We start from the raw sequence: 72089 nt of genomic DNA, 5'->3' as shown, positions 1-72089 counted from the left end.
GCAATATCCCTCCTAAATAATAGGTTTTCATATGTAATTGTATTATATTTTCATTGTAATTATTTAAATAAATAAGTGCGAAGACAAAAGGCGAAAATGAAGATTTGAAGACACAAACGTCCAAAAAGCTCAAATGTACAAAATACAATTCAAAAGGTTCAATTTATTGATGAGAAACGTCTCAAAATGACAAGAGTACAAGTTACAAAACGCAAAGTACAAGATATTAAATTGTACTCAAGGACGTTCGAAAATCCGGAACCGGGACATGAGTCAACTATCAACGCCCGACGCAATGGACCAAAAATTATGAGTCAACTATGCACAAGAATAAAATATAATATATAAATAATTATATAAATTATTTATATATTATAAATATATATATAATCATGTCGACAAGCTATGAGACAAAGGATCCTGAGCTGGATTTTCAAACTCCACGACTCGCGGAGTTTGAAGGCCAAAAACTCCACGACTCGCGGAGCAGTCAGAAATCAAAACGCCTATAAAAGGCCATGCATTCGTTCGATAAATATATAATAAATAATAATAATACTCTGTAATAAATAAATAAATAAATATATATATAATATATATAGTATAGGGTAGTTTTATATTAGATTAGTTCGGGTTATGTAAAAGTTATTTTTACGGGTTTTTGAAGTCGAAATTCTGTCCGTGTAATACTACGCGATAAATACTCAATGTAAGTTATGTTCTTCTTTTTAAATTAATGTCTCGTACTTAAGTTATTATTATGCTTATTTGAGCCAAAGTAATCATGATGTTGGACTAAATATTAAAGACGGGGTAATTGGGCTTTGTACCATAATTGGGGTTTGGACAAAAGAACGACACTTGTGGAAATTAGACTATGGGCTATTAATGGGCTTTATATTTGTTTAACTAAATGATAGTTTGTTAATTTTAATATAAAGATTTACAATAGGACGTCCCTATAAATAACCATATACACTCGATCGGACACGATGGGCGGGGTATTTATATGTACGAATAATCGTTCATTTAACCGGACACGGGAATGGATTAATAGTCTATGGAATTATTAAAATAGGGGTGAAATTATGAACAAGGACACTTGGCATAATTGATAACAAAGTATTAAAACCTTGGGTTACACGCAGTCGATATCCTGGTGTAATTATTAAACAAAGTATTAAAACCTTGTTACAGTTTAAGTCCCCAATTAGTTGGAATATTTAACTTCGGGTATAAGGATAATTTGACGAGGACACTCGCACTTTATATTTATGATTGATGGACCGTTATGGACAAAAACCAGATGGACTTATCAAATAATCCAGGACAAAGGACAATTAACCCAGGGTAATAAATAATCAAAACGCCAAACATCATGGTTACGGAAGCTTAAATAAGCATAATATATTTTATTTCATATTTCCTCGTACTTTTATTTATTGTCATTTTAATTATTGTTATTTATTTTATTGTTATTTAAATATCATCATTTACTATACGCTTCGCTTAAAATATAAATCGACAAACCGGTCATTAAACGGTAAACCCCCTTTTATATATTATTATATATAATTATATATATTTTGTACAAATATAGTTGTTTAAAAATATAGTGTGCAATAAGCCCGCTCCCTGTGGAACGAACCGGACTTACTAAAAACTATACTACTCTACGATTAGGTACACTGCCTATAGTGTTGTAGCAAGGTTTAAGTATATCCCTTCTCTAAATAAATAAATATCTTGTGTAAAATTGTATCGTATTTCGTAGTAAAATATAGTACTATCACGTACCCCCACGCTACCACATCAGCGGTGAAGGAGGTGAAGGAAGACGGGACTTCCACTACAAGAATTTCAAGGATACTCAACCTCCGATGTTTAATGGGGTGAGGGATCCATTGAAAAGCACTTGTTGGATTTCTGATATCGAGGGAGCTTTCCGTACCGCGGAATGTCCTCCCGAGAAGAAGACGAGGTATGGGTCTAGCATGTTACGTGAAGAAGGCAAGTTGTGGTGGGACGATAAAATCAATTTGTATGGTGAAGAGCAATGCATGAGCTTGACATGGGAGGAGTTTAAGAAGGAATTCTTCCAAGAATACCGAACTTCTTCCGACCTTGATAGAATCCGGGACGAGTTGCATCATTTGCAACAAGGTTCGATGGACTTGGTTACTCTCAAGTCTACCTTTTTGGCAAAGACTCGTTTTTGCCAGGAATATGTTGGTGACGATCACAAGCTAATGAAAGATTTCTACCGTACCTTGAACGATGAGTTAAAGGGTAAGATTAGTCGGGGAATGTCTAAGTCTTTTGAAGAGCTATTCGAGTTGGCTCGGGGTTTTGAACCGGAGGTTCCGAGGAAGAGTGATTTCACTTTTTCAAAGAGAAAGTTTGAAGCTTCGAGTCATTCGAACTTTTCCAATAAAAAGAACAAGAAAGGCTCCGAATGTATTAATAGTGTGAAGAAGGGTGCTTACGGGAGTTTCGGGCCCACATGTTATAATTGTAATCAAAGAGGACACATGGCCCGTGATTGCACCAAGGCGTCAACCAAAGTCACTTGCTTTAATTGTGGTAAAGAGGGGCACAAGAGGCAGGAATGCCCCGATTTGAATAATGATAATGTTAAGCGGTTAGAGAAAGCGGCAGGTACGGCTAGGGGTCGAAACTATTTGATGACCAATGATGAAGCCAAACAATCCAACGAAGTTGTCTCACGTACTTTTATGGTTAACTCTAATCCGGCAAGGATTTTATTTGATAGCGGTGCAAATTTGTCGTTTGTATCTCCAAAATTTGTGCCTAAACTTGATAGACCGTTAGCTAAGTCAAGTCGTCCGGTAGAAGTCAAAATAGCGGACGGCAAGACGGTGCTAGTGGTTGATGTGTGTAAGAATTGTGATGTCGTTTTTGGTGCCGAAAACTTTAAAATTGATCTCATCCCTATGACTTTGGGCGATTTTGATATCGTTGTTGGTATGGATTGGCTCGATCGAAATAGAGCCGATATCGCATGCCATGAAAAGTTTATACATGTGAAGACCCCAAGTGGGGGAGAGTTAATTATTCACGACGATAAACGAAGAAGACTTGTGCCGATATGTTCTTTTGCACGGGCACGTCGTTTTCTTGTTAGTGGTGGCATGACTTTTCTTGCCCATGTTGTTGATACTCGTGACGAGCCACCACCTATTCGTGAAATTCCGGTGGTTAGTGAATTCGAAGACGTTTTTCCGGATGAGTTACCGGGTATTCCGGCGGAAAGACAAGTTGAATTTCGTATTGAGTTGGTTCCGGGAGCTACTCCCATTGCTAAAACTCCTTATCGTTAACACCAACAAAAATGCAAGAGTTGTTAAATCAAACCCAAGAGTTGCTCAAGAAGGGTTTTATTCGACCGAGTGCTTCGCCGTGGGGCGCTCCGGTTTTATTCTTGAAAAAGAAGGATGGTAGTTTGGGGATGTGCATCAATTACCGGGAGTTGAACAAAGTGACGATCAAGAATCGTTATCCATTGCCTCGGATTGACGATTTGTTTGACCAACTCCAAGGTGCGACGTATTTTTCTAAGATCGACCTACGGTCCGGCTATCACCAAATGCGGGTCCGTGAGGAAGATATTGAGAAAACGGCTTTTCGAACGCGTTATGGGCATTTTGAGTTCGTAGTTATGCCTTTTGGTCTTACGAATGCACCGGCGGCATTCATGGATCTTATGAACCGGGTGTGCCAACCCATGTTGGACAAGTCGGTGATTGTGTTCATTGACGACATACTAGTCTACTCGAAAAGTTTGAACGAGCATGAACGTCATTTGCGTGAAGTATTGAAGATGTTATGGAAGGAGAAGTTGTATGCTAAGTTCTCCAAATGTGAATTTTGGCTAAGGGAGGTTCAATTCCTTGGCCACATTTTGAACAAGGACGGTATCCAAGTGGATCCGGGGAAGATAGAGATGGTGAAGAGTTGGAGACAACCGACTACGCCTACGGAAGTCCGAAGTTTTCTCGGATTGGCCGGTTATTATCGTCGGTTTATCCAAGACTTTTCTAAGATCGCTACTTCATTGACGAAATTGACAAGGAAGAACGTGAGGTTTGTTTGGGAGAACGAGCAAGAAATTGCTTTTCAATTGTTAAAGGAGAAGTTATGTCAAGCTCCGGTGTTAGTTTTGCCGGAAAGGGTGGAAGACATGACGGTTTATTGTGATGCTTCGTTAAATGGACTCGGGTGTGTTCTAATGCAAAGAGGTAAAGTCATCGCTTATGCCTCTCGACAATTAAAGGAACACGAGACGAGATATCCGACTCATGATCTTGAGTTGGCGGCGGTTGTGCATGCGTTGAAAATTTGGCGCCATTACTTGTATGGTGTCAAGTGTACGATTTATTCGGATCATAAGAGTTTGAAACATCTCTTTAATCAACGAGATTTGAATTATCGTCAACGTAGGTGGATGGATGTGGTAAAAGACTATGATTGTGAGATACTTTATCATCCGGGCAAGGCGAATATGGTCGCGGATGCGTTAAGTCGAAAGAGTCATCACCCGGTGTTACGATTGGGATTGTTACGTATGATTATTACTAACAATTTTCTTGAAAAACTCGGAGTGATTCAAATAGAGGCTTACCTTCACAACAAGCATGCGGAGCGAATTGTGGGACAATCAGAGTTCATTACTATGGGCTCGCGGGGTTTGTTGTCTTTTCAAGGAAGAGTGTGGGTGCCTAAGATGGGTGATTACTGACAAGTGCTACTCGATGAAGCACATAAGTCAAAGTATTCCATTCATCCGGGCGCGACGAAAATGTATCTTGATTTAAGGAAAGATTATTGGTGGCCGGGCATGAAACGTGATGTTGTGAAGTATGTTGAGCAATGCGTCACGTGTTTGCAAGTTAAAGCCGAGCACCAAAAGCCGTATGGTAAGTTACAACCATTAGAAATCCCGAAATGGAAATGGGAGCACGTTACCATGGATTTCGTCACGAAGTTACCTAAAACGGCGAGAACCCAGTTTGATTCGATTTGGGTTATAGTTGATCGACTGACGAAAAGTGCTTTGTTTCTTCCCATTAAGGAAGCGATATCGTCGGAGACTTTGGCTAAGTTGTTTATCAAGGAAGTCATCTCTCGACACGGCGTTCCTATATCGATTGTTTCGGATCGAGATACTCGTTTTACATCTCGATTTTGGGAAAAGTTTCATGAGGATATGGGTACACAATTAAAATTGAGCACGGCGTATCATCCTCAAACGGACGGTCAAACCGAACGTACGAATCAAACTTTGGAAGATATGTTACGTGCGTGCATTATCGATTTTGGTGGTAGTTGGGACGAGCACTTACCTTTGGTGAAATTCTCGTACAATAATAGTTATCATACTAGTATTGGGATGCCATCTTATGAGATGCTTTGTGGGCGTAGGTGTCGAACCCCGATTTGTTGGGGTGAAGTGGGACAAAAGGAAATCGGGAGTACCGATTTGGTTTTAGAGACGAATAGTAAGATTGATGTGATTTGAGAGCATTTGAAAAAGGCTCAAGATAGACAAAGTCGTATGCCGACAGACGTAGACGAACGATCAAATTTCAAGAACGTGACATGGTGATACTTAAGGTTTCGCCATAGAAAGGTATTATTCGATTCCAGAAACGAGGAAAGTTAGCTCCTCGGTTTATTTGACCATTTAAGGTTTTAGCTCGTGTTGGGGAAGTCGCGTATCGTTTGGAATTACCCGAAGAACTTGCGGGGATCCATAATACATTTCATGTTTCCCATCTCCGTAAGTGTCTTGTGGATGATTCATCTTGGGTGCCATTAGACGAGATTGAGCTAAATAATAAGTTAGAGTATATCGAGGAACCGATTGCCATACTTGATGAGAAGGTCAAAAGATTGAGACATAAAGAGGTTAGGACTTTTAAAGTCCAATGGCGTCGTAGTAAGGGTTCTGAGTTTACTTGGGAGCCCGAAGAGTTTGTGTTGGTTTATCTCCCTTCTTGTCATGCGGCTTGGATCGCGAGGACGCGCTCCGATTCAAGTGGGGGAGAGTTGTAACATTCCATTTTCCCGTACGTATCGAAAGGTACATACTTAGTCATTTGTACGTTTATAACTCGTTAGCTTATGCGTAAATGTATGAATATATATACATATATGTGCACTTGATAATGTGTGCATGTATAAGTTTAATCATGGGTTTGGTTAGCGCTAAGTCTTGTGAGACTCTTGTGGAAGGCTAGGTGAACATAGGAAGCGGGTTTGGATTGTGCAAAGTAAATAAAATCGAAAAGTGTTTAAGTTGGTCGAGCTGTCCAGTTCTAGCCTTAGGCCGCGCCGCGACAATTGGGTCCGCGCCGCGGCATAACAAGCAAATTGGGATCAGAAGTTGGCTTAAGAAGGGTATATTTTCCCTTTATGTGTCGCACCGCGACGATTAAGGTCGCGCCGCGACAGTTCTGCAGTTCTGATTCCGGTTTTAGCTTAAATTAAATGACTTTGAGGGACAAAATGGTAATTTGACATGTAAATCTGATGGGAGCATTAACTCTCCACCACACATCCATTTATTTCATTTTTATTTCCATTTTCTTTCCTATTTCTCTCTCAAAACACAAAACCCACCTAGCTTGATCTTGAGATTTGAAGTTGGAGATTTGTGAATCAAATCTAGGAGCGAGATTTAAAGTTGTTCTCCTTGTTACTAGCTACAAGAAGATAGTCTCGGTAAGTTCTAACTCTAAGTTTTGAGTTTTAATTGGTTAATGACTAGGGTTTTGGGTACTAGAGATTTGTAAGACCCATTTGGTGGTAAAATGGGTGAGTTTGGGTTATGTTATTGTAATGAAACCCTAATAGCCACAATCTAGGGTTTTGACCTTGTGATTTGAGGTTGTAAGTGTCAATTGGTGTTGTTAGTCACTAATGCACTTTAAGAATTATGAAAGAAGTGTTAATGGGTAAGTTTGACTTGATTGTGAGTCTAAGTAATATAAAATGGGTCAAAATGTACTAATGGACATAATTAGATGAAATGGGTATGGATTACCCTAAGTTTTATGTTAATTGAAGTTAATAGACTTTAATTCACTAGTCTTAGTGATTAAAGTCGAGACTTGACCATTTATGGGCGGTTGTGAGTAGTTGAGTCATTTAATGCAATTTGGGTCATTAAATGCTCAAGTGGGAGTATTGTGGTTAATCCCACTAGTTGTGAAATTGAATGTGCACTTAATGATTTAGGTACATTGCATTGAAGCTCGGAAGTGCTAAATCATCACCCTTGTGACAAGGTGAGTGGAATAATTATGCGTTCATGTATATGGCGTGTTTATTTGTGAATGTTATGGTATGAACCACGTGCCGGTAGTGCCATAACATGTGTGGGATAAGATGTGAACCACGAGCCGGTAGCATCGAGTGTGAACCACGAGCCGGTAGCACTATAAACTAAGATGTGAACCACGAGCCGGTAGCATCGAGTGTGAACCACGAGCCGATAGCACTATAAACTAAGATGTGAACCACGAGCCGGTAGCATCGAGTGTGAACCACGAGCCGGTAGCACTATAAACTAAGATGTGAACCACGAGCCGGTAGCATCGAGTGTGAACCACGAGCCGGTAGCACTATAAACGAGTATGATTCAAATGCGTATGGTGTGAACCACGAGCCGGTAGCACATAGCGTTATTGGTTAACCATATTGAGATTGTTGATTTGTTTAGCATATTATATATATATGATGAGTTGAGTATATGCTAATGAAGTGGCGTGATAATGTACGACTTGTTGGTGTTACGTTTATGTTGACATGTTATTTGAGTTACAAGTTCGTATGAGGTATTAGGTATTGTGATTGCAAATGGATAGGTTATATATATGTATGTATAATTGTTGCACTCACTAAGCATTGCTTACCCTCTCGTTGTTTACCATTTTATAGGTTCCGGCTTGGACAAGGGTAAGGGCATACGGTTGGATTAGTTGTCTCCCGTTTGTGTTGACAGGGGGATGCTTTTGGGATAGCTTTTGAAGTGGCCGAACGTTTTGGGTAGTTTAGCCCCAAACCATGCTCGAGTGTCGTTTGGATTATAAACTATCATTTGTTGTTGGTCAAACTTGTATCACATTCGTTAATGGCCTTTGTGCCTCTTTGTAAACATTAAACTCGTAATATGTTTTGACGAATCGTGTGGAATGGGTTACATATTTAATTGGCGCGTAAATGTGTATTATATTTTAAATAAAAAGAAAAAAATTTATCTTACGGAGTACGGGTTGGGTTGTTTCATAGACGTTTCGATATCCACCCAAAAGAATTTGTTTGGATCTCCAAAATTATGTTCGTATTGTCCCATGTTTTCTTGTCAAAAACGTTTTTATTTCGCATTTTCCAAATATGATAGCATGTGGTCCATTTGACCCCTTGCCAAATAGTCTTGCCCATCTTTGAAACAATATATCAAGGAATATCATCATCGAAGATTTTAGCCATCGAATCAGTTCCAGTTAGGGGTGTGCACCATTTAGTTTCAAACCGAATAAACCGAATATCGAATCGAATCCAAACCAAACCAAAAAAAGCCAAAGAGAATTTTTTAAACGGTTTTCGGATCGATCGAAACCGAAACCGAATTCGTAATTCGATTTTTGGTTTTGAAAATTTTAAATTTGGTTAACCAAAAACCGAATTAAAAACCAAATTCAAATTAATAACATTTTAAAACATATTTATAATTATAATATTTATATATTTATATTATATTTGATGTATTATTACATTTTTATTAAACAATAAACATGTTATATATCATACATACTTCAATTAATTCCACAACTGTTATACTTAATTTATAAGTAAGTTTATGTTTGTTAGAATTTTTATTATTAGTGATTTTCGGTTTTAACCGAAACCAAGCCGAAATAAAATTCGGTTTTCGGTTCAGTTTTGGTTATGGTTTTGATATTTAAATTTAGTTTCGGTTTGGTTTTTGGTTTTGATTTTATAAGTTTCAAAATCGAAAAAAACCGAACCGAATAAACTGAAAAACCAAAAACCGAACCGATGAACACCCCTAGTTCCAGTTGTTGGAATATTCCACTAAGAACAGAGGTCATTCCAAACAATTGATGACTTAGAGCAATTGAGCAGAGACTGATCCAAGGTTTTGGTCTCATTTTGTAACGTCCCAATTATTTAAGGTAATATTTTATGTAATTTAATATTGATATTTATATATTGTTGGTATTATTTTGTTTAATATAAGTGGATAATATTTAAAGTTTGTTAGTTAAGTTGAGAGGGACTAGTGATGCAAGTTAATTTAAGGACCTCCCATAATATGGTTTTGGTGGGGAGGGTAGAAAGTGCAAATAAGGCAAAGTTAAATTAATTAAAAGATGTAAAATGCTGAATTTTTGTGATCAGTTGCAAAATTAAAACACAGAAGGGGTGTGTGTGTGAGTGGCGACCCAAGCAAGAAGAGAAGGAGAAACCTTCAATTAGAAGAATTTTGTACATGCAAGTGAAAATTTATGAAATCTAGTGTGCCTTAATCATTGTAGCAAGTTGCAATCTCCCAATTTCTTCTCAATTGTGCACAATTAGGGTTCTTAGATCCCTAAAGACAAGGTATGAACTTTTATGTCTAATTATCACTAGAATTGAATGTTTTAGATGAATCTCAAGCTTTTAAATTGTTGTATGTTATGAGTGTGCACATTTGTATGATTAAAAACGAATTTTTAATTGATGTTGGATGTAAGTTCATGTATGAACTTGCTAATTGAGTGTATGATATGAATACGATGAATTTGGTGATACTTATAGTCTAGAATCAAGTCATGCACACTAGGTGTTTGATGAAATGCCTCAATGAAGATGTTTATGAGATTTAGTCAATTTGTAAAGAAGAAAGTTTATGTGTGAATTGTTGATATTGTTGCAAGTAATGATATTTTGATGTATGATGGTTTAAGGTTGCTAGTAGTTGAAATGGGTTTATGCACATCAAATGTTTGATGGAATACTTGAAAGAATTACAAGTTCATGTTTGTAAGAGATAAACTAGAGAAATTGTGTATTTAGGGAAATGATGTTTGTATGATAATGTTTGTTATTATGGAAAAGTGAAAAGATAAGTTAAGAATGTCATGTATGTGAGTGTTCATGTGAATGATGAGGTAAAAGGGGATAAAATCAAATGTGTAAGTATATGAAAGTGTTGCAAGCTTTTGAAAGATGTAATTTCATTGGATTATGTTAATGACGAGATTAGCTCATGTATAGGTGCTAATCAAGGCAAAGAATCTCCAGGCGATCAAGGAATCTCGTTTAATCAAGGTGAGTTTATAGGGGGTAAATTGTAACATCCCGCGTTTTTCCGTTAAATTTATTTTTAACACTGTCTTTTTTTTTAAATAATATCCTTTGTTATTTAAATTCGTAGTTTCCGTTGACGAACGTTCATAATATTCTCGTTATTTAATTATAACATAACTCGTTTACTTGAGCGTTTTTAAAATATTCGTTTGGTTAATTCCCGCACCCGCTTTGAAACTTAAGGGACTAAACTTGCCAAGAGGGCAAAGAGATGACTAGGTCAACTAGTCAACCTTCACCCTCCTCCATTCATTCCAACCTCCCCATTTCATTACTTCCATTTTTATTCTCTCAAAACCTCAAACACAAAATCATCATCTAAATTCGGTTTAGGGAGCTAGCAACAAAACAAATTACATATTCGTGATCCTCTCTTCATCCTCTTCATTTTGGTACCAACTTCATCTCATTTGGGTAACTTTCTAAAATCACTAGATTTTGTGTTCTTGATGTTTTTAACTTATAAAAGTGTTAATTAGTGTCTATGGCTCAAGTCTAACATGAATATATGATTTATATGCTCGATCTCGTTGTTTTAGTGTAACTAGCATGAACTTGAAGTTTGGTGTGTTGTTCTTGAATTTTGGATGATCATATGTTGTTAGATTGTTAAAGCGCATGTTTTAAAAGTGTTACTAGTATCATTAGCTTCATTTTGATGTATAGGTTGATTAAGGAAACTCCAAAAACATGATTATTGATTTTGAGATGTTTGACTAGGGTTTGATAGTTCTTGACATGAATTTTTGGATGCTTGAATGCCATGGAATGTTAATTATTAGTGTTTAGTTGTAATGTATGTTTCATTACCTTCAAAACGGCATATTATATGTGTGAATTGGTTTCCCGAAACTCAAATTGCATTTGAAGAACTTGAAACCTTAAAAATGAACGTTTAATGATCACTTGATGAGTTTTCGGCTATTATAAATGATGTTTTTGTTTGGTGAAACATGTTTAGTTGTGTTCCTTGTCAAAAGAGCTTTCCAACGGTATAAGATACGTCTTCTAGTTGTTTACGGTTTGAGTTTTGCGTTTGTTTGAAAATTGACCAAGTCTTGAACAAGTGAAACAGGCCTGGGACCAGGCCACGGCCATTGTCGCGGCGCGACAGGCCTGGCCGCGGCGCGGCATAAGCCGTGCCCAGCTTCTGTCTCCAATGTCCGTTTCACGTGAAATGTTTGCCATGTTTTAGACTTCCAATTCGCATGCAACTTGTTCTAACATGCTTATATATGAATAACTAGCATAGAAAATTTGTCCGAGACCCGACCCGAACATGTTGACTTTTTCGTTGACTTTGACCCGACCAAGTTTGACTTTTTGTCAAACTTAATCAATTAATTATGCAATCTTCCTAACATGCTTTTATACTTGTATCTTGCATGAAACTTGACAATTTGCTTCACATGCTACATAATCGAGTCGTGTCGAGCCATAGGACTAATTGAACAACTTTGACCCTTCGTGACTACCGTTATTGATACAACCTATTTGTTTAGGTCGAGACTAGCATTGTTCTTTACGCACGTTACTTGTTGAAGTACTTATTTACTCTTGCAATCAAAGGTGAGATCATAGTCCCACTTTTACTCTTTTTGAACTTATATTTGGGATGAGAAAACATAAACGATTCTTTTGAACTAAGTGAACACAAGAACGGGAAAACAAACATTCTACATACGAGTTTAGAACAAAAATCCTCAATTCGATTATCATTAGTTACACTTGCCGGGTGTAAGCGAGAACTTATGTTATATGGCCATATGGGTTGACAACCCTCATCCTTGACGGTTCGCTACCGTCTACGGATGAAATATATTTTCGAGAATCAGTGTTTGTTCTAGCACTAAGTGATGGGGTATACAATGGAAGGAATGTTAAGCTTTGATAATTGGGTGCTCGTGAAACAAACTTTTGGAATGTATTACTATTATTTCATTGATGCAAATCTTGTGGTTCACTTGTACTTACTTACTTAAACCTATGATTTCACCAACGTTTTCGTTGACAGATTTATATGTTTTTCTCAGGTCTTGCACGATATGTGAAACATGCTTCCGCTTACTATTTGATACTTGCATCCGATGTCGAGTATACATGCATTTCATGGAGCGTCTTTTGACTTTACTTTAAACCGTGTCGTCTAGATTTCAATCGTATCTATAACGTTGTAACTTAACTTTTGGTTGAACAATTCTTGTAAACTTTGAAACAATCTTTATTTTGAAATGAAGGCGACATATTTTGGTCAAACGTTATCTTAAAGACTTATAATCAGGTAATGGGACCCACGTAGCCGACGCCGTCACTTGACGATTTGTCGGGGTCGCTACAGGTGGTATCAGAGCCTTGGTTGTAGGGATTTAGAGTTCATTTGTGTTCACCCCGAGTCATAGGGTACATAGGTGAATCTAGACTACAACCGGCATATAGACTGAAGTAGGAATTATTTGACTAATTGTGCATTTATACTCGAACTCTTCTATCATATCTAACTCGTATTCGATCTTGATCTTACGTTGATAAATTTTGTTGATGCGCCACCTTGACTTTATGAAGTAATGTTAAATGCACATGAGAATCAGGGTAGTATAATTTCCGGGATTATATTACGGTGATTCACATGGACGTTCCGACATTATGACATAGAGAATTTAAGGCGAGTCAAGGAAAATTTTCTCTCTATCCTTATTCCATGCCACGGTTAGTATTGTTGAAAATACTAACCAACGATATTCTTGTCTCATGAAGGAACAATGGCTCACCAAGGTCAACAAAATACTCCTCTCGAAACTCTAGAACAAGCTCTTCAACGAATGATAACCACCGCCGTGGGTACGGCCGTGGCCGATCACTTTTCTAACAACAACAATCATGGAGCCGGTAATTCAATCGAAGGTTGCTCCTACAAGAACTTCATGAAGTACAATCCTCCCACTTTCGATGGAACCGGGGGACCGGTTACTCTCACCCGATGGTTTGAACAAATGGAGACCGTTTTTAACACAAGCGGTTGTCGAGACCAAGATAAGGTCAAGTTTTCCACCCTCACTTTCACCGGTATTGCTCTCTCATGGTGGAACACGTATGTACAATTAGTGGGAAGCGATGAAGCCCACACACTCTCTTGGACCGAATTAAGAGAAAGAATGATCACCGAATACTTCCCGCGCGACGAGACTCGAAGGCTCGAACAGGGTCTAAGGAATTTAAAAACGGCCGGAAATGACCTCAAGGCTTATAATCAACGGTTTACCGAACTAGTCTCGATGTGTCCAATTCTCATGACTCCCGAATCCCTAAGAGTCGAACTTTACATGGATGGCCTCCCTAAGAGCATTCAACACAAGGTAATGACATCTCAACCCACTAACCTACAAGAGGCTTTAACAATGGCCCGCCAAGCCTTAGAAACGGTGAATGAAATGGAAGCACCGGCACCAATGGTCGAGAACCACCCGAGTAACAACAAAAGAACATGGGAAGCCTCTCAATCAAGCAACCACAACAATAACAACAACCCCGCCAAGAAGCCTTTTACCTCCAACGACAAGAAAGGCTATGCCGGAAAACTGCCTTTTTGTGATGAATGCCACAAACATCACTTTGAAGGATGTGGCAGGTTTCGCCACCGGCGCCAAGGACCCGTCGCTCGAAAGATGCCCAACGCACACAGAACGGGTGCTTGCTTCGAATGTGGCCAACTGGGTCATTTTAGGAATGTGTGCCCAAATAAGAAAATCAACCCCAACGCACGCCGTTGAACCTTCGACATCGACACCAAGGATGCCCGGAACGACGATGGACTAGTAACGGGTACGTTTCTTCACAACAAACCGTATATTTCATACTTGTTCGATTCGATTACCGCTAGACGTTTTATAACCAAGGATTTGACTCATGCTCTTTATATTCCACCTCTTTCCCCCAGATACTACTTAGACGATTTAAGTGACCGACGGAAAAATATTGTGTGCCTATAAATTTTATTGGAGGAAATACGTTAAGACTTTTGACTTGACACCTATAGAACTAGGGAGCTCGGAACCTATTCGTTAAAAAAAAAAAAAAAAAAAAAAATGTTTCCCCATCATCTTGTATAGATTATTGTGGACTGAGTAATTTTCGGTTGGAAACCGATACCCTCTTCCTCGTATCCATGACCTCATGATTATTTGCGTAAAACTCGTGTGTATTCCAAATCGACCTCCGTTCCGGTTATCACCAATTGGGGGTTAAGGGAGACGATGTCTCCTAAGCCATTTTTCCGAACTCGCAACGTTAGTTGTAAATCTCTCTTAGTACCGCTTGATTTATTTAGGGCTCGCCCGTATCCATAAACCTCTTGAACCGCGTATGCAAATTCATATAGACTAATCTGTTATCGTATTTATAGATGACATCTTAACTTATTTAAGTAAAGAAGGAAAACGAACAACATCACCATCTTACGCTCGAACTTATGAGAAAAGAGCAACTTTATACCAAATTCTCCGAGTGAGAATTTCTGTTGAACGAAGTCCAATTTTCTAGACCATGAAGTTAATGGTCAAGGCATTACAATCAATCTCGAAATCAAGCCACATGTAATCAGGAAACTCTCCCAACTCAGACTTGTATTCGTAAAAATCTTAGATCTCACCGGTTGCTACCGAAGATTCATTTCTGACTTTTCTCGTATTACACGACTTTAATCTCTCCGCGATCGAACCTTGAGCGTGATTCTTCACACCAACATTTCTAGCTAAATTCGTACAACACCAGATGGGACTCAAATATGGAGATATTTCTACTTGGACGCCGAAAGGCATACTCCCTCGACTCGAAATCAACGGGACGGAAATTCGTTATTTTGCACGAAGAATTCGAATACTAAATTGTGGATCCGATCAATATTCTTGTCATCACGTACCACACTACATACCTCTGTTATTTCACCGTTACCGTCTGATATTACTGGAAAGTAAGATAACACACAATCCAACGATACTTCACTCTTCTTTGACTTAACGCCCTTGTGTTTCTGATAATCGGTCAACTATTATTCAACCCCGAACTATACAACTACGTGTACTACCTCGTTTCTCTTTCAGACTTCAACTTTTGACAACTAGAGGCACGTTATAGCAACCTCGAGATGTAAACTCATCCTATTCTAAGTCCTCATTTCACTACTATCTTTACCGTTCGCATTTCCGTTTAAAGAAACTCCTTGTAACATTTCTCCATGGATAGAGAAACTCCTCATATTACATAAGTATTCGCCACGAGGGTGAATAGTCCTAACGAACATTTTTTGAACCCTAACTAACTTGTTCAAACGTATCTTAAGAGATTCTATTCCAACACGGTGTATCTTTGTCAATTATTCTGTATCGAAATACTCGTTTCACTTCTAGTTTTACAAGAAACCTTGGGAACCTGCTTAGACATGAGTACCGCGTACCACCCACAAACTGACGAACCGAGCAAACGAACGATTTACGTCTTGGAAAGACATCTCACAAACTCGTATTGTCACCTTTAGTAGATCACTCTTACTACAGTAGTTACCACTCGTGTGTTCACGCGCACTTTTCGAAACCTTATATGACCGCTAATGTCATACCCCTGTTCATTTATCCAAAGCATCAACCACCGAAATCTGAACTCCATCAAGAAACAACAATTGAGATCATTCAAGTCCGAGAAGGGCTCGAGACAACCCATTGTCGCCAGAAGAGTTATACCAAACTTAGAGGAGAACCTCACAAATCCCAGTGTGTAACCGCGTAATATTGAGAACCCGCACCTTGGAAGGGTGTAATCCGTTTCGGGAATCAGGGAAAGTTAAACCCGCGACATGTTAACCCTTTTGAAACCTTGGGGCGTATTGGAACCGCTCCCTACCGTTTAGAACTTCCGACTCAATTAAGTTTCCGTTTACCCTACATTTCGTGTAACAAACTTAGAAACGTGTCCTGCGGAACAGGAACGTGCAATCCTGCTGGATACATCAACTATCGATGACAAACTTCTCTTCATAGGAAAACCAGTTGAAACCGGAGATCGTAAAAACCGAACCTTAATGCAACGTAAAACCCTGACTATCCAAATTCATGAGAACCCTCAAGAACGTACCTTCACTTATTCGTAGAACCGACAACGCAAGATCTCGAGGAAGAAACAACGACTACTACTTCCAACTAAATTTCGGGACGAAATTTCTTTTAAGGTGTAGGTAATGTAACATCCCGCGTTTTTCCGTTAAATTTATTTTTAACACTGTCTTTTTTTTTAAATAATATCTGTGACGACCCCGTCAAAACACTTAACGGATCCGTCAGTTGGTCCCATAGCTTGATCGGACTTAAATGAATTAAATAAACAAAGTTGCATTCTTTTATTTCAAAATGTTACCCAAAAAGGAAACAAACCAAATTAAGTAGTTTGAAAACCAACCAACCATAATATGAAACCAAAAGTTGACACAAAACATTGCCAACAAACCCACAATTTAAATTATCCAAAATAGAATGCAAACTTAAGTTTCATAAATTGTTTCATAAAATCTGCCCAAATGCATGCAGACTCTTCTAACGACAGCGGAAGCATCAAATAACTCAAGTACCTGTGAAAACATGCAAGTAAACTGTCAACACAAAGGTTGAGTGAATTATAGGTTTAAATAAATAAGTAAACTTTAGACCACAAGATTTAAAAATGTTAGAAAACATTAAACATTATTCCATTATCAATGAGCCACCTGGTAACCACTTAACCCTTTATTTACCCTTGCCAAACACAATAAAAATATACACTTGGACAGTGTATCTACAACAAATTACGAAGTACTAAACATTCCGATTATAAATTGCTAGCGCGACTAGCTCGAAATGGGGTTGTCAAACCCGATAGATCTATCCGTAGGATTCGCGTTCACCGGTAGAAACCAATGATTACAGTTACCAGACTAGGGAATATTTTTGTCCAACTCACAATGAATAATTAAATTTAACTGTTACTTGTGTCTAAACGTAAATAAAAATCTGCATGTAATCACATCCCAAAAATATACTTTGAAAAGTATGTAAAAACGGGACTATAACTCACCTTAAATAGCAACTGAAGAAATCTCACAAACAAGCGAACAGCGCGTAAAGTAAAGTGATCAAGAAAGATCACAACGCCGACCTATAAATAAAGCAGGTCGAAATAAATAACTAACTTAGGCCAAGTCTTAGTATGATAGCTATTGTACATGTTGCAAGTAGGCATAGAACATTACTCAACAAGCATCGGTTTGATTGGAACAGCATAAGGACACACACTTTCTATTTTTAGAAAGTTTCTATTTTTAGCAGGTTTCCATTTTTGGAAAGTTTTCTATTTTAGGAAAGTTTCTATTTTTGGAAAGTTTCTATTTTTGGAAAGTTTCTATTTTTGGAAAGTTTCTATTTTTGGAAAGTTTCTATTTTTGGAAAGTTTCCAAATTTAGAAAGTTCTATTTTTAGAAAGTTTTGAAGTTAGGAAAGTTTCCTTATTTAGAAAGTCAACAGAAGTCAACTGAAAGTCAAAGTCAACCGAAAGTCAACTCAAAAGTCAACCTTGGTCAAACCTAGTCAACATTAATTTTAAAAGTGTAAGTTATAATAATAACATAGGTTATAATGTTATTTAAAGTCAAAAGTGTATAATAATGTCTTAACATAAGTTTAATTAAATAAAATGAATTATTAAAGTTAATATAAGTTGAAATGTTATAATTAGTATAACATAAGTATTTAATTAATTAATTAAATATCAATCATAATATAAATATTATTAATTTATAATAAATTTTAAATCATATCATAAGTATTATTAATTAATAATGAATTATTAATCATATCATAAGTTTCTAATTAAAATTATTAAATCATAAGTATTTAATAATTAAGTCATAATTAAATAATAATTAAGTCTTATAATAATTAAATAATTATTTAATATTTATTATAAGTCTTATAATAATTTCTCATAATTGAATTTAATACTTATCATAAGTATTTTCCTTTAACAATTAAAAGTGTTATTAATCATAAGTTTAATTAAAATGTTAATTAAATTATAATTAATAATTAAATAATATAATAAATAATTATATTAAAAGTCTTAAAATAAAATAATTACTTCTTTAACATAAGTAATTAATTAATAATGAATTCCATAAATTTTATCATAAGTTTAATCATTAACCATAAGTTTTAAGTTTAAAAGTTCGCCGGGTCGTATCTTGAGCCCCGGGTGTCGGTTTCGGGCAAGCCACATATGCAACTTCACCTACTCAAACCACCCGACACATTTATGAACTCAAGAACACTCCAAGAACAGTCCCTAAGTCGTGCATATCAGCCATGACTTCAATTGGGAAATCATTTTAATCAAAACAGTAATTCGGGCAAAACGGGTGAACCGTGGCTCGGATTTAGGTGACCCGAACATGAATATTCGTCTCACCATCAGTCCTAACCAAATAACACACCCTAAAGACACCAAGGATGGTCACAAAGTCGGACCCAACCTTGTTCATGCCAAGAACACCTTTCAATCTTTAACAAAAACCAAATTAAGCGTATCTAGGGCTCCGGGAATCGAAACGACATGAATCCGGAGTCTAAAATTAATGTCTTGATGAGAGGAACTCATTTATGTACTTTATTTTAACATTCATAACAGTTATATAGTCAGAATATACGAATCAAACTGCTGTCCAAAATTTACAAACCGAACACATGAACAAACGAGTAATTCTACGCATTCAAACAACATTACAACAACTTATACATATCATACTAATCATATAACATCAAAATACAGAAAAATAAATAAAAATGGAAAGTTCTAGGGTTAGGGTTTATACCCTAATCGAGAAACAAAGTATATGATCGCGTAGAGAACGAAACAAGGAACGCGATGGTGTTAATTGATTTATGATCCAAGCTTTAATTTTGTTGAAGAATGGTGATGATGGTGGTGATGTATTCGACGGCCAAAGGGGGAAGAGGGAGGAAGAGAGCACAAAAAAATAAGATTAGGTTTTGATTTTGTAAAATGAAGTGGAAAAAAGAAAAATCAAGGGAGTATACCCCCTCCCTTGGTGGGTTTTGGCCGAATGGGGGGTGTGGGGTGGGCCCCACAAGCCCGTCTTGCTAAATAATGAAATCCTTGTGGCCCGAGATCCCGTACGAAGCCCGAAACGCGAAAACACGCTTACGCGATTAAAAATCCGGAAAGATAACAAACGCGCGACGAAAAATAAATATAAATACACCTATTAATAATATGACCTTAAAATATCATATTTAAAATATTTAGGATTTAAAAATCCCGAAAGCTCGACCGTTGGTTTAAAAACCGAAAAGATTCGCCGGATGGAAATCCGCGGAACGTAGAAACGTATAATTTAAAATATGAATACATATATCCACATAACACATAATAATTATTATATATATATTATTACAAAAATAATAATATAGGTCATGGAAATGACGTGGCACACTAACAGTTAACGGTCGTTAAATAATTAACGGAAAAAGATAACTGAAAAAGTAGGGTCGTGACAGTACCTCCCCGTTATGGAAATTTCGTCCCGAAATTTAAGCAGGCGCAGGGGTTGACTCGGCATCTGAGAACAAATGCGGATACTTCTGCTTCATTTGGTCTTCACGCTCCCAAGTGAACTCGGGACCGCGTCTAGCGTTCCATCGGACCCGAACAATAGGAATTTTGCTCTGTTTAAGAGTCTTAACCTCTCGGTCCATGATCTCAACTGGCTCCTCAATAAAATGCAATTGCTTGTCAACCTGAAGTTCCTCCAAAGGAATAGTCTGATCAAATTCAGCCAAACACTTCTTTAAGTTCGAAATATGGAAAACATCGTGAACAGCACTGAGTTCTTGTGGCAACTTCAAACGATAAGCCACCGGTCCAACTCTTTCAATGATCTCAAACGGTCCCACAAAACGAGGACTTAACTTCCCTCTTTTACCAAAACGAATAACACCCTTCCAAGGCGAAACTTTTAACATAACACGATCACCAACTTGAAATTCAACATCTTTCCTTCCTTTGTCGGCATAACTCTTTTGCCGACTTCTAGCAGTTCTCAACCTTTCTTTAATTTGAACAATCTTCTCAGTAGTCTCGTGAATAATCTCTGGACCTGTAAGTTGAGCATCCCCAACCTCATTCCAACAAATAGGAGACCTACATTTCCTACCGTACAAAGCTTCAAACGGTGCGGCTTTAATACTTGCGTGGTAGCTGTTGTTATAAGAAAACTCAGCTAACGGCAAATACTTATCCCACCCATTCCCAAAATCAATCACACAAGCTCGCAACATATCTTCTAATGTCTGAATGGTCCTCTCACTTTGACCATCCGTTTGAGGATGATAAGCGGTGCTCATATCCAATCTAGTGCCCAAGGCTTCTTGCAACGATTGCCAAAATCTCGATACAAATCGACTATCTCTGTCGGAAATTATAGAAACGGGAACACCATGCCTCGAAACAATCTCTTTCAAATACAAACGGGTGAGTTTCTCCATGGAATCGGTTTCCCTAATCGGCAAAAAGTGAGCCGACTTAGTGAGTCGATCTACAATCACCCAAATCGCATCGTAGCCACCCGAAACTCTCGGTAACTTAGTAATAAAATCCATAGTGATACCTTCCCACTTCCACTCGGGAATTTCTGGTTGCACCAACAATCCGGACGGTTTTTGATGTTCAGCTTTGACCTTAGAACAGGTCAAACACTTAGCCACAAACGTAGCCACATCACCTTTCAAATTTGGCCACCAATACAGCTCCTTAAGATCATGGTACATCTTTCCTGAACCAGGATGAATAGAGTACCTAGACTTATGAGCCTCATCCAAAACAAGTTGTCGCAGTTCACCAAACTTCGGAACCCAAAGACGTCCTACAAAGTACCTAGTACCATCTGCTCGAATCTCAAATTTCTTAGCCATACCTCTTACGTTCTCTTTCACAAAATTCTCTTCCTTTAAGGCTTCTTGTTGTGCCTCAAGAATCTGCCTTGCGAGGTTTGATCTAACTGTCATATTCAAAGCTCTAACCCTTCGAGGTTCAGTCCTTTCTTTACGACTCAATGCATCAGCCACAACATTGGCCTTACCCGGGTGATACAAAAGGTCACAATCGTAATCATTCAACGTCTCAATCCATCTTCGTTGTCTCATGTTCAACTGTTTCTGATCGAGGATATGTTGAAGACTTTTGTGATCTGTGTACACAGTACTCTTGACCCCATACAAATAATGTCTCCAAATCTTAAGTGCAAAAACAACGGCCCCCAACTCTAAATCATGAGTTGTATAGTTCTGCTCGTGAATCTTCAACTGACGTGATGCGTACGCAATAACCTTCTTTCGTTGCATCAAAACGCAACCATAGCCTTGTCGAGATGCGTCACAATAAACAACAAAATCATCATTACCCTCCGGTAAAGACAATATCGGAGCGGTAGTCAGTTTCTTCTTCAAAATCTGAAAAGCATTCTCCTGTTCATCCTTCCACTCATACTTTTTCCCTTTATGCGTTAAAGCAGTCAGAGGTTTCGCTATACGAGAGAAATCCTGGATGAACCTTCGATAGTAACCTGCCAAACCTAAGAACTGACGAATTTGAGTAGGAGTTTTCGGGGTTTCCCACTTTTCAATCGCCTCAATTTTAGCAGGATCAACCTGTATTCCTTGTTTGCTAACAATGTGACCAAGGAACTGAACTTCTCTTAACCAAAAAGCACACTTAGAGAACTTAGCGTACAACTCTTCTTTCTTTAACAAATCAAGCACTAACCTCAAGTGTTCTTCGTGCTCTTCATCATTCCTAGAATAGATAAGGATGTCGTCGATGAAAACAATAACGAACTTGTCCAGATAGGGTCTACACACACGGTTCATGAGGTCCATGAACACAGCAGGTGCATTTGTCAATCCGAACGGCATAACAAGAAATTCAAAGTGACCGTAACGGGTGCGAAAAGCAGTTTTTGAAACATCAGATTCTTTAACACGCAACTGATGATAGCCAGAACGAAGATCAATTTTTGAATAAACAGAAGAACCCTGAAGCTGATCGAACAGATCATCAATTCTCGGAAGAGGATAACGATTTTTAACAGTGAGCTTATTCAGTTCACGATAATCAATGCATAAACGAAAAGAACCATCCTTCTTCTTAACAAACAGAACAGGAGCTCCCCAAGGGGACGAACTAGGACGAATAAAACCTTTGTCTATCAACTCACGGAGTTGACTTGACAATTCTTGAAGTTCAGAAGGCGCAAGACGATAAGGAGCACGTGCTACAGGAGCAGCGCCGGGAACAAGATCAATTTGAAATTCTACCGCGCGTTGCGGCGGAAGGCCAGGTAAGTCATCGGGAAACACCTCGGGAAAATCCCTAACAATATGAACGTCATCAACGTTCATTACTTCCTTACTAGGATCAACAACATGAGCAAGAATAGCATGACAGCCCTTACGGAGATGTTTACGAACTTTCATACAGCTAATAAGGTTTAACTGTGTGCATTTCTTATCTCCAAAGACCATCAGTGGCTCTCCAATCACATCAGTAATACGAATAGCCTTATCATAACAGACGATCTCGGCACGGTTCGCGGACAACCAATCCATACCAATAACAATATCAAAACTACCAAGTTCAATCGGTATCAAATCTATCTCGAAATTCCTACCACCCAGATTAATGTTACACTTACGATGTACAGTCTTAGCAGTAAGTTCCTTACCATTAGCTACTTCAACAACATAAGTATTGTCTAAGAGAGCTAACGGCGTTTTGATTCTCGGACTTAATTTACTCGACACGAAACTTAAATCAGCCCCTGAATCAAATAACACATAAACTGATAAATCATCGACTGAGAACGTACCAGTAACAAGCTTAGGATCTTCCTCCGCATCCTTAGCATTAATGTTGAACGCTCGGCCGCGTGCAGTCTCTGCAGTCTTCTTGTTGGGACAAGCATCTCGAAAATGCCCCGGCTTCCCACACTCATAACAAACCCTTGGATTACCTCCATTATTCGATTTCCCATTACCGTTACCGTTACCACCTCTATTACCAACATTATTATTATTACCACCAGTCGCGGGAGTAGCAGACCCCGGCAAAAGCACTGTACAATCTTTAGCAATGTGCCCTTGCTTAGAGCACCTCTTACAAGTAACTGTGCAGTAACCATCATGAACTTTATAGCAACGAGGACACACACGCTGATTTCTGTTGTTAGCACCTGAGGTATCCTGTTTCTTCTGCTGATTTTGGTTTTGATTGCGGTTGTTATCCCACTTTCGTTTCCCATTATCAGCTTTCTTGACAACCTCCTCACTACTTTCAACAACAGTAGTCTTGCTTCTTCTCAACACCTTGTCATTAAGTTTGTGAGCCATAGTCATAGCTGCCTCAATAGTCTGGGGTTCACTGGACTCAACCCCGTGTTCAATCTTCTCGGACAAACCATCAATGTAAGCCTCAATTTTGCGGTCCTCATCCGCATAAACCCTAGGACACAGCAAAGTTAACTCGAAAAACCTTCGTTCATAGGCATCTAACTCGGTGCCATGCATTTTCAAATTCTTGAGCTCAACCTCTAGCTTCTTAAGCTCACCCCGAGGTCTATAGCGGGTGATCAATCTTTCCTTAAAATCATTCCAGGCCAAACCATAAGCTACATCGCTTCCCAAACTACTAACCAGATTGTTCCACCATGTCAAGGCACTATCCTTGAGAGTGCAACTAGCGAAACTAACTTTGTCCTCTTCACGGACCCGACTGACCCTGAAAATAGATTCGATTTTCTCGAACCAACGAGTAAGCCCTATTGGTCCTTCCGTACCACTGAATTCTTGAGGTCGACCAGCCATAAAAGTTTTGTGGGAGCATCCCACGTTGTTGTTCGCATTGGCGTTAACATTAGCATTTGCTGCCATAGCAGCAGCAATTCCTTCATTGATCAGGCGTTGCATACGCGCTTCAGCGGACTCTCTTGGAGGCATGATCTTCAAAATAGAATAACACATCCGTTAGTACCAAGAATAATACTAGTGTCATAAAGAAATAGATCAAAACACGAAAAGACTAACCATTAAGATATTAGTCAACTAACACTATGAGTAATAACATGACAGTTATGATTGTTATAGAAATAACCATCACATGCATACATATTTTATGATAACATCATACAACATACATAGCACCTAACATACATGAACATATATTACGCATAATATAACATGCCAAGAGCCACAACATCAGAAATAAAACATGATAATGATAATAGATGTCATAAAAATAACCATCCATACATAATGAAAAATATCCCATAACAAAATCTTAATAAAATCCTCGGCAAAACGCCGTACATAACCCAAAATGTATGTATAAAAAGGACATTAAGTCTGATGAAATAGATAATCAATATGAATAATCACATCACATTCGCTTAGAGCGGGTGTGATAAGCTGGTCCAGCATGAGTCTCAGCAGGATCCTCATACTTACGCAACTTCCCTTTCACAACATCCAACTCTTCCTTCAACACACGAACAGTGCTCTCGAGAGCCTCGAACTTAGCATTAACTTCCCGATCACGCTTGCGGTTCGCATCCTCAACCCTATGCTTGAAAGTGACAAAGTTACGCATGTCGGCACGGATCTCGTCCATAACTTCATTATGTGGCAAGGTGCGCAAACAATCACTAAGGGCGTTAATACGTGTCACCTCATTATAAGCCCGGTTCATATGAGTAATGGTAGAAAAATAGTAATGAACAGGATCATCGATCTCCGGTTGATTAGCACGACGTCTAGCAGGAGACGGAGGAGCAGGAGCAGCAACAGAGTTATCGCTCGAAGTCGACATCTGCAAACAGCAAAACCGCAAACCATATACCAAAAGATATGAAAGCTAATAATATAACATATACGAAATGAAATGCATAATAATGCTATAGCAAAATGGTAGGGCTGTAGACTAGACTCTAATGCACCCTAATAACCACGGGTTGACCACATTAAGACCGCCTAGTTCCCTACAACCAGCGCTCTGATACCACATGTGACGACCCCGTCAAAACACTTAACGGATCCGTCAGTTGGTCCCATAGCTTGATCGGACTTAAATGAATTAAATAAACAAAGTTGCATTCTTTTATTTCAAAATGTTACCCAAAAAGGAAACAAACTAAATTAAGTAGTTTGAAAACCAACCAACCATAATATGAAACCAAAAGTTGACACAAAACATTGCCAACAAACCCACAATTTAAATTATCCAAAATAGAATGCAAACTTAAGTTTTATAAATTGTTTCATAAAATCTGCCCAAATGCATGCAGACTCTTCTAACGACAGCGGAAGCATCAAATAACTCAAGTACCTGTGAAAACATGCAAGTAAACTGTCAACACAAAGGTTGAGTGAATTATAGGTTTAAATAAATAAGTAAACTTTAGACCACAAGATTTAAAAATGTTAGAAAACATTAAACATTATTCCATTATCAATGAGCCACCTGGTAACCACTTAACCCTTTATTTACCCTTGCCAAACACAATAAAAATATACACTTGGACAGTGTATCTACAACAAATTACGAAGTACTAAACATTCCGATTATAAATTGCTAGCGCGACTAGCTCGAAATGGGGTTGTCAAACCCGATAGATCTATCCGTAGGATTCGCGTTCACCGGTAGAAACCAATGATTACAGTTACCAGACTAGGGAATATTTTTGTCCAACTCACAATGAATAATTAAATTTAACTGTTACTTGTGTCTAAACGTAAATAAAAATCTGCATGTAATCACATCCCAAAAATATACTTTGAAAAGTATGTAAAAACGGGACTATAACTCACCTTAAATAGCAACTGAAGAAATCTCACAAACAAGCGAACAGCACGTAAAGTAAAGTGATCAAGAAAGATCACAACGCCTACCTATAAATAAAGCAGGTCGAAATAAATAACTAACTTAGGCCAAGTCTTAGTATGATAGCTATTGTACATGTTGCAAGTAGGCATAGAACATTACTCAACAAGCATCGGTTTGATTGGAACAGCATAAGGACACACACTTTCTATTTTTAGAAAGTTTCTATTTTTAGCAGGTTTCCATTTTTGGAAAGTTTTCTATTTTAGGAAAGTTTCTATTTTTGGAAAGTTTCTATTTTTGGAAAGTTTCTATTTTTGGAAAGTTTCTATTTTTGGAAAGTTTCTATTTTTGGAAAGTTTCTATTTTTGGAAAGTTTCCAAATTTAGAAAGTTCTATTTTTAGAAAGTTTTGAAGTTAGGAAAGTTTCCTTATTTAGAAAGTCAACAGAAGTCAACTGAAAGTCAAAGTCAACCGAAAGTCAACTCAAAAGTCAACCTTGGTCAAACCTAGTCAACATTAATTTTAAAAGTGTAAGTTATAATAATAACATAGGTTATAATGTTATTTAAAGTCAAAAGTGTATAATAATGTCTTAACATAAGTTTAATTAAATAAAATGAATTATTAAAGTTAATATAAGTTGAAATGTTATAATTAGTATAACATAAGTATTTAATTAATTAATTAAATATCAATCATAATATAAATATTATTAATTTATAATAAATTTTAAATCATATCATAAGTATTATTAATTAATAATGAATTATTAATCATATCATAAGTTTCTAATTAAAATTATTAAATCATAAGTATTTAATAATTAAGTCATAATTAAATAATAATTAAGTCTTATAATAATTAAATAATTATTTAATATTTATTATAAGTCTTATAATAATTTCTCATAATTGAATTTAATACTTATCATAAGTATTTTCCTTTAACAATTAAAAGTGTTATTAATCATAAGTTTAATTAAAATGTTAATTAAATTATAATTAATAATTAAATAATATAATAAATAATTATATTAAAAGTCTTAAAATAAAATAATTACTTCTTTAACATAAGTAATTAATTAATAATGAATTCCATAAATTTTATCATAAGTTTAATCATTAACCATAAGTTTTAAGTTTAAAAGTTCGCCGGGTCGTATCTTGAGCCCCGGGTGTCGGTTTCGGGCAAGCCACATATGCAACTTCACCTACTCAAACCACCCGACACATTTATGAACTCAAGAACACTCCAAGAACAGTCCCTAAGTCGTGCATATCAGCCATGACTTCAATTGGGAAATCATTTTAATCAAAACAGTAATTCGGGCAAAACGGGTGAACCGTGGCTCGGATTTAGGTGACCCGAACATGAATATTCGTCTCACCATCAGTCCTAACCAAATAACACACCCTAAAGACACCAAGGATGGTCACAAAGTCGGACCCAACCTTGTTCATGCCAAGAACACCTTTCAATCTTTAACAAAAACCAAATTAAGCGTATCTAGGGCTCCGGGAATCGAAACGACATGAATCCGGAGTCTAAAATTAATGTCTTGATGAGAGGAACTCATTTATGTACTTTATTTTAACATTCATAACAGTTATATAGTCAGAATATACGAATCAAACTGCTGTCCAAAATTTACAAACCGAACACATGAACAAACGAGTAATTCTACGCATTCAAACAACATTACAACAACTTATACATATCATACTAATCATATAACATCAAAATACAGAAAAATAAATAAAAATGGAAAGTTCTAGGGTTAGGGTTTATACCCTAATCGAGAAACAAAGTATATGATCGCGTAGAGAACGAAACAAGGAACGCGATGGTGTTAATTGATTTATGATCCAAGCTTTAATTTTGTTGAAGAATGGTGATGATGGTGGTGATGTATTCGACGGCCAAAGGGGGAAGAGGGAGGAAGAGAGCACAAAAAAATAAGATTAGGTTTTGATTTTGTAAAATGAAGTGGAAAAAAGAAAAATCAAGGGAGTATACCCCCTCCCTTGGTGGGTTTCGGCCGAATGGGGGGTGTGGGGTGGGCCCCACAAGCCCGTCTTGCTAAATAATGAAATCCTTGTGGCCCGAGATCCCGTACGAAGCCCGAAACGCGAAAACACGCTTACGCGATTAAAAATCCGGAAAGATAACAAACGCGCGACGAAAAATAAATATAAATACACCTATTAATAATATGACCTTAAAATATCATATTTAAAATATTTAGGATTTAAAAATCACGAAAGCTCGACCGTTGGTTTAAAAACCGAAAAGATTCGCCGGATGGAAATCCGCGGAACGTAGAAACGTATAATTTAAAATATGAATACATATATCCACATAACACATAATAATTATTATATATATATTATTACAAAAATAATAATATAGGTCATGGAAATGACGTGGCACACTAACAGTTAACGGTCGTTAAATAATTAACGGAAAAAGATAACTGAAAAAGTAGGGTCGTGACAATATCCTTTGTTATTTAAATTCGTAGTTTCCGTTGACGAACGTTCATAATATTCTCGTTATTTAATTATAACATAACTCGTTTACTTGAGCGTTTTTAAAATATTCGTTTGGTTAATTCCCGCACCCGCTTTGAAACTTAAGGGACTAAACTTGCCAAGAGGGCAAAGAGATGACTAGGTCAACTAGTCAACCTTCACCCTCCTCCATTCATTCCAACCTCCCCATTTCATTACTTCCATTTTTATTCTCTCAAAACCTCAAACACAAAATCATCATCTAAATTCGGTTTAGGGAGCTAGCAACAAAACAAATTACATATTCGTGATCCTCTCTTCATCCTCTTCATTTTGGTACCAACTTCATCTCATTTGGGTAACTTTCTAAAATCACTAGATTTTGTGTTCTTGATGTTTTTAACTTATAAAAGTGTTAATTAGTGTCTATGGCTCAAGTCTAACATGAATATATGATTTATATGCTCGATCTCGTTGTTTTAGTGTAACTAGCATGAACTTGAAGTTTGGTGTGTTGTTCTTGAATTTTGGATGATCATATGTTGTTAGATTGTTAAAGTGCATGTTTTAAAAGTGTTACTAGTATCATTAGCTTCATTTTGATGTATAGGTTGATTAAGGAAACTCCAAAAACATGATTATTGATTTTGAGATGTTTGACTAGGGTTTGATAGTTCTTGACATGAATTTTTGGATGCTTGAATGCCATGGAATGTTAATTATTAGTGTTTAGTTGTAATGTATGTTTCATTACCTTCAAAACGGCATATTATATGTGTGAATTGGTTTCCCGAAACTCAAATTGCATTTGAAGAACTTGAAACCTTAAAAATGAACGTTTAATGATCACTTGATGAGTTTTCGGCTATTATAAATGATGTTTTTGTTTGGTGAAACATGTTTAGTTGTGTTCCTTGTCAAAAGAGCTTTCCAACGGTATAAGATACGTCTTCTAGTTGTTTACGGTTTGAGTTTTGCGTTTGTTTGAAAATTGACCAAGTCTTGAACAAGTGAAACAGGCCTGGGACCAGGCCACGGCCATTGTCGCGGCGCGACAGGCCTGGCCGCGGCGCGGCATAAGCCGTGCCCAGCTTCTGTCTCCAATGTCCGTTTCACGTGAAATGTTTGCCATGTTTTAGACTTCCAATTCGCATGCAACTTGTTCTAACATGCTTATATATGAATAACTAGCATAGAAAATTTGTCCGAGACCCGACCCGAACATGTTGACTTTTTCGTTGACTTTGACCCGACCAAGTTTGACTTTTTGTCAAACTTAATCAATTAATTATGCAATCTTCCTAACATGCTTTTATACTTGTATCTTGCATGAAACTTGACAATTTGCTTCACATGCTACATAATCGAGTCGTGTCGAGCCATAGGACTAATTGAACAACTTTGACCCTTCGTGACTACCGTTATTGATACAACCTATTTGTTTAGGTCGAGACTAGCGTTGTTCTTTACGCACGTTACTTGTTGAAGTACTTATTTACTCTTGCAATCAAAGGTGAGATCATAGTCCCACTTTTACTCTTTTTGAACTTATATTTGGGATGAGAAAACATAAACGATTCTTTTGAACTAAGTGAACACAAGAACGGGAAAACAAACATTCTACATACGAGTTTAGAACAAAAATCCTCAATTCGATTATCATTAGTTACACTTGCCGGGTGTAAGCGAGAACTTATGTTATATGGCCATATGGGTTGACAACCCTCATCCTTGACGGTTCGCTACCGTCTACGGATGAAATATATTTTCGAGAATCAGTGTTTGTTCTAGCACTAAGTGATGGGGTATACAATGGAAGGAATGTTAAGCTTTGATAATTGGGTGCTCGTGAAACAAACTTTTGGAATGTATTACTATTATTTCATTGATGCAAATCTTGTGGTTCACTTGTACTTACTTACTTAAACCTATGATTTCACCAACGTTTTCGTTGACAGATTTATATGTTTTTCTCAGGTCTTGCACGATATGTGAAACATGCTTCCGCTTACTATTTGATACTTGCATCCGATGTCGAGTATACATGCATTTCATGGAGCGTCTTTTGACTTTACTTTAAACCGTGTCGCCTAGATTTCAATCGTATCTATAACGTTGTAACTTAACTTTTGGTTGAACAATTCTTGTAAACTTTGAAACAATCTTTATTTTGAAATGAAGGCGACATATTTTGGTCAAACGTTATCTTAAAGACTTATAATCAGGTAATGGGACCCACGTAGCCGACGCCGTCACTTGACGATTTGTCGGGGTCGCTACATAAATTGGGCGGGTCAAGAGTGACTTGGTGTTCCCGGATTGCATCCGTGCAAGAGGGCAACGACTAAGTGCACTAGATGGATAGCTTAGATAGGATTATTAGGCATGCCTAATAATCGTATCTATGGTTGATGATTAGCTTAGGCAAGGTCATTAAGCTTGCTTAATGATCTTGTCTATGGTATGACTTAGCTTAGACACTTTGGGTGTCTATGTATGTATGTATGAATATAATGTGATTAAGGTAGCTTAGGCATATGTGTATGCCTATGGTCGTGTTTAGCTTAGACATAATTACTAGGATTGGCCTTAGTAAGTTATGTCTATGGTAAGTAATGGAGTCGGATCCGAAAGTAAGTAAGCAACCATTTGGGTTGGAAAGGTCATGTTATGCATTGTTTATGCCCAATGTTATGTGTTCTTTTATTTGCATATAACTCACTAAGCATGAAAGTTTACCCTCATGTTGTTTTATGTTTTTATAGGAACGAAAGGACATCGTGAAGGTAAGGAGCATATGTAAGGATAGCGGAGCATTGGTCATATAGTAAGTGGTAATGCAAGTTCCTATTTTGAATCTAGCTCTAATGATACCGCTTATTGACGCTAAAACTTTTGTATTCATAAACTATGTTTCTTTTGAGTTTTGGGACCAAATGTTATGTTTAAGAATGTGAAAACATGTTGCTCATGATTAAATAGTTTTCGTAATGTTTGACGATGTAAGAAACCGTTTTAATTAAGTTTTTTTTATGTATTATGTTGTTAAAATGTGTTGAGTGAAGAAGTAATGGTGGAAATGTGGTTTTTAAAACAAGTTGCAGTTTAGTACCAGCGACAGCGTATGGTCGCGCCGCGATGCCATTTGCCGCGCCGCGGCATAAAACTCAATTTGAAAACAAGAGGACTGCACAACTGGTTTGAAATCATTTGGTTAGCCGCGCCGCGACCAAGGATTGCCGCGCCGCGGCATATCACTGGGTCTGGGTGGTCACCATTTAAAAAAAAAAAAATCGTTTTAGAGCGGTAAACATTTCCACATAATGGACATAAGATCGAGTTTAGAATCCCGGTTAGGGTCGAACACTTATAAAATAATGATGATAATGATGAAGATATTATTGGAGATGAAGTTGAACGTGTTTCAACGATTTCGAATTCATAAGGAGTCTTATAAAGGTAGGTGATTGATTTAAAGGCGTAGGTTTGGTTGCAAATGCTTGGCGTCGGGTCGTGTTTGGGTTGATTTTAGGTAATTCAATACCCGAAATCGATTAAAAAAATCGGACCCGGACCCGGACCCGTCGAGTTGCCTTTAGTTACTAACTAGCGAGTAATTTCCCCCACATGTAACCAGGTCCCCTTTTACTTACGAACTATCGGGTAAACGAGTTTTCTCACGGGGATTTGAATCTTTTTTGTATATACGGCCGAAAAATCGGGTAAACGGACCGAGTATTCGGGTTTACGGCCCGGGCTATTCGGCATAAGGGTCAATTTATAGAATTTATGGGTCGGGTATATGGACTTAGGTCTTTTCTCGGGTATATGGGCTAGGTAATTAGGTTTGTGACTAAACCATTGTCGAATCGGACCCGCAAAAACTTAAAAATCATCCCCATACCCGACGGTAAACTCAATTACCCGGTCTGAACCAGACCTATAAATATCGGGTTTCTGGTTTTCTCATCGGGTAGGGATTTTTATGTCATCCCTAATTGCATATCGTGGTTGATAGTTTTGTCTCGAGTTTGTGTTTGTCTTCTTCCTTTTTAAGAGGTTGGCGTTGAGTTTTTATATCGAGTTGTTTTGATGTGAGTAGAGTTCTAGTGAATTTTAGTGTGCTCTTTATTATTCGGTGTATCTTTAGCTTGCTTGTTAGTTTTTATTTATATAAAAATAATAATCTATAATAAAATAAATATAAAATAATTGTCACTATAAGATAAAATTAATAATTAAACACTGTGTATAATTATTTTACGCGTGTTAAGAACACTCGGCTAATTTTTTTTATTTTTTTATTATTTTTTAACTATGTTAACAACTATTCTAAAATATGTTGTTATCACGTTTTAATTTGTTGTACATTTTAATTTTAATAACTTTATTTATTGGAAAAGATGACTAGTAACCGATAACCGATATACATTATTAAAGAAGTGACTAGTAACCGATAAAAAAAAAGATAAAGATATTTTGTATAGTGCTAGGGATGACAATGGATACTCGATCCGGTGGATATCCACCCAATCCACCCGATTATTTGTGGATATGGACGATCTAAATGAATATGGATACGGATTTGAATGAACCGAAATGGATATGGATATGGATATGAATGAAAAGCGGGTTCATCCATGGATGAACCCGCTTTCATCCGTAATAACTAAATATATAAATTTATCACTCGAATAAATATCATTTATGTGTTGATATTTCATTAATTATATTCATCTTTTTTATTTATATTTATATTTTATCTAAAATATAATTTTTTTTTATATTTTGTTTTGTTTAAATCATTAAATGAATTTGTCGTAGTTAGGTGGGTTGAAAGGTGATTTCATGTAACTAAAAAGTAAGCAACTTACATGTAATTGATATCTTTACACGTTTAATATGCTATTTGTTGACTTTTTGTTATATAGATTAGTAAAAAAGTGACTTTATGACGCATAAACTATTAAAAAATATTATTTTTGATCGTACTTGTTAAAAATAAAATAAATTTAAATGAATATAATCCATTAACCCGCTTCACTCGACAAATATAGATATGGATGGATGAAATGTTTATAAATAAATATGAATATAATATAAATATAAATATGGATTAAATTAAAAAATATAAATGGATACAGATATCGGTACCATTCTCATCTGGTGTTAACAGCCTCCCCTTTTGGTTAGCAAAATTATTTTTTTTTTTTTTATTTGAAGATTTTAACTTGTCGCGAAGAGGAACATTGAACTCCATAAAACAAACTTCCGAAACCCCTCCAGTTATTAATTAATTCCAACATTTATTTATTCATTAGTTTGCTAATCGCAAGTATAACATCAAATAAACGGAGAATATGGAATCATGGATTCCATTGATAAACATATTCATCAATTCTCCAAACCCTGAAACGGATGCATCATTCTTTCTCCAATCTTCTTTTAATTCTTCTTCTTCTTCTTCTTCTTCTTCTTCTTCAAACATTTCCACCGCTTCTTTCCTTTCTCTACTCACTCAACCCACATCTTCAATCACCAATAAACAAAGGTACCATTTTTCTATTTTTATACATTCTTATATTAACAGATGCTTTCTTTAATGTGCTAATATGATATCCGTGATTTTTTTTGTCAGGTTAATGTGGATGCAGACATTACCTAATGTAGTTCAAGCTCGAATTTTATCGTTTCTTACTTATGATCATATCAAGTTTAATAAGAAAGACTTGTGCCAACTTGCAACGGATTTATTGGTTAATGAAACTGAAGTTGATTTTTGGGTCAAGAAAGCTGCACGCCAACTGTTTGATGTTGTGTCTGACTCAAACTACAAATGGGTATCTGGCTTTAATCTAGATTCTGAAGAAGACAAGTTTGAAGGGGATTTCGGTGGAGTGCCTCGGTGGCTAAAGGATTTTGCTAATGATAATGATTCAGTTCTTCCTTGGCTCCCTGTTTCGGTTGATGATTTGAATACAAGATTGTCTGATATTGCATATGAAGATGATGATGATAATGATGATGAAGATAGTGTGATGGTGGAAACTGAAAATCTTGAAATGGTTGGTACTCGAGAGAAGTTAGTTTGTCCTGAAATTGTTCCCATAGACCATGAAACAGAAGAAACGGCTGCGCGTTTGAAAACGAGAATACTAAACTTGGAATCGAGTCTTAAAGCTGCAGAATTGGTTGATGATATTCGAAAACTCTGTGTGGAAAATAAGGGGCATTATCTTACAATTTTGGGCTTAATTGAACCGTGGAATGCTGAAGATGAACTCATCCCAGTTCTGTTAGCACGTCTTTTAGATGGAAATGAAGAAGGTTTTGTATTAACAAGTTATATCCTATGCTCAGTTGTGCTTCCAACGCTCTTGTTACTTGAAAAGCCAGTACCTCGTGCACTACTAGTTGCAATAATCGACTACTGCAAGGTGCACCATAAGGCTGCTGTGTATGCGCTTGTATTTCCACTGATCCTTCACAAAGACGGCATCAATAACTCTATTTGTGATGTGATCACAAGGATTATTAAAGAATGCTTGCACCCTGCTCATGTATCTGCTTTTTGTCAGAAACTACTCTGTGAAAAAAAAGTTTATGGGAACGAATATATATGCCTACCGTGTCATCAACATCTAGTTTCTAAAGAAATTGTATGGACTGAATCTTTGTTCAATCTATTTCAGAATATCTTGAATCATAACGTTCATTTGACCCAAGATTCAGTTGATCAACTTGTTTTCCACATTAAGGAATCTGCTACAACGTTCTCAGCGTCTTTGAAGTTTGCAAATTTCTTGTTATGTTTTGTCACCAAATGTGCACCTTTGTTAAAGGCTCATAAGGTGGTGTTATATGAAGCTGTTGGTAACACCACTAGTTTTTTGACAAAATCGATATTATCCAAACTAGGTAGCATATGATGCTTACTTTATTTGTATTTCATAAGATGTTTATGATCAGTGTATACTTTCTACTAACCGGACAGTCATGCTATTTTCATCATCTTTTACATAAAAGTTTATAAGAAGTATGAATTGCTTGTTTTTAAGTTCTAAGTTACTCATAGATTTCAGTTGTCAATGTTGGTCCTTATGATACGAGATCATCGATCCCTCTAGGGTGTAGTCAGTTAATATTGCAAATTATGTAAACAATACTTCCAATTGGTCACCTGTTTTAGCGAAAATGGTGTTATTCTTAGAAGGTGGTATATCCACCCATTTGCCATCTTTGAAGAATTCGAGACCCGGGACTTGGTCATCTTGGAGCAATAGAATGATGGCATTTTGGTGATGCTCACGATGACCTCTAAAAAGTTCTGGGTGAGGGCATTTTGGGTATTTTGCTACCTTTGTCCCTACTGAAGGACTTTTTGTTCACGAGAATGCCTCCTTGATGTATTTTTTGTCTAGACCAAGATTTTCATACATGAGTTCAGAGAGCTTCTTGGCCACCTTTACTAGTTGATCGATATAATCATCCACCGTTTTGTTGCTTGTATAAGCAATTCAATTGATTATCTGTTGAGATTGTGTTAATGTGTATCAAGGCAGACGCACAAGCAAACAATGGCGGATCCAAAAATTCGAAGCAGGGAGCAGGGTGTGCTGTTGGTTATAGTTTTGGTTAGAAGAAATGGATATGGTTGCTTTGTATTTGTGAATGGATGTTATCCCACATAGGTGGGAGGAAGTAGTGGGAGGGGGATGACTTGGTTATAAAAGGAGTGTTAAGCCTCACTTCCAAATTGCACCAATCAATACACTTTAAGTATTTGATTATTTCTTTCTTTCTTACCCTTGTTTGAGAGTTGTATTAGTTAAATATTTTGGAGAGTGTAGTTGGCTTAAGAGAGTCGTCTATATCATTGTAACAATTTGTGATATAGTGTATTTCTCTCTTTGGGGGCCGGTGGTTTTTCTCCTGTTTTGGAGTTTTCACGTTAAATCTTGTGTTGTGTATTGTTCTTATTTCTTTACTATTATTGTTGGGCTGGGTGGTGGGAATTAGTGAGACCGTAATTTCCCAACAACTGGTATCAGAGCGTCAGGTTTGACGAGGGTCTCGGTTATAGGAGTCAGAGTATGCTCTGTGGTTGCCACGGGAGTGGATCGTCCACATCAGAAACGAGTTCTATTGATCGTATAGGGTATCTGGTTAGATAATATTTTTTCTGATTCGTAGTAATAGTTGGATTTGTTAGTGGCGAGTTGTGGATTTCCGATTTAAAGGGTCCTGGCTACCTGCTATATCTTTTGGCTATTCGAAACGTGAGCAAAATCAGAGAAAGTGTTGTTTATAGGATACGTACACGATGTCGAAGTTCAGTCCAATGAGGTTTGATGTAGAGAAATTTGATGGGAGGATCAATTTTGGCTTATGGCAGGTTCAAGTCAAGGATGTGTTGATTCAGTCTGGTTTACACAAGGCTTTGAAGGGTAAACCCACCCTTGTTCCCGGCAGTGATTCTAGCAGTAAGTTCGATGAAGAAGAATGGGATGATATGGATTTGAGGGCAGCAAGTGCTATTCGTTTGTGTCTTGCAAAGAACGTGCTTGCAAATGTGCACGGGTTATCAACGGCAAAGGAGCTTTGGGTTAAACTAGAGCAGTTGTACCAGGGCAAGGGCATCTCAAATCGGTTGTGTCTTAAAGAACAATTTCATACTCTGCGTATGGATGGAGGTTCAAAGATTTCAGATCATCTAAGTATTCTTAACGGTATTGTTTCGGAACTGGAGGCTATTGGAGTTAAAACGGATGATGAAGATAAAGCTTTGAGGTTGATATTATCTTTATCATCGTCCTATGAGCACATGAAACCTATTCTAATGTACGGGAAAGAAACGTTGAAGTTTGAAGATGTTACTAGCAAGCTCCTATCCGAGGAGAAAAGATTGGAAGGTAACGGAGTCTCGTCATCAGAAGCTACGGTACTGTTGTGTTCGGATAGGCAGAAGAGAAACTCTAGAAAGAATCTGACATGCTGGAAGTGCGGGAAGACCGGACATGTAAGGGTTAATTGTCCCGGTGGAGCTAATCCGGCAAATGGCTCCAAAGATGCTAACATTGTCTCCGTCGTTACGGAGAGTGACGAATTCTTCTGAAGTCGCGTCATCCTCATGGTGTGTCCGCGCCACCATGGAAAGGGATATTCGTTAGTGGTTCCACAATTGCACATGGGCATTGGTTTGGCGTTTATGCAGGTTGTGTGGTGGAAACGGATGTTGTAGCCGATAAAACTTCCAGGGAAAGCCAAACAGGAAGTTGCACCATAACAGTTCAGCTGGGTATACAACATGTGCCGATATAAAATGCTTGGAATGTGATATTCTAAGTGCTATACTCTTTATGGTGGAGTATGATAATTATGTTTAGAGTTATGATTGTCTGTTATGACAATGATTGTCGGGTCTTGACAATGTTCGATGAAGATGCAAATTTTATTTCTTGGGCTAGAGGTAATGTCAGCGGCATGAAGATGAGGATCTTAAAGTTGTCGTCGAGGAAGCATCTACTTCGGTTTCTTTTGCAAAGTGAAAGCATGGTTATCTTCTTCTATCCAAAAGGTGGAGATTTGTTGGTTATATTTTTGGTTAGAAGAAATGGATATGATTGCTTTGTATTTGTGAATGGATGTTATCCCACATAGGTGGGAGGAAGTAGTGGGAGGGGGATGACTTGGTTATAAAAGGAGTGTTAAGCCTCACTTCCAAATTGCACCAATCAATACACTTTAAGTATTTGATCATTTCTTTCTTCCTTACCCTTGTTTGAGAGTTGTATTAGTTAAATATTTTGGAGAGTGTAGTTGGCTTAAGAGAGTCGTCTATATCATTGTAACAATTTGTGATATAGTGTATTTCTCTCTTTGGGGGCCGGTGGTTTTTCTCCTGTTTTGAAGTTTTCACGTTAAATCTTGTGTTGTGTATTGTTCTTATTTCTTTACTATTATTGTTGGGCTGGGTGGTAGGAATTAGTGAGACCGTAATTTCCCAACATGTGCATGACAGCAACATTTTCTAGTCGTTTATTTATACATTCATAATGCAAGGGCTGCCATGCACGAAATCCGTACGTCTCTCTCTTCCATTTATATTGAAGTAATATAATTTATAATAAGCATTATTAACTCATTAAATGGTTATGAAAATGAAACTTGGAGCAGAGGGCTTGAATGTCAACCTGAGTAGACCAGTTATTTAGAGAACTTTGCAGACCCGCCCATGTTACCACCTCTTAATCATAATGACCAATTAAAGAATATGCTTACACCTGATTAGCATAGCGTGCTCATTTACTTACCGAAGCTCCTCAGAAAGATTAATGTAGTCATTGATGTTATTATTTAGGCGATGCCACATGGAAAAAGTGCTTTCCCAATCAATATCATTGCGTTTGTTATTATCTTCAACACTTCTAATTATCTTCGAGTTATCAAAACTCTTCTTCATGTTGTGTTCATAATGCTGATTCACCAATTTCTTAACTTTCTCCATTAGCTGCTTATCAACCCAGAAAATTCAATCTGTATATACCATATAATGAAACTAACTTCACCATCATCTAACTTGCTAAAATCTATCATACTTCTGTATCTGACAATTTATTACCACGGTAAGGTTATCTAGTTGACATAATGTGTCTGAGCATGATCATGGTCCTTTTGGTATGTACGCTTAGCTATTTTTTTGGTATTTTGTAGTTCAATAATATGAATATGTGTTTATTCTATTGCATCCAATGAAAAGTTTTAGTTTTGTTACTCCGTACTAATTTATTGTTTACTGTAAACCGTCGATGTTAATCATGGATCTGTCACTTTTGTAGGATCGTTAAAGAAAACAAGGGACTATATTTTTTTAATTTATATTAAAAAACTAGCGAGAAACTAGAAAAATTACAAAGCAAATATTCAAAGTTTTAAAGCAACGAAATTAAAAATTACATAAAATTTAAAGGATCTTTCAACCACTCCGTCTAATTTATCTTGGATTTGTGATATCTCGAATACAGTCAAGAGAAGCCCGAAGAAACAATGTTGTCAAACACATGAGATTTCCATTGCTTTTGATCTTTGAAAATAATGCCATTGCGAATAGACCAAATGTTCCAAAAAGTCGAGTAAACAAGAATCATAATTATGAGTTTCTTCTTCCGATGATTAGAAAAAGAATCGATCCAACTCCATACTTCATCAACCGAATCCCATATCGGAATAGAAATACCAAGCCAACGTCCTACCTTACACCAAATATGGTAGGATGTATCACATCTTACAAACCAATAACTATGAGATTCTTCCGAAACGCCATAAACCACAACACGAATTATCAAAGGTTAAACCTTTGGCTTCCAAGTTCCGAAGAGTAGCAAGTTTGTGAAGTTTTAGCCGCCAAATAAAGATATTAACTTTGATCTGAATATGATTACACTAAACAGTTTTAATCGAAAAGGAGGCATGATAAGAAGAATCAATAATTTTTCTAGCAGTGGCCACATAAAAAACAAGGGACTATATCAAGTTACGTAAATGAGATTAATTATCAAGATAATACCATACCCTTTGAATTCAGTTTGAAAAGATCAACTGACTCTAATTTTAGATGGAGTAATTTATAACATTTGTAATATGGTGATTGTGGTTTGTTAAAATTGAATAAAATTGAAGAAATGTTGTGAGAGAGGCTAGTGAAAGTAATTACAACTAATTTTCAACTTTTTATTTAGGGTTGTAAGGATTGTGACTAAATTAATGCTACCCACGTCTCATTTTGACTTTTCAAATTATTTTTTTCAACTTTAACTTTAACTTTAAATATTTATATTTATATTATATAATATTTTATGAAAATTATAATGATGAAAACACGTATAAACCAAGTCCTTTTATATAATAAATTTTATAAAATATTACATAACACAAACAAAAATATTTGAAGTCAAAATTGGAAAAAAAAACATTCAACAATAAAAATAAGACAATTATTTTGAAGATGGTAGTAATATAAGAACGACTATCTTCCAACTCATCAAAAGTTGTTCATCGCCCCCCTAAAAAATGAACCCACAACTGGGCATTTTAGGCACTGTGAATGATGAGCACCACCATATAAACTAGGGATGACAATGGATCGGATATGGATCGGATGATGTCATATCCACATCCATATCCATTTAATTTTTGCCCGTCCATATCCATATCCATATCCATATCCATTTAATTTCAGTCCATCCGTCCATATCCATATCCGATAGATTAAGCGGGTTAATGGATATCCATTGGATATCAAATGAATTTTTAATCTAACGACGATTTTATCAATTTAATATAGATTATAACAAATGTAAACATTTAATCTATATGTTTTTTATTTGTTACACATGTTTTAAATGTAATTTATCGCTGATCGTGAATTTAGACGAGCAAAATACGTTATAATATAAGTAAATATAAGTTTAAACTAATCTAAAAACGTAACTTTGAATATTGTTAGTAACAAATTTAATAATTGTGACTATCACAACTCTTATTTTCGTTAATAATTTAAGAATTTGTAGGTAATATGTATATGTATATAAATATGTAGATGCATATGCTTATATTTTAGTACATATATATGAATATATATGTATTTCGGGTGATAATGGATATATCCGTAGATGATAAGTTGTCATCCATATCCGATCCACGAAATATTTAGATCATCCATATCCATATCCATATCCGTTAATCGTCCATTTACATCATCCATATCCACTATAAATGGATCGGATCGGGTGGATGTCCATGGATGGAACATCCATTGCCATCCCTAATATAAACTCAATTACCTACGATTTTACATTCTGTTTTTTTTTTCTTTTTTTTTGGAACGGCAAATTTTATAAATATACTAGCTAGAAGCTAGAAAAAAATTTAGAGATTACAAAGGATTACAAAGTCAAGAGTTCGAAGAAGGAGCAAATTTACTCCTACTTTTAACCCAATAAAAAGCAAAAACTCTAATAAGATCAAACAAATCCTCCTTCCTAATGCAAATTTACGATTTTACATTCTGTTATTTATATTTATTTTCATATTCATACTAGCAAACACCATGTCAATTTATGGAATTATATTTAATTATAATTATTATTAATATTAAATTAATTAATAACATCCAGTGGTGGTCCGATTGTCCGGGGGTGGTCAGGTGGTCATGTTGTCCGGGGGTGGTTTGGTGTTCGGGTTGTCCGGTGGTGTTCTGTTGGTCCAGTGGTCTAGGGGATGGTTCGGTAGTGTGATGGTGATCAGATGGTTGTCTGTTGGTCCGGGGGTGGTCCTGTGGTGGTCTGAAATATAGTGCTGTGACACAAGGTAGTCATCGACGGAAAAGGACCACCAAGAAAAGAGGACAACTACCATAGTTGAAAACCAACCAGATATGTAGCAGGAGTGTAAAGGTATAAGAACAAGCACGAACAAAGTTGATTTGTAGCCTGAAAAATCATAAATCCAGTGGTATACTGTCGCCGATTGAAATCCATCAATAACTAAAATCGAAAAAGGGCAACCGCCCTATGCAACACATCAACCCCCAAAACAAAAACATGCTGAATAGAAGGTTCAACAGGAAGAAGGAAGGAAGGAATAGGAAGAAGGAATAGGCGGCACTAGGGGGTTGCCGAAAATTTTTTCCCGAAAAAACATGGGAGCCGAAGTGTAAGAAAATCAATCAAAGAGAGAGCAAACGAGACCATAAGTCTCCAAATCACTGAAGCTCACAGAGTGTACTCGAACAATCACGGATACTCCCGGCTTGCGAGCATCGTCAGCGATTGAAAAAGTAGTTGGAGGTTAAAAGAGCTTAAAACAGATTTAGGAGGGGGGAGGCATAAGTAAACGAAAAAGAGGATAGAAAACACGCAGGGATCTAACCACCAGCGCGAGGACGGAAAGTTTGAAGTGAGGTGGGCGGGAAGAGGAAAAGTTTTCTCAAGACTAAGATTCGGATAAAAATAAAAACGAGCTAACATATAATAAGAGTCTTGATTTTTATCACATCAAAGTTTCTAATGAATTTTTTTTCTTTAAAAATGATATCTTTTTTATAACTGAGAAAATTAATTATTTACTTTTATGAATTGTATTGCAATGTGTGTAGCTTTTAAAAAGAAAGTTAGCGAGGCCTCGAAGTTCGCTTATGATGATTAGTTTTTATCGTTAGCGAAAAAGTAGTCATGAGAAAAGATAATTCTAACTAAAGAAACATTAATAGTTTTTTTTTTTTCTATGAGGATGTTGGTAGCGAACTCACGATGAAATGGCATGTAGTTTGTTTTTAAAAATGAATCATACATTTTAAAATGCTACGTTTATTATTCGTGTAATTGATATTTATGTATTGGTATAAAAAAAGTGCCCCCATACACCACTCATGTAGTATTGGGTGGTGTTGTTGTTGTAATGGTATAAAAAAAGTGATGTATTTATGTTATTGTTAGTATTTAGTATATATAATATATAACAAATATAAATAAAATAAATATAAATTATGTTGTTGTTGGAATATTTTGGCTTACTACCAAGTTATTGTTTGCAATTGAGTCTTTGTAGAAGTTAAAGGTTGCTTGGCATGTGTTTTCACTTTTCACGTTAACCTAACTTGTAGACCAATGTTTAAGCTAATGTATTCAATTTTAATAAATTAATTGACGTATTTGAATATAATTTTTTTAATTTTTTTTTATTTTCTTTTACATCATGACGATTACTACTAACATATTCAACGTAAATTTAATGCATTTTCACCTAAAGACTTTTTATAATAAAATAAAATAAAAAGTAAAGTAATGGATAATATTTTTAATAAAAGAATAAATAAAAAAATAAAGGATAATTATTCTTTGAGAAATGATTTTTCCATTCATTTCTCACTTAAAAAAACTTATACTTAATTAAAAATTAAGAATTGCTACATCCACATAAAATTAAAAAAAATAAGATTTACAGAATGAGAAGTTACATTTCATTAATCAATCAAATTTAATCATTATCCATCTCTCATGACTCTTTGAAATTTGGATTAAGATTTCCTCATGTAACTTGATTAATCAAGGTACACTTAATTCCTAAATAAATATACCAAAAAACTAAATAAATTTAATAATTAATGGTCTTCTTATTTTTCTGCTCACAAACGTCATAAAATTACCAATCATATTATGAAATAATTGAAAAGAATTTTAATTCACTTTTTTTTAAGAAAAAAATTGAAAGTTAGATAATGATTTTTCATGAAAAAATGAAAATGATACAAAAACATGGAGAGATCAAACTTGGACTTATAATCATTACTTGTCCATTTGAACCAAAACTCATTAGACTAACAAACTTACATGACTAAAAACCATACAAACTTAATAGATGAATTAGAAGCTTATCTATATCGATCATCACATAAGCATCAACAAACTTCTTAACCATACATGAAAGTGATCTATGCTTTCATGAAAATTTTGTAATCTCATGAAAACTTTTATAATCTCATGAAAATTCTTAAATATTTTGAAAATCTATCGGGTCTCAAGATCAACTTTCATAAAAGTGTGTTGTACGGGTTGAGTGTAGCTAGTGGTGAAATTGAAGATTTGGCTTCTCGTGTTGGGTGTAAGGTAGGTGATCTCCCGTTTTTGTATCTTGGTCTTCCGGTTGGTAAGAATATAAGCAAAGAGCAAAGTTGGAAACCGGTGATTGATAAATTCAACTCAAAACTCACGAATTGGAAAGCTAGATCGATTTCTTACGGTGGAAGATTAACGCTTGTTAAGTCTGTTCTTTGTAGCTTACCGCTTTATTATTTCTCCCTATTTCATGCCCCCTTGAGTGTTATAAAAAATCTCGAGCGTATTAGGAGAAACTTTTTTGGGGTGGGTCGGGTGAGCGTTCCAAATTATCATGGGTTAAATGGGATGAATGTTTGCTACTTTATGATTTTGGGGGTCTCAATATTGGGTCTTTTAAGGGAAAAAATCTAGCTCTTTTGGGAAAGTGGTTTTGGCGGGTTAAAACCGAGCCAAATGCACTTTGGGTATCGGTCATTAAAGAGTATTTATGGTTCTAACGGGCTACTTCCTCCTACGTGTCTTTCCGGACCGATAAGAGTGAGTAGTGTTTGGTCCAATATTTTACGCGCATGTACAATGATTGAGAAGATGGATACAAACTTCGCTTCCTCATTCTTGAAGATAATTGGAGACGGAGAAGACACGAGTTTCTGGGACGATTTATGGCTTTGCGGCTTCCCATTAAAGCAAAAGTTCACGAGGCTGTTTCATTTAGAAGAAGACCCGATGGCAAAGGTGTGGGACAGAGTAACATGGAATGAGCAATCCATCATTTGTAATATTAGGTGGAAACGAGATATTTCCGGAAGAGCCATCAACGAGCTCGATTCTCTTAATGCACTACTAAACACTTACGTGAAGCAAGATAAGTCTAAGGATTCGTGGTCTTGGAACCTAGCGGGGAATGGATTATTCACTACAAAGAAATTAACAATCATTATTGATGGAAAAATTCTTAATTACGAGTTATTTGTTCATAATGAATCCTTCTTCAAGAATAACTTAGTTCCTTCGAAAGTCACGATCTTCATATGGAGAGCTTTAAAAAAGCGGATCCCGGTACGTACCGAACTTGACAAAAGAGATATTGACTTAGATTCCGTTAGATGCCCTCTATGTGATGATGATGTGGAATCTATTGAACATACGTTGATCTTTTGTCGGCATGCTATGGATATTTAGGTGTAAGATCCTGTTTTCTCAGCTAGGTTGGACGCCGTCCAAAATGGTGGGACGCCGTCCCGTTTTGAAGGGCTGGACGCCGTCCAGAAATCTGGACGCCGTCCAGATGGCCTGACGAGCCAGCTTTGGTATTTTGATATTTAAAAAGGGGTAGTTTGGTAATTTCACATTGTGGACGACTTTAAGACCCTAGATCAGTTTTGGTGAGCCTTATTACTCCATTTCCATCTACTTTATCTCACTCCACTAAATTCTAGAGAGAGAGGAAGTTCTAGAGTGAGAGAGCTCCATTAAAGGACGAAGGAGGTTGAATCGGGTCTTAGTGCGAGTTCTAAAGTTGTTCATCTAGTCGCTAGCTACGTGGTGATTGTGTTGGAAAGTTATAAAACCTAATTTCTTTACTTAAATTGTGTTAAGGGTTAGGGTTTGGGTTAGTGATTGCACATAAAACCCATTTGTTAGTGATTTGGGGGTTTTGGGTAAGTTTGGGTCATGAAGACCCAAAAGGTGACTAACCTAGGGTTTTGTAAAGTTAAAGTGTGTAAATGAGTCTTAAAGGCTTAGTAAATCACTAGCACACTTGTAGTTAATGTTAGTGGGTGTCATTTGGGTTGTGGGTGACCCAAATGGGCGTGTTGACCTCGAAATGGGTCAAAATGGGTCTTGGGCGACCTAGGTTGTTAAATGCGTATGGGAACACACTAAACTTGTGATTATAAAGTGTTTAAGACCATATTTGGCTAGTGTTAGGGTTTTTTTTGGTGTTGACCCAAATATTAGGGTTAAGGGTGCAAATGGGTCGGAATTGCACCTTGGGTCAAAATGGCACTAGAATGGGGAGTAAGTTGGTTGAATAACTTGAGTTGTGATTGATTATGTGCTAAATGTAATAGGTACGTTACATTGAAGTTACAATCTCGGTTATCTTTTGTAAAAGACTCTAAGGTGAGTGGAATAATTATATGTGTAGGTATATAATGTATCTATTTGTTGTAGCGTGAGATGTGAAGTGTCGAGGTGCTAAGACACCACGTTTCACGTGACGAGTGAAGTGTCGAGGTGTTAAGACGCCACTCGGAGGGTATCATCGAGGTGTTAAGATGCCACTCTAAGTAATTGACGGGTGAAGCATCGAGGTGTTAAGATGCCACCTAGGAGTGAAGTGTCGAGGTGTTAAGACGCCACTCCGTAAAATAAAGAGTGAAGCATCGAGGTGTTAAGATGCCACTCGGGGTGAAGTACCGAGGTGTTAAGGTGCCACCCTAGGGTCTAGTGATACAAGGTGTTAAGTACACTAACGGATGTTATGAACACCGATGGCATTTTCGCGAGCGCCATTCCCTTGTACGATTGGTTAACCATGGTTATTGTGTTGAGTTGTAATGTGACGATCGCTCCAAATATATATGGACGAACACGTCATTCATTGATTTCATTGCGAGGTATTTGACCTCTATATGATACATTTTGTAAATATTGCATTCTTTTGAAAAGGTACACCATAAATGAATATTTAAATCAAAGGTTTTCGACATCGGATGATTTTTACATATAGACAATCACCGTAATATAATAGTTTACAATAGTACTTCCGTTAACAATGCAGTCAAAATAATATACATGGTGATCATTTGGTGAATGCAACGTTTCCTTGAAAAATATGCCATGTAAGACTCCATGCACATAGCTTGTCTAACATATAAGCAAACAGCGGAAGACTTCTAGGAACCTGAGAATAAACATGCTAACAAGCGTCAACACAAAGGTTGGTGAGTTCATAGTTTTATTGTTTCGTATAATATGTATATAAAGGTGAACCACAAGATTTCAGTTGTTTCATCCAGAAACGTTTATCAAAATATTCTACTAAATTGAGCACCCTGGTAACTAAACTTAACGTATATAATTTATACCCTTTGTATAATCATCTTAATAATACACGCAAACCAACGTGTACGCTTCTCAAATAGCATACGTCCGTTAAAAGGCTAGCGCTCTAGCTCGGACGGGGATATCAAGCCCTATGGATCCATATACTACTACTCGCGCCCACCAGTTCTTATAACCGGCAGTTACTAGTTACCAAAGCTAAGGGATTTTTGTTTCAAACTCAGTATAGAATTTAGTATGTACTTGTGTCCATTGTTTTTAAAATAAAGTGCATGTATTCTCAGCCCAAAAATATAGATTGCAAAAGCAATTAAAAAGGGAGCATATGAAACTCACCTTAGCAGCATATAAAGTCGTTCACCAAAATGTGACTGAAATTCGGATTACCAAATAACCGTAGATCTCAACCTAGAGAACATATATTGGTCAATAAATGTCTATCAAGCTAGGTCAGGTCATAGTGTATCACAATCCTAATGCTCGAGATCGACATACAAGAGTTATCAAAAGTCAATTTCAAAAAGTCAATCTGACTTAATACAATAGCTGAATGATCATGGCAATCGAAACATTTTAACATTTCACATAGTTTCCCAATTCTTGTAGAATTAAACTATAGTTTTTATAAGGCTTTAAAATATGATAAAACAATCAGTTTTGACAATTGTTCAACAAAACGAGACGTGCCTTATATAAGATTTCATTTACTCGGCTGGTAATATTTAAAAATTCATTTTATCAATCTCGTAAACAAGTTGTTTAAATCTTAATTGCAGATTCAAAAGCAATTTCAATTAACGTCAATCATAATTCAGTTGATCATATCTTTTAATCCGTTCATCGAAACTATTCGATATCTAAATGAAAAGTTATTGATTTTTCGCCAGCTTTCCAAAAACATGCATATCATATACCTTTTATCAGTAATATATGTATTTAATTCGTGATTCATCATAAACTGTTTAACGACGAAATTTAGCATACAAGCATGCCTAAACATATATACTCGAGCACTAGACATGTATACACTATTAATATATAAAAGATAAGATATGAATGCTCACGTATCAATATTGTGATTCAATATTGCAGGAAAGTACGTAGACGCAACAGAGATGATAAACACTAGGTTTGACTTGCGAACATTACCCATGAATATTACCCATAACCTCCATAGCTATAACCTATAGTTTCCTTATCTCTATCCCGCTCGAAAACCCATTTTGAAAGTGACACGCTCATAACCTCGTCGTAGTATTTTATGTATAAAATTACTAATAATAATAATAAGATTAATCTTAATAATAATAATAATAATAATAATAATAATAATAATAATAATAATAATAATAAATATATATACAGAGATAGAGAGGAGTGAATGAGCAAACAAAACAAAGAATTCGATCGAATTTATAGCACTTGGCCTGTCCCAGCCCTCCATGCGATCGCATGGTTTTTGGGCATCATGGCCATGCGATCGCATGGCCCTCTGATCCAGCTCACATTCATTTAACTTCTAGTTTGTCGACATATTTAAATATTAATATATTATATATAATTTAAATTAATTAATTATATATTATATTATATTCTCGTGTATAGGTGTCTTGTAATTTTTGTTCCGATAAGTCATACGTCGTCACTCGACTCATGTCCTGCTTCCGTTTTCTCGAATGCACTTTTGTACGCTTAGAAAACTAGTACTTTTCGTTACGCGACGTGTACCTTTATCAAAAATTAAACTTAATCATTGATAAACTATGTCACTCGAAGTGTAGCTTTAATCAATTAAGTGTTTTGGTTATTTGCTTCTATAAATCATCGTCTCGTAGTATATACATATACATATATACATTTTCTTTTTGAAATAGTGTTTTACTGTAGCAAAGTTACTGTAGCAAATAGTGATTTTCGAAAACACTGTAGCTTTTCGGGTACTGTAGCAATTCGAAAATACTGTAGCAAATTAGTGTTTTACTGGTTCATTTTAAACTTTTTAGTTAACTTATCTAAATATCAATCGAATCAATAATCGAATGTTACTATCGTTTACTAAATAACTTGAAATCATATATATATATATATATATATATATATATATATATATATATATATATATATATATATATATATATATATATATATATATATATATATATATATATATATATATATATATATATATATATATATATATATATATATATATATATATATATATATATATGCACATTAAGTTATATATATTGTTCGTGAATCTTCGAGAACAGTCAAAGAATAATTGATTACAAGAATATAGTTCCAAAACCTGAGACTCAACATTACAGACTTTGCTTATCGTGTCGAAAACATTAAATCATTTAAAGATAAAGTTTAAATTTGGTCAGAAATTTCCGGGTCGTGACATGTAAGTATATTATATGGTTCTAGTTATATACATATATATGCCATTGTTATGCTAGCTTGTGATATTGGAGGTTAATAGCGTTGTACTTGAGATGTTAAGCCCATTTGTGTTGCTAGCATGTATGCGGAATTTGTGAAAGTGTGTGCAAGTAGGTATTTTATATATGTACGTGTATAACTATTGCATTCACTAAGCGTTAGCTTACTCTCTCGTTGTTTACCTTTTTAGGCTCCGGCGTGGACAAAGGCAAAGGTATTCGGTTGGATTAGTGGTCACCCGCTTATTTTGATAGGGGATGCTTTTGGGTTAGCTTTTGGAAGTTCGGCCAAGATTTGGGTAGTTTAACCCCAAACACCATGCTCTAGTGTCGTTTGGAAATTAAACTTGTATTGGTCGAAACTTGTAATTTTGAACGAAACGCGTAAGACGGGTCGTTGTGGGCTCGATGTTGTAAAACTTGTTTTGATGGTGGAAACCTCTTAGTTTATTATATTGTGATATGTTGTAAAAAGGTTTTCGTTTAAAAGTGTCGGGAAGCGGGATTTCCGCTCACGTGAGTTGGACCCGGGGACAGCAGCTGCCAGGCAATCTGAACGCCGTCCAGATATGCTGGATGCCGTCCCGGTCTTAAGTGCTTGATAATGCTAAAAACGAACATATATTTCATAGCATTATCCCTCAAGAAAGACAAGCTTTTAGTTGCAATTGTTCTAATTACAAGTAATATTCGTTTAAATAATAAAAGGTGAAGACAAAAGACAGATTCGACGATTTGAAGACGCAAACGACCAAAAAGCTAAAAAGTACAAAGTACAATCAAAGTGGTTTAAATTATTGATGAGAAACGTCTCAAAATTGCAAGAGTACAAGACGCAAAATGCAAAGTACAAGATATTAAATAGTACACAAGGACGTTCGAAAATCTGGAACCGGGACCTAAGTCAACTTTCAACGCACGACGCAACGGGCTGAAAATTACAAGTCAATTATGCAAATAAATATAATATAATATATAAATAACTCTTAAAATTATATATATATTATATTTATATTTTAAAAACCGTCGGCAAAGCTAGGATCCAAAGTGTGAGCTGGAATCCACAGCTCCGCACTCGCGGAGCTTCGAAGGCAAGAAAAACCGAACTCGCGGAGTGCACAGTATCCAGATGGGGCCTATAAAAGGCAACGCATTTTGCTGAATTCGATACACCTTTTTCTTCTTCATCAATCAACGTATATATATATATATATATATATATATATATATATATATATATATATATATATATATATATATATATATATATATATATATATATTAATTATAGTTTTAATTTTAATTTTAAATTCTAATGATAAGGGTATGTTAGCGAATGTTGTAAGGGTGTAAGTCGAAATTCTGTCCGTGTAACGCTACGCTATTTTTAATCATTGTAAGTTATGTTCAACCTTTTTAAATTAATGTCTCGTAGCTAAGTTATTATTATGCTTATTTAATGCCGAAGTAATCGTGATGTTGGGCTAAATATTAAAATTGGGTAATTGGGCTTTGTACCATAATTGGGGTTTGGACAAAAGAACGACACTTGTGGAAATTAGACTATGGGCTATTAATGGGCTTTATATTTGTTTAATTAAATGATAGTTTGTTAATTTAATATAAAGATTTACAATTGGACGTACCTATAAATAACCATATACACTCGATCGGACACGATGGGCGGGATATTTATAAGTACTAATAATCGTTCATTTAACCGGACATGGGAATGAATTAATAGTTAATGGACTTATTAAAACAGGGGTGAATTATATACAAGGACACTTGGTGTAATTATAGTTTAAGTCCCCAATTAGTTGGAATATTTGACTTCGGATATAAGGATAATTTGACGAGGACACTCGCACTTTATATTTATGACTGATGGACTGTTATGGACAAAAACCAGACGGACATATTGAATAATCCAGGACTAGGTACAATTAACCCATGGTAATAAGCTAAAATCCACACGTCAAACATCATGATTACGGAAGTTTAAATAAGCATAATTTATATATTTCATATTTAATTGCACTTTTAATTATCGCACTTTAATTTATTGTCATTTTATTTATCGTACCTTTTAATTATCATATTTTTTAATTATCGCACTTTATTTTATCGCAATTTCATAATCGTTATTTAATTTTCTCTTTAAATTAAGTTATTTTTATTTTTAATATTTTACATTATGAAATGTCCCGTTCTTATTGATTAAAAAAGTTCCATATTAATTGATTTCGTTGCGAGGTTTTGACCTCTATATGAGACGTTTTTCAAAGACTGCATTCATTTTAAAACAAACCATAACCTTTATTTCATCAATAAAGGTTTAAAAAGCTTTACGTAGATTATCAAATAATGATAATCTAAAATATCCTGTTTACACACGACCATTACATAATGGTTTACAATACAAATATGTTACAACAAAATAAGTTTCTTGAATGCAGTTTTTACACAATATCATACAAGCATGGACTTCAAATCTCGTCCTTATTTAAGTATGCGACAGCGGAAGCTCTTAATAATCACCTGAGAATAAACATACTTAAAACGTCAACAAAAATGTTGGTGAGTTATAGGTTTAACCTATATATATCAAATCATAATAATAGACCACAAGATTTCATATTTCAATACACATCCCATACATAGAGATAAAAATTATTCATATGGTGAACACCTGGTAACCGACATTAACAAGATGCATATATAAGAATATCCCCATCATTCCGGGACACCCTTCGGATATGATATAAATTTCGAAGTACTAAAGCATCCGGTACTTTGGATGGGGTTTGTTAGGCCCAATAGATCTATCTTTAGGATTCGCGTCAATTAAGGTGTCTGTTCCCTAATTCTTAGATTACCAGACTTAATAAAAAGGGGCATATTCGATTTCGATAATTCAACCATAGAATGTAGTTTCACGTACTTGTGTCTATTTTGTAAATCATTTATAAAACCTGCATGTATTCTCATCCCAAAAATATTAGATTTTAAAAGTGGGACTATAACTCACTTTCACAGATTTTTACTTCGTCGGGAAGTAAGACTTGGCCACTGGTTGATTCACGAACCTATAACAATATATACATATATATCAAAGTATGTTCAAAATATATTTACAACACTTTTAATATATTTTGATGTTTTAAGTTTATTAAGTCAGCTGTCCTCGTTAGTAACCTACAACTAGTTGTCCACATTTAGATGTACAGAAATAAATCGATAAATATTATCTTGAATCAATCCACGACCCAGTGTATAGGTATCTCAGTATTGATCACAACTCAAACTATATATATTTTGGAATCAACCTCAACCCTGTATAGCTAACTCCAACATTCACATATAGAGTGTCTATGGTTGTTCCGAAATATATATAGATGTGTCGACATGATAGGTCGAAACATTGTATACGTGTCTATGGTATCTCAAGATTACATAATATATAATACAATTTGATTAAGTTATGATTGGAATAGATTTGTTACCAATTTTCACGTAGCTAAAATGAGAAAAATTATCCAATCTTGTTTTACCCATAACTTCTTCATTTTAAATCCGTTTTGAGTGAATCAAATTGCTATGGTTTCATATTGAACTCTATTTTATGAATCTAAACAGAAAAAGTATAGGTTTATAGTCGGAAAAATAAGTTACAAGTCGTTTTTGTAAAGGTAGTCATTTCAGTCGAAAGAACGACGTCTAGATGACCATTTTAGAAAACATACTTCCACTTTGAGTTTAACCATAATTTTTGGATATAGTTTCATGTTCATAATAAAAATCATTTTCTCAAAATAACAACTTTTAAATCAAAGTTTATCATAGTTTTTAATTAACTAACCCAAAACAGCCCGCGGTGTTACTACGAAGGCGTAAATCCGGTTTTACGGTGTTTTTCGTGTTTCCAGGTTTTAAATCATTAAGTTAGCATATAATATAGATATAGAACATGTGTTTAGTTGATTTTAAAAGTCAATTTAGAAGGATTAACTTTTGTTTGCGAACAAGTTTAGAATTAACTAAACTATGTTCTAGTGATTACAAGTTTAAACCTTCGAATAAGATAGCTTTATATGTATGAATCGAATGATGTTATGAATATCATTACTACCTTAAGTTCCTTGGATAAACCTACTGGAAAAGTGAAAAATGGATCTAGCTTCAACGGATCCTTGGATGGCTCGAAGTTCTTGAAGCAGAATCATGACACGAAAACAAGTTCAAGTAAGATCATCACTTGAAATAAGATTGTTATAGTTATAGAAATTGAATCAAAGTTTGAATATGATTATTACCTTGTATTAGAATGATAACCTACTGTAAGAAACAAAGATTTCTTAAGGTTGGATGATCACCTTACAAGATTGGAAGTGAGCTAGCAAACTTGAAAGTATTCTTGATTTTATGTAACTAGAACTTGTAGAATTTATGAAGAACAGTTAGAACTTGAAGATAGAACTTGAGAGAGATCAATTAGATGAAGAAAATTGAAGAATGAAAGTGTTTGTAGGTGTTTTTGGTCGTTGGTGTATGGATTAGATATAAAGCATATGTAATTTTGTTTTCATGTAAATAAGTCATGAATGATTACTCATATTTTTGTAATTTTATGAGATATTTCATGCTAGTTGCCAAATGATGGTTCCCACATGTGTTAGTTGACTCACATGGGCTACTAAGAGCTGATCATTGGAGTGTATATACCAATAGTATATACATATAAAAGCTGTGTATTGAACGAGTACGAATACGGGTGCATACGAGTAGAATTGTTGATGAAACTGAACGAGGATGTAATTGTAAGCATTTTTGTTAAGTAGAAGTATTTTGATAAGTGTATTGAAGTCTTTCAAAAGTGTATAAATACATATTAAAACACTACATGTATATACATTTTAACTGAGTCGTTAAGTCATCGTTAGTCGTTACATGTAAGTGTTGTTTTGAAACCTTTAGGTTAACGATCTTGTTAAATGTTGTTAACCCAATGTTTATAATATCAAATGAGATTTTAAATTATTATATTATCATGATATTATCATGTATGAATATCTCTTAATATGATATATATACATTAAATGTCTTTACAACGATAATCGTTACATATATGTCTCGTTTAAAAATCATTAAGTTAGTAGTCTTGTTTTTACATATGTAGTTCATTGTTAATATACTTAATGATATGTTTACTTATCATAGTATCATGTTAACTATATATATATCCATATATATGTCATCAAATAGTTTTTACAAGTTTTAACGTTCGTGAATCACCGGTCAACTTGGGTGGTCAATTGTCTATATGAAACATATTTCAATTAATCAAGTCTTAACAAGTTTGATTGCTTAACATGTTGGAAACATTTAATCATGTAAATATCAATCTCAATTAATATATATAAACATGGAAAAGTTCGGGTCACTACAGTACCTACCCGTTAAATAAATTTCGTCCCGAAATTTTAAGCTGTTGAAGGTGTTGACGAATCTTCTGGAAATAGATGTGGGTATTTCTTCTTCATCTGATCTTCACGCTCCCAGGTGAACTCGGGTCCTCTATGAGCATTCCATCGAACCTTAACAATTGGTATCTTGTTTTGCTTAAGTCTTTTAACCTCACGATCCATTATTTCGACGGGTTCTTCGATGAATTGGAGTTTTTCGTTGATTTGGATTTCATCTAACGGAATAGTGAGATCTTCTTTAGCAAAACATTTCTTCAAATTTGAGACGTGGAAAGTGTTATGTACAGCTTCGAGTTGTTGAGGTAACTCAAGTCGGTAAGCTACTGTTCCGACACGATCAATAATCTTGAATGGTCCAATATACCTTGGATTTAATTTCCCTCGTTTACCAAATCGAACGACGCCTTTCCAAGGTGCAACTTTAAGCATGATCATCTCTCCAATTTCAAATTCTATATCTTTTCTTTTAATGTCAGCGTAGCTCTTTTGTCGACTTTGGGCGGTTTTCAACCGTTGTTGAATTTGGATGATCTTCTCGGTAGTTTCTTGTATAATCTCCGGACCCGTAATCTGTCTATCCCCCACTTCACTCCAGCAAATCGGAGACCTGCACTTTCTACCATAAAGTGCTTCAAACGGCGCCATCTCAATGCTTGAATGGTAGCTGTTGTTGTAGGAAAATTCTGCTAACGGTAGATGTCGATCCCAACTGTTTCCGAAATCAATAACACATGCTCGTAGCAAGTCTTCAAGCGTTTGTATCGTCCTTTCACTCTGCCCATCAGTTTGTGGATGATAGGCAGTACTCATGTCTAGACGAGTTCCTAATGCTTGCTGTAATGTCTGCCAGAATCTTGAAATAAATCTGCCATCCCTATCAGAGATAATAGAGATTGGTATTCCATGTCTGGAGACGACTTCCTTCAAATACAGTCGTGCTAACTTCTCCATCTTGTCATCTTCTCTTATTGGCAGGAAGTGTGCTGATTTGGTGAGACGGTCAACTATTACCCAAATAGTATCAAAACCACTTGCAGTCCTTGGAAATTTAGTGATGAAATCCATGGTAATGTTTTCCCATTTCCATTCCGGGATTTCGGGTTGTTGAAGTAGACCTGATGGTTTCTGATGCTCAGCTTTGACCTTAGAACACGTCAAACATTATCCTACGTATTTAGCAACATTGGCTTTCATACCCGGCTACCAAAAATGTTTCTTGAGATCCTTGTACATCTTCCCCGTTCCAGGATGTATTGAGTATCTGGTTTTATGAGCTTCTCTAAGTACCATTTCTCCCATATCTCCAAATTTTGGTACCCAAATCCTTTCAGCCCTATACCGAGTTCCGTCTTCCCGAATATTAAGATGCTTCTCCGATCCTTTGGGTATTTCATCCTTTAAATTTCCCTCTTTTAAAACTCCTTGTTGCGCCTCCTTTATTTGAGTAGTAAGGTTATTATGAATCATTATATTCATAGATTTTACTCGAATGGGTTCTCTATCCTTCCTGCTCAAGGCATCGGCTACCACATTTGCCTTCCCCGGGTGGTAACGAATCTCAAAGTCGTAATCATTCAACAATTCAATCCACCTACGCTGCCTCATATTCAGTTGTTTCTGATTAAATATGTGTTGAAGACTTTTGTGGTCGGTATATATAATACTTTTGACCCCATATAAGTAGTGCCTCCAAGTCTTTAATGCAAAAACAACCGCGCCTAATTCCAAATCATGCGTCGTATAATTTTGTTCGTGAATCTTCAATTGTCTAGACGCATAAGCAATCACCTTCGTTCGTTGCATTAATACACAACCGAGACCTTTCTTTGATGCGTCACAATAAATCACAAAATCATCATTCCCTTCAGGCAATGACAATATAGGTGCCGTAGTTAGCTTTTTCTTCAATAACTAAAACGCTTTCTCTTGTTCATCATTCCATTCAAATTTCTTCCCTTTATGCGTTAATGCAGTCAAGGGTTTTGCTATTCTGGAAAAGTCTTGGATGAACCTTCTGTAGTAACCAGCTAGTCCTAAAAACTGGCGTATGTGTTTCGGAGTTTTTGGGGTTTCCCACTTTTCAACAGTTTCTATCTTTGCCGGATCCACCTTAATACCTTCTTTGTTTACTATGTGACCTAGGAATTGAACTTCTTCCAACCAAAATGCACACTTTAAAAACTTAGCGTACAATTCTTCCTTCCTCAATACTTCTAACACCTTTCTCAAATGTTCACCGTGTTCTTGGTCATTCTTTGAGTAAATAAGTATGTCATCAATGAAAACAATGACAAACTTGTCAAGGTATGGTCCACACACTCGGTTCATAAGGTCAATGAACACAGTTGGTGCATTAGTTAAACCAAACGGCATGACCATAAACTCGTAATGACTGTAACGTGTTCTGAAAGCAGTCTTTGGAATATCATCTTCTTTCACCCACATTTGATGATACCCGGAACGTAAGTCAATCTTTGAATAAACAGACGAGCCTTGTAGTTGATCAAATAAGTCGTCGATTCTCGATAGTGGGTAGCGGTTCTTGATGGTAAGTTTGTTCAACTCTCGGTAGTCGATACACAACCTGAATGTACCATCTTTCTTCTTGACAAACAAAACAGGAGCTCCCCACGGTGATGTGCTTGGTCGAATGAAACCACACTCTAAAAGTTCTTGTAATTGGCTTTGCAGTTCTTTCATCTCGCTGGGTGCGACTCTGTAAGGAGCACGAGCTATTGGTGCAGCTCCTGGTACAAGATCTATTTGAAATTCAACGGATCGATGTGGGGGTAATCCCGGTAATTCTTTCAGAAATACATCGGGAAATTCTTTTGCAATGGGAACATCATTGATGCTCTTTTCTTCAGTTTGTACTTTCTCGACGTGTGCTAGAACAGCATAGCAACCTTTTCTTATTAGTTTTTGTGCCTTCAAATTACTAATAAGATGTAGCTTCGTGTTGCCCTTTTCTCCGTACACCATTAAGGGTTTTCCTTTTTCTCGTATAATGCGAATTGCATTTTTGTAACAAACGATCTCTGCTTTCACTTCTTTCAACCAGTCCATACCGATTATCACATCAAAACTCCCTAACTCTACTGGTATCAAATCAATCTTAAATGTTTCGCTAACCAGTTTAATTTCTCGATTCCGACATATATTATCTGCTGAAATTAATTTACCATTTGCTAATTCGAGTAAAAATTTACTATCCAAAGGCGTCAATGGACAACTTAATTTAGCACAAAAATCTCTACTCATATAGCTTCTATCCGCACCCGAATCAAATAAAACGTAAGCAGATTTATTGTCAATAAGAAACGTACCCGTAACAAGCTCCGGGTCTTCCTGTGCCTCTGCCGCATTAATATTGAAAACTCTTCCGTGGCCTTGTCCATTCGTGTTCTCCTGGTTCGGGCAATTTCTAATAATGTGGCCCGGTTTTCCACATTTATAACAAACTACATTGGCATAACTTGCTCCGACACTACTTGCTCTGCCATTACTCGTTCCGACACCATTTGTTCCTTTCGTTCTATTAACCCCTGGTCCGTAGACCTCACACTTCGCCGCGCTATGACCATTTCTTTTACACTTGTTGCAAAATTTGGTGCAGAACCCAGAGTGATACTTTTCACACCTTTGGCATAGCTGCTTCTGATTGTTGTTGTTGTTGCGGTTATTATTGTTGTTGGGATGGTTGTTGTAGTTGCTGTTGTTGTTGTTGGGCCGTTTGTTGTAGTTGCGATTGATGTTGCGATTGTTGGGATAATTATTGCGATTATTGTTGTAATTGCTGTTGTTGTTGTATTGGTGATTCTTATCACCGTTTTCCTCCCACTTTCTTTTGACTTGCTTCACATTGGCCTCTTTAGCAGTCTGTTCTTTAATTCTTTCTTCAATCTGGTTCACTAGTTTGTGAGCCATTTTACATGCCTGTTGTATGGAGGCGGGCTCGTGTGAACTTATATCTTCTTGGATTCTTTCCGGTAATCCTTTCACAAACGCGTCGATCTTCTCTTCCTCATCTTCGAATGCTCCCGGATACAATAGGCACAATTATGTGAATCGTCTTTCGTACGTGGTAATATCAAATCCTTGGGTTCGTAACCCTCTAAGTTCTGTCTTGAGCTTATTGACCTCGGTTCTGGGACGGTATTTCTCGTTCATCAAGTGCTTGAATGCTGACCACGGTAGTGCGTACGCATCGTCTTGTCCCACTTGCTCTAGATAGGTATTCCACCATGTTAACGCAGAACCTGTGAAGGTATGCATAGCGTACTTCACTTTGTCCTCTTCAGTACACTTTCTTATGGCAAACACCAATTCGACCTTCTCGGTCCACCGTTTCAATCCTATCGGTCCTTCGGTTCCATCAAATTCCAAAGGTTTGCAGGCAGTGAATTCTTTGTAGGTGCATCCTACACGATTTCCTGTACTGCTAGATCCAAGGTTATTGTTGGTATGTAGCGCAGCCTGTACTGCGGCTATGTTTTGTGACAACCCGGAAATTTCTAACCAAATTTAAACTTTATCTTTATATTATTCCGACACGATAAACAAAGTTTGTTAAGTTAAATCTCAAGAATTTTAAATTGTGTTCATACATTCATTATAACCTCGACCAAATTCCGACGATTCACGAACCGTTATATATAAATAAATATGTATATATATGTATATATATTATAACTTGAGAATATTAATAAAGTATTAAACGTATAATACTTTACATGAACGTATTTGTTTCAATATGTTTATCGATGGAATTAGAAGATAATATCAAATGATTGATTTATCAGATACATTATGATATCATTACGGGTCTATGTTATGAGGTCCACTGTGATTTAAGAAATCTATTCTTTTTGACAACATTCGAAAAATGGTAAAGTGATTTATAAGTAAGAACGTGAAGTGTAAATAACTTAGATGTTGGATATCGACAAGTTAAGTAACTCGACATTTTTCATTAAGATGATTTCATACGTTTATTTAACCTTTGAACTTTATCCCATGCTTCACCAACAAACTGTAATTTAAAAACTTGAAACCTATTATGAATATATATGATTCTACTTTTCTAAAGCATTTTATGATATAACGATTTCCATTATTTTAACCTTTAAACAAAATGATTCTTAAAAATATATTTGGTTTTGGAAAACAAAATTATTATATTTATTTGATTTAGTTTCAAACGTACAAAAACGTTTTCAGTTTAAAAAGAACTTTATTATTAAAACGTATATAACTTTTATAAATATCTAGAACCACTTTTGACAACTCATTACTTAACCAGTATGATAAAGATAACGATATTTATATTTTATTTTATTAAATATATATAACGATTTAAATTAATATTATATATATTTATACGCGTATTATACGTACATAGTTTTATACTTTTACTATACTTAAACTTTACATTTACTTTATTTTTACTTTACTTTAACTTTAATAATTCACTTTAATAATTCATACTTTAATAATTCACTTTAATAATTCATACTTTAATAATTCACTTTAATAATTCATACTTTAATAATTCACTTTAATAATTCATACTTTAATAATTCACTTTAATAATTCATACTTTAATAATTCACTTTAATAATTCAAAAATCTATTATAAATAGAATTCAATAGGTTTCATTATTTCATAGAAACTTGAAAATATTTTTCTCTAAACTCTCTCAATCGATTTATATATATATATATATATATATATATATATATATATATATATATATATATATATATATATATATATATATATATATATATATATTTACTCCGTATTATTTCAAGATATTATTAGTATACAAAAAATATTACGTCAGAGTGCTGTCTGAGTGATTTCGAAATTGTTTTTCGAGTGGGATTGGATTAAGGAAATTATGGGTTATAGCTATAGAAGTGATTGGGTATGGTTCATGGGTATGCTCGTGAGGTCAATATAGTGTTTATCATCTCCGTTGCGTCTACGTACCTTTCCTGCAATATTGAATCTCAATATTGATACGTGAGTACTCATAATTTAACTTTTACATACTAATAGTGTATCCCTGACTAGTGCTCGAGTATATAGGATTATGCATGTTTGTACTTTTGATATTGCCTTTAGTTAGGTTATGTTGAATCCTGAATTAGTTATATATGCGACTGAGATAAGGTATAAGATATGCATGTCGTTGGAAAGCTAGCGAAAAATTAAGAACTTTTCATTTAGATATCGAATGATTTCGATGAACGGATTTGAAGTTATAGTCCATCGAATTTTTGTATTATTATTAAAAATGATTATTATTATCGTCGTTATTATCGTCGTTCTAGTTTTATCTTATTATTATTATTATCTTTATCAATAAAAGGATTTATATTTAAAAATTGTTATTTTTTTTATTATTACTATCGTTATTATCGTTAAAGTTATAATAATTATTATTATTATTATCCAATTATTATTATTATTATTATTATTGGTATTATTATTATTATCATTATTAATATATATATATATATATATATATATATATATATCATTATTTAAAAATGGTTATTGTTATTGTTATTATTATTATTACTATATTATCATTAAGATAATTATTAGTATTATCGTTAATAATGTTATAGTAACTATCATTATTAATATTAGTGTAATTAAAACAAATATTTGTAACACCTAATTATTTTGATTACTATTATTATCATTATTACGAACACGTATAAAAGACGATTAAAAGCTATTAAACGAAATGATTAGGAAATAATGGGTAAGAATATCATGATGAAATTAAAATATTATAAGATATTGATTTAGATAAAATTATCGTTCTTATTATTTTTATCATTACTATTATTATTAAAATTATCGTTAGTATTAAAACTATCATTTTAACAAAAATTATCATTTTAATAGAAATGTCATTGTTACTATAAAATATCATTATTATTATTATTTTAAATAGAATTATTATTTTAAAGATAATATTAAAAATTATCGTAAATATTAAAGTTATCATAATTAGAATTATTGTTTTATCATAATGTCATCTTAGTAATTATAAATATTGATATTTTATAATAATAATAATTATTACAAAATTATACAACTTTTACTTACTATCATTATAGATATTATTTTATCAAATAAATATTTGATACAAACATATTTTACTACGTGTAATAACTTACTTTAATAATACCTATCATATTATCTTTATAATATTAAATGAACCCTATAAATTTTATTACTTAATATATATAAAAGTATATTTTATTATATAAATATAATATAAAATTTTATTTATTAATAAATAAATTATATTATTTACTCTAATAAATCTTTTAAAAATATTTAAAAATATAAAACGACGATATTTAAACTATATATTAATCATGTATAGATTTTTGGAAATTATTTTGAGTCAAATTTACTTTTGTTGACTTTTGCATATTAGTCTCGAGCATTAGGATTGTGGTACACTTTGACTTGACCTAATTTGTTAGACAAATATTGACCAACACATAAATATATATAATTAATTTAGGTTCGTGAATCCGAGGCCAACCTTGCACTTGTTCAATGACGTTATATGTATTTTTACTACGAAATACAGTATGGTGAGTTTCATTATTCCCTTTTTACATATATTTTGGGCTGAGAATACATGCAAATGCTTTATTAACTATTTTACAATATCTATATGCGTGAGTTTCATTTACCTTTTTACCCTTTATATTTTTGGGACTGAGAATACATGCGCTGCTTTTATAAATGTTTTACGATATAGACACAAGTAATCGGAACTACATTCTATGGTTGAATTATCAAAATCGAATATGCCCCTTTTTATTAAAGTCTGGTAATCTAAGAATTAAGGAACAGACACCCTAATTGACGCGAATCCTAAAGATAGATCTATTGGGCCTAACAAACCCCATCCAAAGTACCGGATGCTTTAGTACTTCGAAATTATATCATGTCTGAAGGAGGATCCTGGAATGATAGGGGATATTCTTATATGTATCTAGTTAATGTCGGTTACCAGATGTTCACCATATGAATGATTATTTTTTATCTCTATGCATGGGACGTATATTTATGAGAACTGGAAATGAAATTCTTGTGGTCTATTAAAATAATGGAAATAAATGATTATGATAAACTAATGAACTCACCAACCTTTTGGTTGACACTTTAAAGCATGTTTATTCTCAGGTGTTAAAGAAATCTTCCGCTGTGCATTTGCTCATTTTAAAGATATTACTTGGAGTCTTTCATAGCATATTTCGAAGAACGTTGCATTCGAGTCATTGAGTTCATCAAAGATTATTATTAAATCAATTTATAGTTGGATAGTGGATATTATGAAATGGTATGCATGCCTGTCAATTTTTATTGTAAAGAAAGATTGTCTTTTAAAAATGAATGCAATGTTTGTAAAATGTATCATATAGAGGTCAAATACCTCGCAATGTAATCAACTATTGTGAATCGTTTATAATGTATATGAACGGGTCCTTTCAGTTGGTATTAGAGCGGTGGTCTTAGCGAACCAGGTCTGCATTAGTATGTCTAACTGATAAGTCGTTAGGATGCATTAGTGAGTCTGGACTTCGACCGTGTCTGCATGTCAAAAGTTTTGCTTATCATTTCTAGTCGGAAATCATCTGCTTATCATCCATAGGAAATTACCTGCTTATCATTATTAGTCTAGACACGTCTTGCTACATTAATTGCATGAGTAGTGTATAGACAAAATTCATATCTTAGCGTATATGCTAAATCATATCTTATCGTATCTGTTACTTTAAACTTTGCCTGACATATCCCTCAAATTCCTCCGTAATCTATGAAATCTTTTGATCTCTATATATAGATATCCTATGTAAATAGAATACCACCCGATAGCCGAAAAACATTTTATATCGAAAATCCTTTATCCAATAGTACGAAATGGAATTTGTCATCAGTTCAAGTCACTCGGATTCTGAAATGGAATCTCACTCAAGCTCCGAAAGCAGTGTGACCGAAATGGATCAACCAATCAGTCATCACCTATTCTGGATGAATTGGGGATGGGTTCGTAGCCTCCTCAATCATTGGAAACAAGAAGAAGGCGATCCTTTCCATCCACCACATTGCCCTCTTGGCGAAGAACCTGAAGCACTTATCGGAGAACCTGTTCGAGACACCATTTTCTCTCTCATTTCCAGGGTATCTCATCACGATTATATACTACATCAAATTCTAGATTTTATTTATCCGCTCGTTCTGACCGACAATCATCATGGAATAATAGAAGAAGTCAACGAACTTCACGCTCGGGTAGTGGCTTTGGAGAATATGGTGCAGAGATTACAAACACCAGCAGCAGCACCAACGCCAACAGTACCATTACCACCTCCAACCACAACCGCGTTGTAAACCTCAACTTCACAATCTGTCCCACGAGCATCAACGTCATACGTACCATAGATACCAAGGAGTACCAACAACAATAACTGACGAAGTATTAATTCATAACTTCATTGGAGAAACATTCCGCGGCGATTATATAATCTCTAAGTCTTAGAGATTATCTAATCTAGCCCTAACCATAAATCAGTTAAGCGAACCAAAATGATAGAAGAAAGAGTAGAAACCCTGACAAAAATGGTGTGTGATTAACTAGCTAAACTTGTTTTACCAACAGCATCAACAGTACCGTCAACGTCACCAGCATCGTCAGTACAGTCAATATCAGAATCAACAACACCTATAACATCACAAACTCCGTCAGTTCAAGAATCACTGTGGACATCATTACGAATCAATAACGTGTATATTGTATCAACAAGTTATGAAGAATTAACTCATTCCCTCTGAAGAAATTATATATATATTTTATATATATATATTTTGAAATAAAAAATAAATCTTTCCGTGCTAAGCTATTGTGTGTGAATCTTAACTACTCAGTTAATTCATATTACAAATATGCAATAATGTACATCCCTCGCCCGCGACTTAACCATCGTTAACTACAATCTTTGTCTCAATTCAACAAATTCCAATTCCTAATAAATCAAGTATATATTTGATTTTACACTTCATCATTGATGTAACCGAAACTTTTCAGATAACATCATTCGTACTTTGCAAAGTTCACAAGAATTTAACGAAAACCAACATCACATCTCAACAAATAATGAAGTATTGATTCATAATTTAAATATTATTGAAGAAATACTTATGTAACCTCTAAAGCTTTCAAGGAATTATTCAATTCTAGTTCCAACCGTAAATCGAATGAGTTTAATTTAGTATTAACTCATTAAAATCTATGTTACATCTGAGGAGAATATACACATATATATTTTCATAAAGACTGTAATAAAATTTTTATGCACAAAATATTAATTGTGAAAATTTTTTAACGGGTAGGTAATACCCGAGAGATATATATAAATTCACAATTAATATGTTACATTCTTCGAATCAGATTAAACAAATTATCAATTATACTTCCTACTTTCACAATAATATACATTCTTTCATAGAAATCAAAACAACCATACTCATTCAAACCCAATTACATATTCTGCTTTTAAAATCTCAGAATTCAATTTGAGATATAACCGGTACCTTCACTTTTAGATTCCTACATCTTTCAAAGCTATACTTTGACTTCAAAAGTGTGTTAGAACATCAAATGTATACAAACAATTACAATCTGTGTTCAAACCCTTCAAAAATCTCTGAAGACACTTCAAATAATGAGCAATCGAGATGATGATCCAACCACATATTACCCACAGTTATATACTTAAAAAGCTCTCGAAACCAAAGTCATAATTCAACACATATCTGTGTCAGATCTTTTGGCATTTATTAGCAAAAATAACCTTGCAATTCCTTTGCAAAGTAGCAAATTATATCACAGCTCCAGCAAGACAACTTCGATTTTTTCATTCGGAGTAGCCTTATCATAATTTTGATATATGTGATTACCCTTTTGTTACCGGAGAACCTTTCATATTCCACCACATTAGCAATAAACTTACCAACAACTTCACTGATCTTGGGCATTCCGAAGAATCTTTATATTTATCGAAACCTCATCATTTACTCATCTGCATCTTGTAACGAGAATTGCCATACGAATCATTAGGAATTAGCAATCAGTATTTTGAAATCTCACAGCATGTTGACGCCAACAGTTATACATAACGTCTATTTCCAAGGCTTACATACTTCGAATGTGAAGTTTCTGAAAAACACTCTGAACCGCGAACTAGTTCTCGAAATGCTGATGAAGCAATAAAAACTGTAAACGACCTTAGCAGTAAAAAGTTTGTCGATAAAGATTAGTGTATTAACAAAGCTCAGAAATAGAGAAGTTTTGGAACTGGAAAACGGATTGAGCAAAGTATGAAGGAGGCTGTGGACAAATCACAAAGACTGAACCTGCCTTCAAAGAATCCAAATGATTCAGTGTCTGCTGAAGTCATTAACGAATACCTTGCTCCTGACACTAAACCCTTACAGACAATATTCTTCATCATCCTCTGATATTAGAAATTCTAAGATATCATCGTATCTTTCATTACAAATATCCTCCATATTTCTGAAGATATTTCCATAACTATTCTTATCTGGAATCATTTATCTCTTTGCACTATCTGTATTACATCAAAAAGGAAACTGTTTAGTTCCTATACTCTGTAAACCTTTGAGTTTAAAATAAGAATGTTTTTGAAGTAGTGTTGGAAACTGAAGCATGAGTTAGTATAATATAATGACACTTGATCAACGTGATTATACTACAGTAATTCATACTGAGTTTCTAAATGGAACGTGATGATTCACAGATCATAACATCATCATGTGCCATGTTATACGACTCTTGTATTCTATTTAACCTCTAAAATATCAAGAAAATATTTCTTGATGATTCGGCCTTTTCCAAGGTATTCTAGTAATTTGACAAGTCAAGATCGTGCCATCACAATTTCCTTCCTAGAACATTAACAATGTTCATTCCAAAATTCATATCTGTGAATTCTGGACCATTACAAGCGGTGCTTAATCGCAAGAAGAAGAAACGAAAGGACAAAACTCCGAAATAGAAATTGGGGTATAAATTGCAGCAAATAAAAGAGAGCATTAACTGTGGATGACAATGATTATAGAAGATAGAAACAGAGACATTGAAATATAAGGGAAGATATAAAGCCCAACGACAAACCAAAAATTATAAACCATATATATTGATGCATATAGCAATATAAAGACATGGGAGAACTAGAAACACTATAAACCCAAGAGTATATTAAAAGTAAATAGATTCTTCCGGCGGTAGATGAAAAAGAAGAATGACCGATATGAAAGTTATAAGTATATCGAGAATCAGAACTGGATGGAGCATATTGATGAATACTTTAAAATATGAGTTGATGGGGAAAGAATAGAAGGTGATGAAACATGACTAGGAACTTAGAAATCAACAGATTTAACTCACACAATGACGGAATAAGTGAATCAAACCCTCTAGTGAATAGGTTAAGTTTTTTTGGATTAATTTAGTCATACCACAACTAAATCAAGTGTGATTAGATCAACACCTAGAGCTATTATTCACCACCTGGGTGATTTGGGTTGAGAGAGAATCGGAGGAGCTCACCAGATCTGAGTGTGTGTAACAAATGAGAGGCTTAACCTAAAATGAAGAACATAAGACTTTATATACCCCTGCTGTTGACTCACCCGTATGATTCATCCATCACACATACGAGTTGGATTCATCAGCCGTACGGGTGATCACTCACTTGTGTCTTCTCATTTAGGTGGTAATTGTGACTTAGCTCAGCATCAACCGAGCGTATGAGCCTGTCAGCCGTACGAGTAAGGCTTCACTCGGACGTCTGACTAAGTCTAACATAGTCAAACATCCAAATCTCGTTCCTGCAGTTGCTGTAACCACATACAAACACGGATAGGATAATAACGAACGATCATGGTGGCCTGTAAACTGTTGTACCTGCAATGGACGTGGGTAGATGTCTAGGGACTTGCATAAAATGCATCAACAAAAGGTGTGAATTGTAAGAAAACGAAGGAGGTGAATTTATAAGAAAATCTCCGACAGAACAATTAAAATGGACGATCGCATTTAAAGCAGATCCTAATTCCTTTTGTTACAGAGAATCAAATCTTATTACAAAGATTTTCTTCAAATCTGGAAATCAATCATATCTACGTCAAATGATAAGATGAATCTACACTTACTCATTTCACTCTTCTATGTCAGCTTCATTCGTACTCTTCATATAAATGGATTGTTTATCCAAATTATTCACTGATGATAAAACTCTAATTTTCAGCCTGTATGCATCATGAAAACATACTTATTATCATTCACGACCTTTCCACTCAAATTTCGGGACGAAATTTCTTTAACGGGTAGGTACTGTGACAACCCGAAAATTTCCAACCAAATTTAAACTTTATCTTTATATTATTCCGACACGATAAGCAAAGTTTGTTAAGTTAAATCTCAAGAATTTTAAATTGTGTTCATACATTCATTATAACCTCGACCAAATTCCGACGATTCACGAACCGTTATATATAAATAAATATGTATATATATGTATATATATATTATAACTTGAGAATATTAATAAAGTATTAAACGTATAATACTTTACATGAACGTATTTGTTTCAATATGTTTATCGATGGAATTAGAAGATAATATCAAATGATTGATTTATCAGATACATTATGATATCATTACGGGTCTATGTTATGAGGTCCACTGTGATTTAAGAAATCTATTCTTTTTGACAACATTCGGAAAATGGTAAAGTGATTTATAAGTAAAAACGTGAAGTGTAAATAACTTAGATGTTGGATATCGACAAGTTAAGTAACTCGACATTTTTCATTAAGATGATTTCATACGTTTATTTAACCTTTGAACTTTATCACATGCTTCACCAACAAACTGTAATTTAAAAACTTGAAACCTATTATGAATATATATGATTCTACTTTTCTAAAGCATTTTATGATATAACGATTTCCATTATTTTAACCTTTAAACAAAATGATTCTTAAAAATATATTTGGTTTTGGAAAACAAAATTATTATATTTATTTGATTTAGTTTCAAACGTACAAATACGTTTTCAGTTTAAAAAGAACTTTATTATTAAAACGTATATAACTTTTATAAATATCTAGAACCACTTTTGACAACTCATTACTTAACCAGTATGATAAAGATAACGATATTTATATTTTATTTTATTAAATATATATAACGATTTAAATTAATATTATATATATTTATACGCGTATTATACGTACATAGTTTTATACTTTTACTATACTTAAACTTCACCTTTACTTTATTTTTACTTTACTTTAACTTTAATAATTCACTTTAATAATTCATACTTTAATAATTCACTTTAATAATTCATACTTTAATAATTCACTTTAATAATTCATACTTTAATAATTCATACTTTAATAATTCACTTTAATAATTCATACTTTAATAATTCACTTTAATAATTCATACTTTAATAATTCACTTTAATAATTCAAAAATCTATTATAAATAGAATTCAATAGGTTTCATTATTTCATATAAACTTGAAAATATTTTTCTCTAAACTCTCTCAATCGATTTATATATATATATATATATATATATATATATATATATATATATATATATATATATATATATATATATATTTACTCCGTATTATTTTAAGATATTATTAGTATACATAAAATATTACGTCAGAGTGCTCTCCGAGTGATTTCGAAATTGTTTTTCGAGTGGGATTGGATTAAGGAAATTATGGGTTATAGCTATAGAGGTGATTGGGTATGGTTCATGGGTATGCTCGTGAGGTCAATATAGTGTTTATCATCTCCGTTGCGTCTACGTACCTTTCCTGCAATATTGAATCTCAATATTGATACGTGAGTACTCATAATTTAACTTTTACATACTAATAGTGTATCCCTGACTAGTGCTCGAGTATATAGGATTATGCATGTTTGTACTTTTGATATTGCCTTTAGTTAGGTTATGTTGAATCCTGAATTAGTTATATATGCGACTGAGATAAGGTATAAGATATGCATGTCGTTGGAAAGCTAGCGAAAAATTAAGAACTTTTCATTTAGATATCGAATGATTTCGATGAACGGATTTGAAGTTATAGTCCATCAAATTTTTGTATTATTATTAAAAATGATTATTATTATCGTCGTTATTATCGTCGTTATTGTTTTATCTTATTATTATTATTATTATCTTTATCAATAAAAGGATTTATATTTAAAAATTGTTATTTTTTTTATTATTACTATCGTTATTATCGTTAAAATTATAATTAGTATTATTATTATTATCCAATTATTATTATTATTATTATTGGTATTATTATTATTATCATTATTAATATATATATCATTATTTAAAAATGGTTATTGTTATTGTTATTATTATTATTACTATATTATCATTAAGATAATTATTAGTATTATCGTTAATAATGTTATAGTAACTATCATTATTAATATTAGTGTAATTAAAACAAATATTTGTAACACCTAATTATTTTGATTACTATTATTATCATTATTACGAACACGATATAAAAGACGATTAAAAGCTATTAAACGAAATGATTAAGAAATAATGGGTAAGAGTATCATGATGAAATTAAAATATTATAAGATATTGATTTAGATAAAATTATCGTTCTTATTATTTTTATCATTACTATTATTATTAAAATTATCGTTAGTATTAAAACTATCATTTTAACAAAAAATATCATTTTAATAGAAATGTCATTGTTACTATAAAATATCATTATTATTATTATTTTAAATAGAATTATTATTTTAAAGATAATATTAAAAATTATCGTAAATATTAAAGTTATCATAATTAGAAATATCGTTTTATCATAATGTCATCTTAGTAATTATAAATATTGATATTTTATAATAATAATAATTATTACAAAATAATACAACTTTTACTTACTATCATTATAGATATTATTTTATCAAATAAATATTTGATACAAACATATTTTACTACGTGTAATAACTTACTTTAATAATTCCTATCATATTATCTTTATAATATTAAATGAACCCTATAAATTTTATTACTTAATATATATAAAAGTATATTTTATTATATAAATATAATATAAAATTTTATTTATTAATAAATAAATTATATTATTTACTCTAATAAATCTTTTAAAAATATTTAAAAATATAAAACAACGATATTTAAACTATATATTAATCATGTATAGATTTTTGGAAATTATTTTGAGTTAAATTTACTTTTGTTGACTTTTACATATTAGTCTCGAGCATTAGGATTGTGGTACACTTTGACTTGACCTAATTTGTTAGACAAATATTGACCAACACATAAATATATATAATTAATAATTAATTTAGGTTCGTGAATCCGAGGCCAACCTTGCACTTGTTCAATGACGTTATATGTATTTTTACTACGAAATACAGTATGGTGAGTTTCATTA

At 34.6% G+C, this 72089-nt stretch overlaps 1 protein-coding gene and 1 pseudogene across 1 annotated transcript; one reads left to right on the top strand and one right to left on the bottom strand.

The window, feature by feature from the left end:
* Window positions 1-34085: 34085 nt before the first annotated feature.
* On the top strand, window positions 34086-35864 carry LOC139890497 (uncharacterized). Its single transcript, XM_071873372.1, has 2 exons — window positions 34086-34425; window positions 34513-35864. The coding sequence occupies exons 1-2, from the start codon at window positions 34235-34237 to the stop codon at window positions 35801-35803; spliced, it is 1482 nt and encodes a 493-aa protein (XP_071729473.1). The 5' UTR covers window positions 34086-34234; the 3' UTR covers window positions 35804-35864.
* A 161-nt stretch (window positions 35865-36025) lies between these two features.
* Window positions 36026-39396, bottom strand: LOC139894451 (1-aminocyclopropane-1-carboxylate oxidase 1-like; annotated as a pseudogene).
* Window positions 39397-72089: the final 32693 nt, after the last annotated feature.

This window comes from Rutidosis leptorrhynchoides, chromosome 2, assembly GCF_046630445.1.
Source record: "Rutidosis leptorrhynchoides isolate AG116_Rl617_1_P2 chromosome 2, CSIRO_AGI_Rlap_v1, whole genome shotgun sequence".
Lineage (NCBI taxonomy): Eukaryota > Viridiplantae > Streptophyta > Magnoliopsida > Asterales > Asteraceae > Rutidosis > Rutidosis leptorrhynchoides.
This window is presented reverse-complemented; position numbering and strand designations above follow the sequence as displayed.

Bases quoted from the DNA above. Each gene is read 5' to 3' on its own strand.
- LOC139890497 (XM_071873372.1), top strand. From the start codon at position 34,235: ATGGAATCATGGATTCCATTGATAAACATATTCATCAATTCTCCAAAC. The intron at 34,426-34,512 runs GTACCATTTTTC...TTTTTTTGTCAG, and splicing joins TCAATCACCAATAAACAAAG to GTTAATGTGGATGCAGACAT.